The sequence below is a fragment of the Gouania willdenowi genome, chromosome 1 (genome assembly GCF_900634775.1).
Source record: "Gouania willdenowi chromosome 1, fGouWil2.1, whole genome shotgun sequence".
NCBI lineage: Eukaryota > Metazoa > Chordata > Actinopteri > Blenniiformes > Gobiesocidae > Gouania > Gouania willdenowi.
The window spans coordinates 10,589,571-10,661,659 of NC_041044.1; the positions used below are offsets into that span (position 1 = coordinate 10,589,571).

General features: G+C 40.6%; 1 protein-coding gene across 9 annotated transcripts; it reads left to right on the plus strand.

The window, feature by feature from the left end:
* Positions 1-13,143: 13,143 nt before the first annotated feature.
* LOC114462533 (dnaJ homolog subfamily A member 3, mitochondrial-like) lies at positions 13,144-46,218 on the plus strand. Of its 9 annotated transcripts, none has more exons than XM_028445456.1 (12): positions 13,144-13,455; positions 18,587-18,723; positions 18,939-19,022; positions 19,131-19,340; positions 20,603-20,755; positions 20,863-21,010; positions 30,623-30,687; positions 30,782-30,910; positions 31,036-31,151; positions 31,747-31,841; positions 37,091-37,213; positions 37,292-38,815. In XM_028445456.1, the coding sequence occupies exons 1-11, from the start codon at positions 13,236-13,238 to the stop codon at positions 37,198-37,200; spliced, it is 1,467 nt and encodes a 488-aa protein (XP_028301257.1). In that variant the 5' UTR covers positions 13,144-13,235; the 3' UTR covers positions 37,201-37,213; positions 37,292-38,815. The 9 variants fall into 9 exon arrangements, 6 of the variants coding, with proteins under 6 accessions (XP_028301257.1, XP_028301242.1, XP_028301267.1 ...); XR_003673966.1 differs by lacking the exons at positions 37,091-37,213; positions 37,292-38,815 and adding exons at positions 39,634-39,865; positions 45,380-46,218 and having other exon boundaries at positions 13,145-13,455; positions 18,584-18,723; XR_003673967.1 differs by lacking the exons at positions 37,091-37,213; positions 37,292-38,815 and adding exons at positions 39,634-39,865; positions 43,754-43,788 and having other exon boundaries at positions 13,145-13,455; positions 18,584-18,723.
* Positions 46,219-72,089: the final 25,871 nt, after the last annotated feature.

A 72,089-nucleotide genomic window follows, 5' to 3' on the forward strand; every position in this document is an offset into this window, starting at 1 on the left:
TCTGTTTTGGTGTACATGTGTATGTCTTCTGTACTTTGTTGTTTCTATGGACCGCCGCTGTGTCCGAAATAAAGATTTGAATTGAATAGGCTAATAAATACTCACTGAGCTTTCCATGCTCCTGATTTCTACAACCTCATGTTTTTCAGTTCTGCATGCGCACTCCTCTGATCATTACAGCGGTCACATTACAACTAAGGCGATGCACCGAAATGAAAATTTGTGGCTGAAGCCGAAAAAAAACATAAACGCTTGGCCCAACACCGAATACCGAATGTGGTTGTTAAGTTTTTCACTGTTTTTTCAAGAGTGCATTAATAGCCTTGAATACATTTCTAGACATCCTTTTTAAAGAAAATAGGTGTTTATTGAATATTCTGACATTTTTTAAATGTTCCTGTAGCCTTTGCTTTCAAAAAAAGCACAACAAAGTTTTTCATTTATATTAGCCCTTCAAATAAAACAAAACATGCATTCCAAAAAAAAAACTAAAGTGCATTAAAGGGGAGGTATGATGAAAAAAAATCCCTTTATAATGGTTTTGCTACAGTGACACCTTTAGCTTCATTCAGAGGGCGAAAGTTGAAAAAGTTCTGTTTTCTCCCTCCCTTATTATTCCACATTTTGTAAAAAGTCAGCTCCAAAGAGGCGAGTTGGATTTTGCTCACGTTGGCAGGTGACATCACCTAACACGGATTCTAGAATGTGAGCTCCTCCCTCTCCAACTATGTAACAGCTAAAACAAACACTGTGGTTTAATAAAGAACATATATTATACTTTATTGCCATATATGTGAATACAAACTGTACTACTGGACGCCCAAACTGCACTACTTTTTCTGCTGCTGATCGTGTTGGGAGTCACAGCCATTGTTCACACACATCAGCTGTTAGCACTCCGTGCTAATGCTACATGTAACCCAGTTGAGAAAGTGTGCCTTATTTCTCTTTTGAATATACTTATTTTATTTTGAAGATTAATTTATTTTGGTAAGAGGAAGTGTGGGCATTTTGTTATTACCTTGACATCCTGTTAGTTACGTTTTCATAATGACCTCATTGGTCCAGAGGCATTATGTCCCTCCTCCCTGAGAGGTGAACTGAGACTCACGTTAGTTTTTCGGCCTTTTTGCCTTGCACGCTTAGGAACAGAGGACGTATCAATTATAGCTTCCTTTGCTAACACCTGAAAGAAAGACTTGGCTAGTCACCATGTGAACTGAGGAGCTGATAGAGTTCTGAGCTGTGTCTAATGTTGGATATTGTCTTGGTGAGTTAATATGTGCTTACTTGGAAGATGTAGTGATACTAATGCTAACCGCGAGTAACATGTTAATACGTTTGTGAATATATTTGTATGGTCTGTTTGTGATACTATCTGGCAGCTAACTGCACATGCTGATACGGTATATGCAATATAATGCTAAGTCTTAGTGATAAAAGGGGATAACTTAAAATCTATTTTTGTTCCTTCTTGGTAATGCAAAAATAATTATTTAAGCATTATTTCATTATTTATAAGAATATAAAAGGGATTAAAATGAGTATTATGTGGGTAAAAATATAAATATTTGCAAATACATGGTTGAATAAGTTAAAGCTCAAAAAAAGCTATAAATTTAATGAGAGTGCATGGGTTTAAAAAACTATTCATGTACAAAGAATGTTATTTTGAATCTAAAACATACATGCATGTTACTGATATTGTAAGAAAAAAAAAATTTGATTATTTGAGATAAAAACCTGCTATAGCTTTTTCAAGAATTTGAGAGTGGATATGATTTTAATTAGCTGTATTTTTTGTTATACAGGCTAGGTTTTTTGTTTGGATGGATTGTTATTGATGTTGACCGGAATGCGAGAGAAAATACTGATTGGATTAGATCGGGATTCTCTCTTCAATAGAGATGGCGAACCTGTGCCCGAAACCGGTGATGTCCTCTACTGGTTGCATTCAACACAGTGGTAACCACACAAACTGCCATGACAGAATGATTATTATTTTTTTCATTTTTCTACCTGACAAGACTATTGACATTTTGACATTTTTCCAGATTGAACAAACTGAACTTAAAAGATTGGTAGAGGTTTTTGTTTCCTCAAATGGTACACAATTATTCGAAGAGATGCCGGCTGTTAAGTTGTAAACTGTTCTATATAATCTTTTTTGTTATAAAACAAATTGCTCATTTCTGCCTCCAGCCATTTCATTGTTTCAATTCGTTGGATTTCCTTTTGTAACTCTTGAGAACCTACTACCTACAGTCACTGAATCATTTTACAAACATCGTTTTTCAGACCAAGATCTTAACCCACTCTATAACCTTTTAGAGGTAAAGGGCGCTACAGGACAGCCTGTCCCCTATTTAGGTTATATAGAGATGTGTTTTACCTTTCCAAAGGGCTTTTTAGATACAGAGATTGAAATACCAACCTTAGCTCTTGTTGTTCCATACGCTCAGCCATACAGTCTAACACCAGTGTTAATAGGGAAAAACACACTTGACGTTCTTTATGAAAATTATTGGACAGAGAGACACCTGACCACTTACCTGGTCCTTATGAACTCAGAGCGCTTCTAGAGACTCCTAAAATTAGACACTCGAAAAACAAAAATGGGACCGTTGGTTTAGTAATGTTAGCAGGCGAGAGACCAGTTGTTGTTTTAGCAGGCCAAACTGTAGTTTTGGAGGGATCTGTTAATGTTCACAGTAATTCAGTTGACACTTGTGCTATAGTTGAACATCCAACTCATTGCCATTGTCTTCTTTGCCAGGTGGGCTTTGTGTAAAAAGTTGTTTGATAACACTTCCTGCTTGAGCCCCACCTAAAGTCCCTATAGTAATAAAAAATGAAACCCAACAAGATGTCACCATTCCATCCACCTGTGTTATTGCAGAGCTTGAAATTTTTCATGGTACCATGTCACAGCACAATGTCACCAACGCAAGAGAGCCAACCGCCAACAAAGAGACACAACTGTGCTTCAATTTCGGTGACTCTCCAGTACCACAGGAATAAAAAGAGAGGATCACCAAACAACTCTGCGACATGCCAGAGGTGTTCGCGCACCACGACCTTGAGTTTGGGTGCACAAGTAAAGTGAAGCACTCCATTAAACTTCATGAACCAACTCCCTTCAAGCACAGAGCACGCCCTATACACCCACAAGACCTGGAGGCAGTGTGAAAACACCTTCAAGAACTGCTCACTGCAGGTGTTATAAGGGAGTCTCAGTCCCCGTACTCATCCCCAATTGTTGTGGTGAGAAAGCAAAACAATGATGTTCTCTGCACTCGCAGAATCAGACCGAATTTGTAACACCATTTGGTTTTGGGGAATTCAATCGTATGCCCCAGGGCATAACCAACGCCCCAAGTACCTTTCAAAGACTGATGGAGCGTTGTATTGGTGATATGAATCTGAAAGAGGTACTTGTCTTTTTAGATGACCTCATCATCTTTTTGAGTAGCCTTGAGGAACATGAGCAGCGACTCATGCAAGTGCTTCATCGTCTCAAAGAGTACGGACTGAAGTTATCACCAGAAAAATGTGAATTTTCTCAAACTAAAGTCCGGTACCTTGGCCACATAATATCAGAAAAAGGCGTTGAGAGTGATCCGGAAAAGATTCAAGCTTTAAAGATCTGGCCAATACCCACAAATCTAAAGAAACTAAGGTCATTTTTGGGGTTCTTGGGCTACTATAGATGTTTCATCCAAGGTTACTCAACCATACTACATCCACTCAATGACCTGACCCGAGGGTACCAATCGCTTCGCAAGAAGTTGAAGTCAAAGGAAACGGACCAGACTTATCACAATCCCAAACTGCCATTTGAAAGCCGATGGACCCCTGACTGTCAGACCACTATTGACTCCGTCATCAAAAAGCTGACCACAGCCCCGGTTTAAGGTTTTGCAGACGCAAAGCTACCCTACTTACTTCAAACTGACGCTAGTACCATAGGCTTAGGTGCGGTACTCTATCAAGAGCAAGAAGGACATCTTAGGGCCATAGCTTTTGCCAGTCGTGGGTTATCCAGAAGCAAAGCACGTGTTTCTTGTGGTGTAGAAGTGATGACAAAAAGGTGGTGTGGAAAAAGTCTTCGGACGCATGACTTGTAAATAGTATGCGGTTTTTTAATACAATCAAAAGTCAAAACAGGTTACAAAAAATGAAGCCCTGCTGAGAGCTGCTGGCCAATTGATGCAAAAACTCTGAGCTGGTCAGACGCTGTGTTCACATATATGTTTTGAAATAAGTCCTCCCCTCCTTTAACATTAGCTCATCACCCTATAACAAAACAGCCCAGTTCTAGTTTGTGAAAGTACAGAGAAACAGTTTATCATCATGTGGAGACATAAGAAAGGAAATTTGAGCCTGGGGCCTCATCAGCTCAGTATCACAGATTTGGTAAATCATGTCTTACATCTGGAACAGATAATCGGTTCCCAAGTTTCTGATAACGACCAACACCGGTGTCAACGTTCTCATTGGCCCAAAACCTACTACTCCCCTCAATTGTCAAAATAGGTGCCCCTCGATTTATCACTTAGAGGGGCCCTACAGACACGAAGTCTGCAGGCCTGTTTTTAAACTTAGCACCCCCAGATTCCTGTGAAATTACTCATAGAAGTTTAGGGCCTCTGTTTAACCAATAGTTTTACATATGCATCTTTTCTGGAATCAATTCTTTATTGAAAAGGACTATAAACCTTCAATATCACACGTAAATGCTTTAATACACTTCACACGCTATCTAGCTAATAAGTTAGAGTTTTTAGCACTCAAATGGTCAGTCACTGAAAAGTTTCACGACTATTTGTATGGTGGTCACTTTAATGTGACAGACAGTAACCCACTCACATACACATTGACCTCTGCTAAGTTAGATATCACAGGATACAGGTGGCTTGTAGCTCTGTCAAACTACAACTTCAAGCTCCAGTATAGAGCGGGTAAGCAAAACTTAGATGTAGACGCTCTATCGAGACACCCGCATAGTGAACTTGTTAACGATGTACAGTCAAGGAAAGAGAAAGAAAGAGTGAATCGTTTTGTTGAACATCACTTAGCTGATAGTAACACTACTGAGCTTGTAGGTAAAGACGTTGTCCAAGCAATCTGTGAGTCTTCTTGTTAAAATCAGAGATGATAGCAGTGACAGTAGTGTTACACTGGTTGAGTCACTAACCACCTCAGCCCATGTAATACCAGACACCTATGATTCTAAGGAACAACATGGTTTACCAACAGTTCCTACTTTGTCCCACTCTAAACTAAAGGACAAACAATGGGTCGACCCAATAATCAGTCAAGTGATTGCTCAGATTGAACTCCAGATCTCTCTCTTACTCAGGGAACTCAAGAGATTGGAGATGAGGTGTTATACAGGAAAAGACAAGACAGAGACTAAGTGACTTATCAACTCGTTCTTCCTGAGGAGCTCAGAGCATCTGTACTCCACAGTTTGCACAACGATATGGGCCACGTAGGTATTGACGGAACCCTTGATCTTGTCAGAACTCGATTTTATTGGGCTCGTATGGCATCAGACATTGAGCAGAAGATAAAAACATGTGATCGCTGTATCCGAAGAAAAAGTCTTCTTGAGAAAGCAGCAAACCTGGTCAACATAACCACCACAAGACCACTAGAGCTGGTCTGCATGGATTTTCTCAGTTTGGAGCCGGACAGCAGTAACACTAGTAACATCTTAGTACTAACTGATCACTTTACTAACTTTGCTCTTGCAATGTCAACACCTAATCAAAAGTCCAATACAGTCGCTAAGTGCTTATGGGACCAGTTCATTGTCCACTACGGCATACCTGAACGTCTGCATAGTGATCAGGGTCCAGATTTGGAATTAAAACTGATCAAAGACTTGTGTGAGATCTCAGGCATAAAGAAAATACGAACTACTCCCTACCACCCACGGGGCAACCCTGTTGAGAGATTCAACAGAACATTACTCGGCATGTTGGGAACGCTCGAAACCAAGCAAAAGTCCCACTGGAAAAAGTATGTTAAGCAGCTAGTGCATGCATATAATTGCACACGCAGTGACGTAACTGGGTTTAGTTCCTATGAGTTGATGTTTGGAAGAAAACCCAGGTGGCCAGTTGATCTTGCATTCGGACTTCCTTTAAACAGAGATCGGAACGTGTCCCATTCGAAATGTGTCCAAAGTCTCAAAGCTCGTTTGGAGGAAAGCTATGTGTTCAAGGAAATCAAAAAAGTGGCAGACAGAAATAAGGCGAGGTTCGATCGTAAAATCACTGTCTCTGAACTTCAACCTGGAGATAGGGTTTTAGTCAGAAATGTGCGACTGCGTGGTAAAAACAAGCTGGCAGATAAATGGGAGGCAGACATCCATGTTGTAAAATGTGCAGGAGATTTGCCAGTTTACACTGTAAAACCTGAGTCAAAGCAAGATCCTTCACAAACGTTACACAGAGACCTTTTGAACTGAGACTCACGTTAGTTTTCGGCCTTTTTGCCTTGTACGCTTAGGACCAGAGGACGTATCAATGATAGCTTCTTTGCTAACAACTGACAGAAAGACTCGGTTAGTCACCATGTGAACTGATGAGCTGATGAGAGTTCTGAGCTGTGTCTAATTATGGATATTGTCTTGGTGAGTTAATATGTGCTTACTTGGAAGATGTAGTGATGCTAATGCAAAGCTAATGCTAACTGCAAGTGACAAGCTAAAAGGAAGCTAATGCTAATTTCCAAAGCCTTGGTTAAGTTTGTAACATGTTAATATGTTTGTGAATGTGTTTGTATGGTCTGCTTGTGATATTATCTAGCAGCTAACTGCACATGCTGATACGGTTAATGCAATATAATGCTAAGTCTTAGTGATAAAAGGGGATAACTTAAATGTATTTTTTTTTCCTTCTTGGTAATGCAAAAATAATTATTTAAGTATTATTTCATGATTTATAAGAATATAAAAGGGATTAAAATTAATATAAAAATATAAATATTCGCAAATACATGGTTGAATAAGTTAAAGCTAAAAAAAGCTATAAATTTAATGAGTACATGGGTTTAAAAAACTATTCATGTACAAAACTCGATATTTTGAATCTAAAACACACATGCATGTTACTGATATTGTAAGAAAAAAGGTTAAAGTATTTGAGATAAAAACCAGCTATAGCTATTTCAAGAATATGAGAGTGGATATGATTTTAATTAGCTGTATATGTCGCACAATTGTGCGATGGTCAGACCCAGCTTTGGTTTCACTGTTTAAGAATGAAACACAGTCAGTTTGTTTCCTTTTAAATATATTTTAATAGTGTTAGTGTATCAGAAAATGGGTTCCTGCATCATTAAAATCTTAAAACAGTATCCAAAAGTAGCTCCGTTGGTGGTTCTAGCGCTGTCCAAGCATATCCACACTCCACAGCATATGCACAAAAACACACCACGCACAGGCACAAAAAAGTAATTTGTATGGTTTGAACCAATACATTTGACATATAGAACATTTTTTTGTTATACAGGCTAGGTTTAAAATTTCAAGTATGATAAGAATGCAACCAAGCAAAAAACAAAAAAAACAAGGAATTTAAGTGGAAAGTAAGAGTAACCATGTCTCATTGGATTTTCTAACCATTTCTCATTGTCATTTTGTAATTTTCTTTGGTGAATCTCACGAGGTGGGTTTTCTGATCTTTGGGGAAGTCCATGTCTGTTATTTGGAGTGGTTCTTTTCTCACAATTTGATACCGAGCATTGTCATCGATAGCTTTTGGCCACAGCTCAGGATCATCTGATATTATTTGATTTACTATTATTTGAGTACCTTCTGTTCTGGTGATGTGGTGTCATGGGGTTGGTGAGGAGGTGGTGATGGAATGCTGTGCTGCCATGCTGCCATGCTGCTGCTTCATGAAGGTGCCATCATGTCCTACTGTCCTTCAAGACCCCACTCATGATCTGAGGTTGATATTGCTAGAAAGAAAATAGTATAAGAAGCAATTGTTTAAGACAAATATTTGCGTTGTCATATTAAATCAGATAGCTCCCATGATATATTTTAAACTTTAAAATGTATTTAAAAAAGTTAAACTAAATAACTTCCTATTTTCATGTAGAGAGGTCCGCTGTTGCTGCTGCTGTTGGTGGTGTTGTGGTGGTCCAAAAAACTTCAACAAAGCACTTCGAGCAAGAAAAAAGAAAAGAGCACAATGTATATGTTGACTTGCATAAAGTAAAGTAAAGAATTGCTACACAAACACTAAACATTTGAGATATGTATAGAATAATTAATGAACATTAATTTGCAGTAACAACTTTAATGCATCATGTTAACATTTTATTTAATGTAACATTTAGGCTATAGCAGAACATTTATGGATGTATCAGTTTTACCATTTGACAACAAACGCTTTATTCTGGGAGAAAATATCATTGGCAGCAAAGGACTAACTTATTGTGAGGCTATGAATGTACAGTATGTACACAGCCATTGGTAACAAGACTTATGATGTGTAGGCAATGCTGGACTACTTCTTAACATAAAGCTGTTAAAATTGGTGTAAAGTAAGATTAGATATGTGCTCTAAGTTTGTCATACCACAGAAGTTTGTAGTTAACCACAATGTCAAATTTGAATGAATAATATATACATATAAACACACTATATGAATGTGTTTGGAAGTAAATGGCTGAATTCACTTTACACAGACTTAAATGTATAACTTTTCTGGTGCTGGGTGGATGACTGGGAGTTTGGGACAAAGTGCCTGGGACTAACAGAGACAAACTTTTTTTATACTGCAACACATCTTACACATTCTCACTTACCACTATCACTTTTTTTTTCTTTTCATCCTCTTCTTGTGTTATTCTTCTTTTCATGAGCTCTGTGGGATATGTCCGCTTCATTTTTTCGGTGTGTGTTTGATAACATCAGCACGTTGATGCAGGGACCGGTAGTAGTGAGGCTCCATTAGGGAGGTTCCCATCACTGTAATGTGTCCGGGGGGTTTCAAGTTGTGTCACTGATATCTGTCATGGCCCTCTACTAGCAACTAGCCAGTGACTACTCAGAAAGGGGCCCGTGCGGGGGATTTTTGATGCGCTGTCGCTGCAGCGTCTCAAAGCAGTTACATTATTTTGTCATTGACATTGACTGTCAGCCATCCCTCGGGGGCCCCCTTCAGCTCATGGCCCTAGGTAATTGCCGTGTTGCCTACCCTGTTGCAACGCCTCTGGTCACCAGCTTCCATTTCTCCACACCAGACTGGCTTAACTGATTAAACAACACAATATGCACAACTATAACATCACATTTCACTCTCACCTTAAAACACTTGACTCTTCCCCACCCCTTCCATTTTCCTACCCTGACTACCTCTTCCCTATTCCCTTCCCCCTCACCTAGGTGTAACACTGCCCACTTTTTTTATATTTTCCCCTTAATAAAGTGTTTCTCACCCTCCCTTCGGGAGGGCTGGTGATGGTCACAATTATGCAATAAAATAAATTCATTTAATTGCAATAGCAAAACATGCATTGCTGACATAAAAAGATTGCACTTCATATAGTGTTGACCTTCGACAGCATGTGCAGACTAGAGGAAAAAACCAATGTCAGTTGCACCAAGGAGAAGCTAAATCTTCTCCTACTTGAATATTGATGAAAAATAACATAATCCCTTAATAATGAGTGATTCTTCTGTTTATTACAATGTATGTTTTAATGTCAGTGTTCATTGCCTTACGCATTGGATAGTCTGACAGCTATTCCTGAACAATGCCAAAAAGTCTAAATCTAGCTCTAAAATAGTTCTTTACTTTTAAACACCTCCACAAACAAAGTGCTATTAAACAGCTATTAGTAGATGTAGTTAGTGTTGGTACCTCATGTTGAGGTTGATGCTGACCTTGAAAACAAAGCTGTGTGATTTATTGCTGGGTTTGTTTGCAGTGAGGCCAGTGAAAACCTACCAAAGGAGGCTGCTGGGATGATGTGGGAGCTTTTCCTTAAAGAGTTTTTTTTCAGACACACAGTACCATTCTATAGCATACTCAAACAACTATGCTACCCAAATATTAAAAAAAAAATAAACAAAATTTTCCTCTGTAGCACATGATTCATAATGCCTCGATTTCACCTCTCTCTCTCTAAGAAATTCCAAGCTTGTCTGATGTGCCCATGAACACTCCCCCTTCAGTAGTCATACACACACGCATGAGTTTTGTTTACTTCTGTTTATCTGTGCGCTGTATTTGGCTACTTTCTACATTTTTACATCGCTACAATACATTAGAATGATTATCAAAGTGGTGAATGATAACATATGCACACACACGTTCCTAAGAAGACTCAGGCTTATTTACACCTAAAATGGATGCTGTCAGAGTTTTTAAAGATTACTCAAACATAGGGCATATTAGATGGGATAATGATCATAATGGTAGGACATATTATAATATACAGAAGTCAATCAATGAACAGGCAGTGAAGAGGAAAAATAGAAGGGAGGAGGCTGTGCTTACTAGATTGCGGTTTGATCATACAGGATTAATTAAAACACTGGCGTTAGTAGAAAAACGTCAATCAGATATATGTGGGGAATGCAAAGTTACTGAAAATGTAAAACATAATACTACCTTGTAAAAAAGTACAAGATGGAGAGACGAGAACTAATGGAAAAGATCAAAAAGAGAGGGAAGAAAAGGAAAAAGAGGATACACTAGGAACAAAAAGAAAAAAAGAGAGTTGGGTTTCCACTGGATACATCTCAGCTGCACCACGGCACCGATTCGGTATTTCACCGCTGTCCGCCGTCTGGTAATTCACACCGGTTGCGTTTTGAGTGCGCCGCGGTGCACTCCGGTTGAACGACTGACGTCACGAGACAGAGCAGTTCTCACGATATTTATATAATCGCGCGAGAACGCAGTTAAATGTGTGTTATAAATACAACAACAGATAAACAGGTCAGTTTTCCTAACGAAGGAGAACAAGAAGGTTGGACTCATATTTTTTATCACCAGCCAACAGAAAAGAGATAAAACTGCACCAGTAAAACATGAACTAAATCAAAGTTGCTGCAGTTTCACTGCAGTTACAGAGTGAGAGGAATCAATATAGTGGATGTGAATTTGTTTTTACACATTATGACGCTTTAGTGATGTATTTACTTGAAATATAATTTGAAGTGTTTTATTTTGAAAAGTAACCTGATATTTTATTGCGGAGTACATGCTTAAATTCCTGTTTAGCTTCATTTGCTCTGTGCTGATTGATGCATAGTGCTCCGGTATCCGCCAGAAATACCCCCAATTTCCACTGGATGCGGCTCCGCTGCGGAACGTCACCGCCGCATCACCGGAGCTGATAGGTTTCCATTTTAGTCTATGTGTTAATTTCCACCGGGTCCGCTGCGGTGCGTGTCAGCTCCTTCCCAGATGCGGTAGTCCGGTGCCCTCCGCCAGATATACGCAGGGCTTCTATTTCTGGCGGACACCAGAGCACGGCGCATCAATCGGCACAGAGCAAATGAAGCTAAACAGGAAATTAAGCACGTACCCCGCAATAAAATATCGGGTTACTTTTCAAAATAAAACACTTCAGATTATATTTCAAGTAAATACATCACCAAAACGTCATAATGTGTATAAACAAATTCACATCCACTATATTGATTCTTCTCATGCTGTAACTGCACTGTAAACTGCAGCAACTTTGATTAAGTTCATGTTTTACTGGTGCAGTTTTATCTCTTCTCTGTTGGCTGTTGCTGCCAAGCGGTGAAACACCGGATCAGTGCCGTGGCGCAGCGGAGACGTATCCAGTGGAAACCCCGGGACAACAAACGGAGCAGTGATATATATGGAAAAAAATGCAAAACATAAATGTGCTTGTTTATTTTAAACTTTAGTAAACCAACGATGTATTTAACATTATACAGATTACGAAAATAAAGTAAAAAAAAAAAAAAAAAAGAATACAATACTATTGTAAAATGCTGCCTGGTAATAATATTCTCAAACATAAAATACATTAAATATTATAAAAATAAGCTCACAGCTTGTTAACAGCTTTTAACAAACAAAAAGTACAGCACAGTTCCAACATGTAGTCCTTGGTTTAGACCTTCATATTTTTGGCCAGAAAAATTTACGTGTCCACATCTGCTGGCAGTTACAAATGTAAAACATAAATTTGCTTGTTCATTCAAAACTTTAGTAAATCAACAATGTTTAACATTATACAGAATATGAAAATAAAGTTAAAAAAAAAGAATAATACTATACTGTTGTAAAGTGCCTGGTAATAATATTCTCAAACAAAAAAATACATAAAATATTGTAAAAAAAAAAAAAAAAAGCTCCTCACAGCTTGTTAGCAGCTTTTATCCGCTGCTATAAAGACTCCAATGACAGTTGTTATAGCTTTGACCAGATCTGAATTGCTAGGCAGAGGCTGCTTGAATGCCGAATCAGCTGCGTTTGCACTAAGGATGTTTTCTTTCTTGTCGCAGTGATATTCGCACTCGGGTGGTGCCGTTTCAAGTGAGTTAGCATGTTTGTCGGGTTCCCGGAAAATTATCTGACCTCAGCTGAACAATGTCGGCATACTGCCCTCGTTTTATACACTGGTCTTTCTCCGTAGCAGTATTACACCCGGAAGCCGGAGGGTCCTCCAACTCTGGTTTCTCGCTTGGCGTTAGCGTGCTGCACGTGTAGCTGCAGGCGGAAGTAAATACACGCAACTTCCGTTCCGGGAACTCACACATGCAATAAATTAAATATATTTATGTTAAAGTTTGAATATATATATATAAACTTATTTACACTGTTATATACCACCAGCCTCACAATTGATAGTCAGTCACCAGATTATTTGGATACTATTTGGATCGTAACACCGCGAAACAAAACATAAACGTAAACAGCAGGGACGAAACGAGGTGCACTTCTCTTGAAAGTCCCCTAGCAGCCTCTGTCTACAACTTCCGGCCAAAAAACGCAGTGTCTGCCTGCCCTTACCTCTTCTGTCTCGAACGATATAAATGACTACAAAGTCGGTGTCATATATATATATATATATATATATATATATATATATATATATATATATATGCTCCTGTCCCTCAGGAGCTTCCGCTCCCGGGCTGCAGCTGGATGCTCCTAGAAGGGTCTGTACAGAGCCGTGGGAGAACACTATCGCATGCGCAGATTCCAAAAGTACTTTAAAAAATGGCGTCGCCTGCAGCTTGCCTGACTGCTCGCCGCTTCTTAATAACAGTCTCTAGTGAACGCCATAGAGGGTGTTTACTCTCAGCTCTGTCCTTGCATCGATGGTGTTGTTCGGCAAGTGTGTGGACGGCAAGTGTGTGGACGGCGCTGCAGACGAGGTCAACGGTCAGCCTGGGCTCCTCGAATTGGAAACATGCAGTGTTGTTGCGTGAACGAGCCGGTGAGAGAAGTTAGAATGATCATTCCAGAATTAGAGGACATTTGGGCTTCGAAACTTTTGGAAAACAAACCTCGTTTTCTGTTATGTATTCATCATTAATAGGTGACTATGAAAAGCTTGATTGGCTCAGCTCAGGCATCAAAGGCATACTTTTTATAAAGTACGTAACCATTGTCCCCTTTACTATAGATACATTTCCGGAGCTTTTCTACCTATGCCTGTGTCACTACCGTGCCGGGATAGTCGAGTGGTCTAAAGGTTGTTTTATGCTTGACGCATCAACGTGCTGGGCGGAAATGAGACGCACGGAATACGCATGAAACAACGCATGTTGCATTTATACTTCGTGCGGTTTCCGCTACCAAACTGCAGGGGGAAGTGTATTACAAACACAACTCAACCACGGCACAAAAGTACAGTAGAAGAAGTAGCCGTTGTTTACAACATGGCGGCGACGGAAAGACTGTGCGTCTACTTCTCCTATTTCGCCTCGAGGAAGAGGAAATGTGTTGTCGTGTGTTACTACTGAAGGCTGTTTTATGCTTGACGCATCCGCGAGGTAATTTTTGCAGCCACGCCCCCCCGCGTGGGCACTTTATGCAGAAACATTTCCGCGTGGAGCGCCTCCACATTTCTTCTAGCTACGCGGAGAAGCCGCACTGAAAAATTAAATACAATGGTAATCGGAGCATAGGCACAGAGGAGATCCGCGCCAAGCTCAGCCATGGCTGCATTCGGCTTCCTCAGATGTGTCCTCAATCTCCTCATTTGTAGAACCACAGTCTCCTACTTTTAGTGGTGGTAAGTGTTTTTATTTTCCCCCCCAATTAACTTGAGTGATGTTTATGTTGGTTATTACTTTAATCATAGCGGGGCCACAACAATTCGTTTGATCGGTCACATGATCAACATTAATCTCAGCATTTAGAATAATGAGTGATCTGAGAATTAATACAGGAAAAAAACAGAGTTTTATAGCAATTTTGTGTGTCTCTCTCTTTCTGTGTATGCTTGTTGTCTTGCTGTTGTGAGGCATTTTGTACATTTCTGTTTTTTTTGTAAAATATATGTTTTGTGGAGTCATTGTGTATTTGTGCTGTCATTATGTGTTTTTGGAGTAATTATTTTTGTGTATTTCTGTCTTGCTTTTTTGTTAGTGCTGTGGGATTGATGAGGTTTTTTTCTTCTTGTATTTTGGTGTAATTTTTGTGATTTTCTGTAATTTTTTATATTTTTCTGAATAATTTTGTGTATTACTGTTGTTTTTTTGTTCATTTTTGTAGTAGTTTTGTGTTTTTGGAGTATTTTTCTATGTTTATCTGGTCTCCTACTGCATTTTCCTACAATGTTGTATATCTATTTTTTTTAAAAATTTATTCTTGCTCATGTTTTGTGTATTTTTGTCATTTACTTTGGGGGCCACTTAAAATTAGACCGAGGACCGGAAGTGGCCCCTGGGCTGCCAGTTACCTGACTTATATACTTGTATCACAACCCCCTTATTTTCTGCATGTGTGTATATTATTTGGATAACATTATTATATTATATTGTGTGTATATTTATTATTAGTGTTGTTTCATTATTATTATTATTATTGTCTTTTTGTGCCACTCAATGCCTTCCTAATTACCCCTCTGGGATGAATAAAGTTTTTTTTCTGATTCTGATCACTTCTGCCATACTGCTCAGGTAAAAGGAGTGCCTCAAGGAGTGTGTCGCCAGGACCAGAGTTGAAGAAGAGGGATGCTGACCTGCTTGAAAATAAATTAGTACATATTGAGAAAGTCAGAGCCACCTTTATAGCCACCGTTAAGGACACAGCACAAAGTTGAGGCTGTCAAACATACAATCTACCAAGTGCTGTATGAGAATATAGAATAGAGGTCACAAAGAAGTGCAATTCTTTTTTAGCAAATTTTAATTCTTTTGTTACAGTGTATTGCAATAAAAAACAGTTTTGTATTTCAAATTCACTGCAGTCCTGTATTTTCTTTGTTCCTGTTCAGCATACCTTTTCTGATTACATTCTCCTGCCAGGGAACAAGTCCCTGTGATGTCAGGAACAATGACTTGAGATCATTTGGAGCTGAGAGTGTAGCCCACCTAGCTTGTGCTTTGCTGAGACAGCCAATGTCCAACAAGTTGTTGTGGCCTGCTACCACTGCCCTCCACTCACAGGATCACCCGTGTGTGTAGAGGAGTCTGTGAACCTGGGAGGGATGGAACTGGTTGCCGGCGAGTTTGCAGCATCTGTGCTGCTTAAATAATTGTGCAGGGCAACACGGGCCTTCACAACTTTCACAGTTTTCTGTGGGTGAAATTCCATCGGTCGTCCCAGGTTTTTGCCATTGTGCTGCCACCGTCCTGGCACGTGAGTGATGGTAGTTGTAGATTTGCTGGGCATCGCTGCGGTTTTTTCCTCTAAGTACATTGAGGTGAGGATGAGATGACATGTCCTTTGTTTATCCCACAAGGGGGAATTTTCAGAGTTTCAGCAGCAGAAAAACAGGAATATATATATATATATATATATATATATATACAGGTAAAAGCCAGTGAATTAGAATATTTAGAAAAACTTGATTTATTTCAGTAATTGCATTCAAAAGGTGTAACTTGTACATTATATTTATTCATTGCACACAGACTGATGCATTCAAATGTTTATTTCATTTAATTTTGATGATTTGAAGTGGCAACAAATGAAAATCCAAAATTCCGTGTGTCACAAAATTAGAATATTACTTAAGGCTGATACAAAAAAGGGATTTTTAGAAATGTTGGCCAACTGAAAAGTATGAAAATGAAAAATATGAGCATGTACAATACTCAGCTGTCCAAAAGGCGACCATCGACACATTGCACAAGGAGGGAAAGACACAAAAGGTTATTGCTGAAGAGGCTGGCTGTTCTCAGAGCTCTGTGTCCAAACACATTAATGGAGAGGCAAAGAGAAGGAACAACTGTGGTCAGAAAAAGTGTACAAGCAATAGGGATCACCGCGCCCTGGTCAGGATTGTGAAAAAAAACCCATTCAAGAATGTGGGGGAGATTCACAAGGAGTGGACAGCTGCTGGAGTCAGTGCTTCAAGATCCACCACCAAGAGACGCTTGAAAGACATGGGTTTCAACTGCCGCATACCTCGTGTCAAGCCACTGTTGACCAAGAAACAGCGCGAAAAGCGTCTCACCTGGGCTAAGGAAAAAAAGAGCTGGACTGCTGCTGAGTGGTCCAAAGTCATGTTTTCTGACGAAAGCAAATTTTGCATTTCCTTTGGAAATCGAGGTCCCAGAGTCTGGAGGAGGACAGGAGAGGCACAGGATCCACGTTGCCTGAAGTCTAGTGTAAAGTTTCCACCATCAGTGATGGTTTGGGGTGCCATGTCATCTGCTGGTGTCGGTCCACTCTGTTTCCTGAGATCCAGGGTCAACGCAGCCGTATACCAGCAAGTTTTAGAGCACTTCATGCTTCCTGCTGCTGACCTGCTCTATGGAGATGGAGATTTCAAGTTCCAACAGGACTTGGCGCCTGCACACAGCGCAAAATCTACCCGTGCCTGGTTTACGGACCATGGTATTTCTGTTCTAAATTGGCCAGCCAACTCCCCTGACCTTAGCCCCATAGAAAATCTGTGGGGTATTGTGAAAAGGAAGATGCAGAATGCCAGACCCAAAAACGCAGAAGATTTGAAGGCCAGTATCAGGGCAACCTGGGCTCTCATAACACCCGAGCAGTGCCAGAAACTCATGGACTCCATGCCACGCCGCATTAACGCAGTAATTGAGGCAAAAGGAGCTCCAACCAAGTATTGAGTATTGTACATGCTCATATTTTTCATTTTCATACTTTTCAGTTGGCCAACATTTCTAAAAATCCCTTTTTTGTATCAGCCTTAAGTAATATTCTAATTTTGTGACACACGGAATTTTGGATTTTCATTTGTTGCCACTTCAAATCATCAAAATTAAATGAAATAAACATTTGAATGCATCAGTCTGTGTGCAATGAATAAATATAATGTACAAGTTACACCTTTTGAATGCAATTACTGAAATAAATCAAGTTTTTCTAAATATTCTAATTCACTGGCTTTTACCTGTATATACTGTACATATGTAGATACGTGGGCCTGTACACAGTACAGATAGAAAAAGGGAAAAACATTGCAAGAAAGGAAATTGCACTCGTATACGAATACTATAAAATAATGTTTAGCCAATGTTCAGGTTATACACAGTACAGATAGAAAAAGGGAAAACCATGTTGGGGGGAAAAAATGAATTATGTTGTGTTAACAGTTGACATACAAAAACGTTTTTAACATGATCAATAGATATATAGTATATACCTTGAAATTGCAGCATCAGGTTTTGTTAAAAAGGAATTGCAGCATCAGCCAGGAACAAGTAGTACAGGGACTGTAGTTCTTGGAAGGTTGGCTTCTACGATTTAAAGGACAAGTCGACCACCTTTACTTTCTTTTCCGTCTTGGTGCCGCACTCACCGCTAACGTGGTTTTGAATCCCATATTTGACAAACTTTTTTTTTTTCATTGTAACATATATATTTAACACGGCAAATTCCACCTATAAAAATATGTTTCACCGAAGAGGTGAGCTTTCTGTGTGAGTGTCTGCTCAAGTCCTAGTCCTCTCACTCAAATATTTTTGTGTGTATCAACTTTACCTCAAAAAACAATTGTTTTAATTTGCTCTGCCTAGTGTAGAATTTTTGGCACTTAATTTAAGAAATGATCTATACTTAATGTTTGATATAAATGATGGTCATGATCATGATGATAAAGTATGTTATAGTCGCCTAAAAAAATATTATTTTCAGTGTAAGGTTTTAACAAAATGATTGAAAGAAAAGTTCACAAATAAACTTAAAGTTAGAGCATTGGATTTTGAACAATAAATCCTGCTTCCATTTAAAATTGCAAAGAATTTTCATATGTTCTATAGTGCTGCACTATCCAGCCCAGATCAATGGTACCCAATACATTTTCATTAATGATGTGGTGACTATGATTTGTTTAGTGGCTAGCATTCATTCAAACTCCCTTATATATACAGTATATTACTTTTAGCAGTGTTTCTGTTTTGTGTTTTCATTTCATCTTGCAGCAGAATGGAGATGTCCTCATGTCACTACAAGCCAGTGTTTCTACACCAGCAGCATTCTCCAAAACGAGCAGGACTTCTACAATGTCTTGGGCGTCTCCCGCTCAGCCTCTCAAAAAGACATCAAGAAGGCATACTATCAGGTGCTTGTCACACCATAACCACTGATTTGAGCAAGTAAATTATAACCCTTATATTGACTTAACAGTTACAGATGGTTCTGTCAGAAACTCATCACTAAAGCATTTGGTTTTTGTAGGGAAAATGGTGAAGAGTTGGGATGGTTCATTACAAAGGGCTTTTCACTATGTACACTTCATATTTCAAGGACAAAATTATTGCATGTCTAATTCTTCAGTTGGCAAAGAAATATCACCCAGACACCAACCCAGATGACCCGGAGGCCAAAGAAAAGTTTGCAAAGCTGGCTGAAGTCTACGAGGTACACAAAGAAAAAAAAAACGTTTTCATTATCATCATTTCGCCATGGAAACACAAGCTCATATGCGAGTCTCTTAACAGTTGTGCGCAATACTTCTTTTCTGTGCAGGTACTGAGTGACGAAGTTAAGAGGAAAGTGTATGACACCTATGGTCCAGTGGGATTTGATCCTACCAGGGCGAATCCTGGCAGGCAGCAGTACTACAGGGCCGGCCAGACCAATTTAAACCCTGAGGAACTGTTCCGGAAGATTTTTGGAGAATTTACAGGAGGAATGAACTTTGGAGATATCAGTCGTATGTTTGAACAAAAACCTGAGGTTAGATTAAATCGAACAATTGAGATTGTGTGGCTTTTATCTGTCTTGATTCACCTTTCTGGTTGCTGCTATTCGTGAAATGGGGTTTGGGACTCTTTAAAGGTCAATCTTACCCCAAGATCCAGGTCAAAAAGCTTCAATCCTCTCAGTTAGTGGCGACACTCAGTACAATTTGATTTCATCTGGGCTGGAGCAGAATAATCCTAGATTTTTTGCTATTGAAATATATGCCATTTGAATATTCGTCATTTATTATTAAATGGACTAAATGGACTTGATTTTATATAGAGCTTTATCACCACACTGAAGCAGTCTCAAAGCGCTTTACATATCAGCTCATTCACCCATTCACTCTCACATTCACACACCAGTGGGACAGGACTGCCGTGCAAGGCGCTAGTCAACCACTGGGATTAATTTAGGGTTCAGTGTCTTGCCCAAGGACACTTCGACACTTGTTTTTTTTTCCTAAATTATGTTTCCCTGCCCTTTTTTATTCTGTGAAAAAAGAAACTGGATTGGGTAATTTGACTGGTCAAACTTAGGTTTGCACAGAACCTTTTCTCATGGAATCTAAAGCAAGTACAATTTCAGTAATATTTTTACAACCCTTTTAAAAGGTGATCAAATTTCATTGAAATTGTTTGTCAATCAGAGCATTGAAGTTATTAACTTATATTGCATTTCAATTTATGTGATAATCCTCAAAATGTTTTAAGGACACTTGATTTGGTTTGTGCTGTCCAGATAAAGACATTTTAATGAACTGGCACAAAACCAGCATGCTTGGTTTATTACCTACGCCAAGGAGGTAATGTTTTTACCAGTGTTTTTCTGTCTGTCCGTCCGTCATTAAATTTATTAAATGAAATTTAGTGAGGAGATTTGGAGAGGATCCAGAAGGTATTGTGGATACAGTATTCAGAACAAGTTTTGGGTGCATAATGTGGACGTTTGGCTGCTTCTACGGCACCTTCTTCTGGTGACTTTGCGTCTCTAAACTTGGCAGATGTTTGCGTCCTCTGCTTTTGTTTGCAATGGGGCAGTTGTTTTTTATGTTTGTTAACCACAATTCAGTGCAGGGTTATCATACCACTAGTTTTGCGAGGATGGGATATCTGGCTCGGAAGCTGACAATGAATCATTGATTACTAATCTATACATATTTTATATCTTACAGTCATTGGACTTGGTACAGCTATACGCTATAGGTCAGTTGAGAGATGTGAAAATACATATCATTTTTTTTTGTCTCCTTGCAGTTTGTTGTAGAGTTAACTTTCTCTGAAGCAGCTAAAGGAGCAAATAAAGAGCTGAGTGTAAACCTTGATGACACATGTGCAAGGTGTCACGGTCAAGGCAGTGAGCCGGGCACCAAGTTAACTCGATGTGGTTACTGCAATGGTACTGGTGTGGTGAGTTTAACACTGAGTCTGTGTGGCCAGTTCACATGTTTGAACCTTTCTCGTTCATTTTATCTCTTCCACACACACTTTCTAAGACTGTGTGTTACTTCTTCCAGGATTCGATCGGCACACGTCCATTCATAATGCAGGGTGCATGCCAACGCTGTGGTGGAAGAGGATTCATCATAAACGCACCGTGCGCTCTGTGCAGAGGTTCAGGCCAGACCAAGAAGAGGCAGACGGTGACTGTGTCTATCCCTGCTGGTGAGTGTTCTCACACAGGCTACTTTTTTTAATTGACCCTCTGTGGACACACACATGCATATTTAAAGAAAATTGTATAGCTTTTATTTATGCAGATAGTGTCATTAAGAGACCTGTTTTTGACAAAAAAAATAATAATTTAAAAACATTTAAACGTAATAGGTGTGGTCCCTAAGGAATCTGCGATTATGCTTACATTGATTATCCTTTAATATTCCATACAATATTGAAGGTGCTGTGAGGTGTTACTCAAAAGAGAAGTCAAATATTTCAGCATCTTATTTTGTTGCGATGTGGAGCCCTGAAAAATGTCTATTCTTTAAAGGGGGGCTCAACAGAAAAGATTTGGACACCACTACTGTAAACAACCATGCTCACAACTAATACTTATACAAGTGCAAAGAAAACATGGTATTGAGTGATTTAATGAGCCATTCACAGTTTTATTTTACCGGTCGTGTACAATTATTGCACTTGTAATTATGTTTTGGTGAATGATTGCAGTCTGTTGAATTAAAGTGAGGAGTTAAATTTAGAGCTGCAACTAATGATTATATTTGTAGTGGACTAATCTATCGATTATTTTTTCGATTAGTTGAATAGTCACGATTATTTTTCTTTTTTAAAGCTCATTTTATTGGACTGCTTTTTAGCGCACCTGCTTAAATCCTTCCACGTGTGAAAGTGTCCCTGTTGTACTGTGGCAGCATGTTTTACAGAGAGGAATCAAAACAATCACATAAAACCATAGACTGTAAAAAGAATGAATGGGACAATATCCCCTGTGGAGTGAAGATTTAAATTTTAGAGCTCCCCCTGCCGACTGGCTGCAGTATAGACCATAAACCCCGCCTCCTCAGTGATAACAGACCTAATTTCTGTTGTGATCATATGTTATCACCCTATATTGTGTTCAAGTGCTCATTTTTCTGTGAAGTTTGTTGCAATTAAGTTATTTGCGGTTGAAAAACTGGATTTTACGTCATATATGACGATGATTGACAGCCGTGGATGTTGGGTAGCTCTCTTTGTGAATAGCAGTTATGTCGTGAAGGAAAGCCAAGACACCATTTAACTTTTTCGTTCAGTGTTTTCTTCTTTTTTGAGCTGTCAAAATTAGTTGTTCTGCAGTAAACTGTTCTAAGGCGTTGGTAGAATTTCCAGCAGGAAAGATACTTATGTTCTTGGCGTAGCTGGGCTGCGTAAGTCATCAGGGCAGTATGCTAAATCCTAAGACATAGTAATGTGTTTATACAAGAAAGGGTTAAATCTAACATTGGAAAACGCAGCACTGTAAATAGAGATATTAACAGCTGGAATAACCTTGATGCAGAGACAAAACAAGCTGCAAACTTGACTAGATATAAAGAAAAAACTCGGAACACATTCTTACGCGAATACGAGATCAACACATCAATTAAGAACTTTGAAAGAAGATGAACTCTTATTTTGAACTGGAGGAACGCAAACAACGTCGGGGAATGAAATCTGCAGGGAACAAGGACGGCACGAACAACGATGGAGAGGAGGAATGAAAAAAGACAACACTGACTACAGATGAGAATAAATCCTACATAAAAAAGGACAAAAAAAAAAAAAAAAAAATGAAATTGTGTTCAGAACAACTGTTTGACCAGAGAGACAAGCTTTGATGTAAATTTTCTGTGTTCAAAACAGGGGACGGGACTTAGATAAGCAAACTGCTTCTCTCGTCTCCTTTTTAGGCATGTACAAAAAAAAAAGAATAACAAAACTTCTGTGAATGCAACCATGTCGGAAATAAACTGAATAAGTAAAAAAAAAAAAAAAAATGGGCGGGGTGTGATACCAGGGCTTTTTCCACCACACCCTACTGCGCAGACTCCAAGATGGAAGCTCCACTAAGCGCCGTATTTTGGCTTCAAGAACGTTGAGTGGGAACAGCTACACTGTCCACTGGATAAAACATGCATTTGTAGTGTAGTTGTTATAATTAACACTTGAAATATAATTGAAATAACAATAAAATCATGAAGTAGTAGGAGTGAATAAAGAATGTAAATAAGTAACTTTAAAAAGCAGGTCTGTCTGCAGGTTGTGGATGTAATGAGGTTTAAACCACTCACAGAGTTCCTTTTACTTAAGGGGGGCCCATGTTAAGCTAAATTCACTTTTCTGTGCTTTAAACATTATAAAAGTACTATTTGGGCTTCATACACATGCCCACAGTGTTTTTTTTTCATTGATTCCCTCGATCGTTAGTTATAAGGTGATTTGCTCCTTCCTTACTGCAGGGCGAGCCCAAACACCTTGCTCCAATTTGATGACAAATTTGACGCGGCCCTGAGCTGGGGAAGCCGCGCCACCAGAAAGCTCTCTGCCATGATTCACATGTAAAAAGACACGCCCATGAAGGTGAGCATTTCAGTGTTTTTCGCGCAGTGCTATAGTGCTATAAATAGTCCATTTAAGACGATAGTCCTTTGTTTTGTCTGACCGCTGAGTCACATTGGGTCACAAACATGTCAGATCATCCCATAAAAGCCATACGGGGTGGTATAAAGGCTGATAAAAATGGAACTGATTGTAACCGCTCGCTTTGCACCTCAGGGAAGTAAACTCAACTATCAGCTGAGTCAACTGTTTCAAAAACTCAAATGGACTGTTATGCCGCTTTCTTGTCTTCCTTTGTTTAACCTCAAAGGTAGTTTGAGAGGGACGGCCTCTCATTCTTATAGGGTAGGAGGAGCCAGGATTGTCAGGAGGAGGAGTTTCCCTCTTATGACTTAATATTGGGGCAAAAATCCAACTCGCCCGTTTGGAACTGACTTTTCACGAAATGTGGAATAGCAAAGAAGGGAGGAAACAGAACTTTCTTCCCTTCCTTACATAGACTATAGAAAATACATACATAGGTGTACTCATACTGCCAGCTTGGGTCGTTCCAAGCTCACAGCAGGAATCCCCCTCCCTGTCTTTTTTCTGGCACGGTAGAACGGACGTGATCCCCAGCTCAACTCGGTTCCCACAGACAAACACGTCATCACATGCTCATATTTGCTCTATCGGAGAAATAACATCATTTTATGAAAGATAAGAAGTTGCTCTTTACAGCCAGTGTTGGTAAATTTAGTTTTACTCACACGTGTTTCAACCATTAAAGATGCCGCTTTGTTTTGTCAAAATCGACATGAGGAAAAGAGAGCGATCCGAGTGAGAAAGAAAGATAAATTAAAAGAGACCAAATAACGGTGGATTTAATTGAAAATGAAGACTCTTGGATGATAAAAACCACCATGGATGGAGGTTCAAAGGGGTTTGAAAACAAAGAAGGAAACTGAGCCTATACGTTAAGGTAAGATCAGTCCAATTTCTGGATCAATACATTTTTTTGTGGAGCTAGTCTTTGTTTACATTAATATAAGCTTAAATGGGTGCTTTTAATGTGTGAGATAGTTTAGGACAGATTATTTGTGTTTGTTTAAACTTCGTGTGTGTGAGAGAGAGGGTCCATCTGAGTATATTTATCTCCATCACTTTCAGTTTTTCTTTTGATGAACATCCAATGTAATGACAATATCTAACTCTTCTTTCATTTCTTCTTCTTTAAGTCCATGCATAGTGGACATGGCCCTCCCTGGACATTAAAACCATGAGCTGATCCTCCAGTTTCCATCATCTGGTCTAGACCCCATCACTTCCACAGACAACAGACAGAATAAAGTTCAGAGTCAACATGGGATCATGGGATTTACTTATTTATTGAAATGTATATTAAATGATTATTTAATGGTCTGTAATTTTATTTTCTCTGAGATGTTTTTCATTGTTTCACTTATTTAGAGACTTAAGAAAGAATTATTTGATGTTTCAAGGACAGATTGTAGTAATGCATATTAAAGGTGATTGACTTGAGTCACCACTAAGTTGTTGAAAAGTGCTGAGGTGCAGCGGAGGGTCTCCTTCTGCAGAGACGTGATGATGAGGGGTTCGAGTAAAACCCAGAATTCTGAGGTATTTCCGAGGGTACAAATATGCATATGAACACATATTATACTGGTATGTTAACCCATATGAACCAAAAAATATGGAAATGGGACATTTTACTGCTGCAAATGTATAACATATTACTGGTATTTTGAGAACAGGACACATTTTTTGGTTTATATGGGTTAATATACCAGTAATATGTATTTATATCCCGGAAATACCCGGACCCAATGATGATCTGCTGCACTCCGTTACTGTCCCACTGTCGGCTGAGTAAAAGAGAAATCCTAACGGTCATGTTGTCCTCTGCCTCCATGAGTTCTCTGAGATGCCGTTCATATATCCTCAGGTAACGCCAACTCTGACCTTTTCATCGGCTAACGAGCACTTCTGACACCGCTATCATTACAGAATGTGGATGTTTATGTACCGTAAAGCGTCGTGCGGTACCCACGTCATCACGTTTTGCGTGCAGTTTACAGTTCAGAATAAACACTGGTAGCAGAAGGCAGATTTTTTTTTTTTTTAAAGCGGGTACATCGCTAACTTTTTTAGTGCAGTGCTTAACATGCTTTCAGATGTACACATTAGCGTTGTGGTGGTCAAGACCAAGTTTTAAAGGTCTTGGATTCTGAAGCATTTTGACTCGGTCTTGTCTCGAACTCGAGCTGCCCGGACTCGGGATTTTCCGTCAAGACCGTTCGAGACCAGCTCTAATTCTTGCTATTTTAAAACTTTTTTATAATGTGATAACAATAATCCTTTATTCATTATTTAATCCACCCTGTATAATGACCGCAACCTTCCTTAATGTGATTGAGTGATGTGTGTGACACACTCATACCTGTGTGGCTACGGTGTCAGTTTGGATGGCGGAGCGCCAAGGAGATATGAACTAATCCCAGTAAAATTCCAGAAAACAATCACCATGAATAAATATTATCTCCCTGGTAAAAATAGTAGCTCTAACAACAGGTAAAATGATAAACTGGTGATATTACAGCCTGTGAATGCTGGATAGGGGACGCACTTACTCTGCTTCTGGGTCCTAGAGCCAGCCGACCGGTGAAGCCTGTTCCGTTTACCATGTGTACTGAGGTCCGTGTGTGTCCGTGTGAAAGTCCGCATGTTTATGCCTCTGTCCATCTACTCTTTTCATTATAGCCATGTCTTTTAAGGCTTTATTACATAATGCCGACTGTAGTCCGGGCTGCCGCCATCTTGGTTTATGTCGTCACCAGCGCGTCATCGCCGCAGAGTTGCACTAGCACAGAATGAGTCAAATAACTGTAAAGAGGTGTTTATTAGTGTGTATTAGTCTATTTTCTTTTTAAAGTGGTGTTTTTTTGTGGCTTTAGACTCCAATTACATTTATGTATATAATAGGTTCCCCACAATATAAACAGGTTCACAATATAATTATTTTTTATAGTTTCTGTTTCCACCGTATCCAGAATAATAATAATTCTCAACAAGAACTATTGATTGATTTGTCACATGACTGTTCCAGGGTTTGAGTTTGTTTTATTTAGTTTCACATCTACCTGTAGCTCTTTGTTTTTTAGACTGCTGACAACTTGTTTGTAGTTTTATTTCAGAAAGTTTCACTTTTACAGTTACAGCTGGAAACCTTTGTTAATTGAATATCCTAGTTACATTACAGCAACCAAATTAAACTATATCAACTAAGTGAATTCATAAAAATGGCCTGTTAAAGGTTTTTTCAAACTAAAATTTTTTCTTGTGAAATCTGTGACCTGTTGACCTGCACAACTCAAAGAATCAGAATCGAGAATCATTATTTCTTGGCAGAAATGCTTTTAAACACTTGCTGTACATTCAGTTGACATAAAAAATCTTGTTTTCAAATATGTAGAATAATTGTGAATTTATCAGTAGTAGTAGTTTTAATATTTTAGTTAATTTTTTGCAGGCACCTTTTTTGTCTGTCAAATGTATTTAAAATAAACTAAAATTAAAGAGAGAATGTTATTTAACTGTTGAACCTTGCCATAATTGTATTTCTATATACATTTTTTTAAATTGAAAAAAAAATGTTTATGATCTTGGTCTCGGTCTCGGCTTGTCTCGGTCTTGGTCTTGACTCAGTCTCGGCTCCTGAAAGTCTTGGTCTCGTCTTGGTCTCGGATAGTGTGGTCTTGAACACAACACTAGTACACACAGACGTAATACCTATTTGAATCACAGACTGTCAGCTAACAAACACATTTGCATGTGATAAGAAATGAAAGATTGGGGAAATATCAGCCGTACAGCGATGTCACTCCTCTTTCTGTCCATGTACAAACCAATGGCGCCTCTGTTTTGGGTGTCATGCTATTTTTCACACATTTCCATTTGTTCTAAGAACCCCAAAAACTTGGTATTTGAGGTTTATTTCCCCAAACTCTCGTGTTTTCCAGCGTTTTAGCCCTCTGAAAAGTCACTTTCTGAGCAACTCTACACAAACAGGCTGATTTGCGGCCTACTTATGCATATTCATGAGTGGGCGTGTCTATAAACAGGACACTGACTTCCTCCTCCCTGCACGGTGACATAGGGCCAGAGGACGGCCCGACCTTCCTCCCAACCACTCCGTAGCTGAGCTCATGCTGCTTTATAAACATGAGACAGACAGCGTTCGCCGATATATACATAGACTGTAGAAAATACATACATACATAGAACTGCGCGAAGGATGCTGAAATGCTCACCTTCGTGGGCATGTCTATTTACATGTCAATCATGGCAGAGAGCTTTCTGGAAACACGCAGCTTCTCCAGTTCAGTCCGCGTCAAATTCGTCATCAAAGTGGGAACGCGTCATCAAATTGGAGCGAGGTGTTTGGGCTCGCCCTGCAGTAAGCATACATGCAAATCAGTCGCTTTTCGGTGAAATTCGCTTCGCCGTTTTGAACTCAAAATAGGTAATTTCCGCTCCTTGCATGCTGTAGGTTTAATCCGTTCCTCACATACAGTATCTGGCATACACAAACGGATGTAATTTCTACATATTAATCCGCGGCCGACTAATATGTGTGCGCATAGCCCTCAGTGCTCGCGCTCTGTACGGACCTGCTTGGAACAGGTCACAGGAGTGGATTAGACCGGTTTCACTTGAACGGGAAAACACAATTATCAGGTATGTAAGGCCCTATGTCTTCCATGTTAAGGAATCATTTAATCAGCCATTAAAAATGTAATCTACTGAAAGTGACATAATGTGAATGAAACGCTGTCATCATGAAGGGGCCGTTCCTTAATTCCCCTGCCCCGCACCCCTCCTGCTCCAGAGCTAAACATGTTGAATCGGCCACCCGCAACACTGACTAAACTGCCAAAGCAACTCATCAGGCACTCCTAAATACAGAGCTGAACAGTAACTTAATTTTTGTATCTGTTAAGCTACACCTGCTTCTGGTGAAGTTACAAACAGGGAGGTAGGGGCTGAGTAGCCTCCGCCAGATTCAACTGCTCAGTGTTTAATATGAACATCTCATCAGTGCTACAGAAGATCTTTGGGAAAAAAAGTTGTGTTGTTGTAGACGGGACTGATTCCAGAGATTGTAGAGTCTAAAACATCATACGTTCATGATAACTTAATAGCTTTAAATATTCTGGCCCCTAGTGGTGAAATAACTGATGCATCTTGTGTTTATTTATTTTTGTCTGATCATCTTGAATAATATTATCAGGATAATTTAAATTAGGTTGTTTTAAATTAAGTTGATCAAAACTTAGTAAACCTGCTCAGATTCAGTAAACTATTGATCCCTGAGGGGGACATTGGGTGATATTAATGCTGCTCTCATTCATACATCTGTACATGACACATGATTATAAATAATTAAAAAGGATAATCCATGTCAGTACAATCTATAGCTACCTTTCAATTGGAGCTTGCACATGGTTTTAAATTACACTTTTATTTTGGCATACATTTCTGTTTAATTGTTGTTTGATAAAAATTCTTAAAAAAAAAAAAAAAAAATGTGGAAAACACAGAATTAGAAAAAAAATTGAATTTTGAAAAAAATAAAATGCATTTTATAGTGCCCTATGTAAGTAAGTTCTGTTAATGTTTGCCAGTTATTTCAATTCAACTTTATTTATATAGCGCAGAATACAACAAAGTCATCTCAAAGCGCTTAGCAATATAAAATTCATAGTAAGAAAGAAAGAACCCTATGATGAAAGTGCAGTGCAGCTGAGAACATAGCAAAAGCAGTAAAGAAAGACAGAGGGGCTGGTAAACGGCTCATGGATCAACAAAGAAAGCTTGAGAGTTTTGTCTAGACCAAAAGAGGAAAGAAACAAGGCACATGATGGAAACAGTTAAAAGGACTCTCCAGTAGTTCAGCAGCAGTGGTGTTAAGTAACAACGCAAATAACTCTACAAATGTTAGCTACTTTTACTTTAACATCACAATTCTTATATATATTTTAATTGTTTTTTTGCTTGAAGAAAATAGTTTATTTTGCCTTAGTGTACTCTTCAGAGTGTTCAAGATTGCTTAATTAATGTGTTAAAATTAAAAAAATTCTCTGGAAGAGGATCCCTTACGATGGATTTTTTTTTTGTCACTTTTTTCACGCCTTTGGTGTTTGCGTGTCTGAGTAAGAAAGGAACAAATCACCCTCTAACGATTGAGGGAATCAATGAAAAAAAACACTTTCGGCATGTGTGTGAAGCCCAAATAGCACTTTTATGATGTTTAAAGCACAGAATAGTCAATTTAGCTTAACATGGGCCCTTTAATGATTGAGAGCGAAACATTTTTAGTTTACACTTAAAGCAGGGATGCTGGACTCCAGTCCTCGAGGGCCGGATTCCTGAGACTTTTAGATGTCTTCCTCCTCCAACACACCTCATTGAAGCCAATGTGTTGTCATCAAGCTCTGCAGAAGCTTGATAACGAGCCATTCAGTTGATTCAGGGACACATCTAAAAGTCTCAGGAATCCAGCCCTCAAGGACTTGAGTCCGGCACCCCTGACTTAAAGTGTTTCACTTGTTTGTTTTCAGTGAAAAGTTCTGATGCTTTAGAAAATTTAGGTAGCGTTAGGCTTCTTCAGTATTTTCCTCTGTCCGCCATTCTTCTTCGCTGTTTACTTGCACAAAACTGGTGGCACAATACTGTCACCAGCAGTCAATGTAAGGTACTGCAGCAGAAAGAAAGCACAGGCTGGATTTTATCATTAATTTACAAGATTAAATGACACATTGATGATACAAAATCCGCGTCGACTAATTTTTCTAGTCAATATTATCGATTATGTTGACTAATCATTGCAGCCTTAGTTAAATTAAAGTGAGATCATGCTGTTAAAACGGCAAAGAGAGCTTAAAGTCTCTACACCAGTAAAGGGGCAACAGAGTCCCGCACACACTGTCAACAAAGTGGTGGAAATGCTGCTTGGCCAAAGCAGTATCCACTTATTGACATCACGAGCAAGACGGCCATTAAAATAGTATAAATCACAAAGGGAGGCATATTCACTCAAGTGCTTCTGAGTCTGACTTTGTTTTTTGTCTTGGCATAGGACATTATAATGTCCCTTAATCCCAACCACACAGTGATCACTGTGATCAAGACTTAGTTCCTGTTTTTATCTTGCATATGTTTGATATTGATTTTCCACAGGAGTGACACATGGTCAGACTATCTCCACAACTGTAGGATCAAAAGAAGTCATCATCACTATTCGGGTGAGATTGGTTTCTGATACATGGGTAAAACTCCTGCACACTGTCAGTTAGTGTAAAAAGTTGATGGTCAATGTGGTGTATTTGACCTGCACAGGTGCAAGACAGCCCTCTGTTTAAACGTATTGGAATAGACATTCACTCCGATGTTGGCATTTCAATCGCCCAGGCCATTCTGGGAGGCACTGTCAGAGCTCCAGGTCTTTATGAAACCATCAGTTTTGTGGTAAGTGGTTAAAGATTTTCAAATACTGTATGTTCCAGCTGAATAAAGATAATCTCCAATCATCATGCAGTGTATTTTTAGACAGGCAAAACCCAGACCCAGCCTATTTTAATTTGTGCTTTCAGGTCCCGCCCAGTTGCCAGGCTGAACAGGTGATCCGTCTGCACAGAAAAGGCATTCGAATGTTGAACAGATTCACTTACGGAGATCATTATGTCCATATCAAGATCAAAGTCCCAAAGTAAGACACACATCTATACATCTTTTCCTTTTACATAAAGTATAGATACAGTTAATTTTCATACAAGAAATTATATAATGGATGGTTGACCAGAGCTTACTGTAACATTTAGACAAGCTTTTTACTGATGACTATTTACACTAAAATATTTATTCCATGGTACATTATGCCTAAAACAGTTTACTGCTCTGGGTGTTGATTTGCTTATTCAAAAGTTCATGAGATTTTATCCAAGCAATACTAGGGTAATGTACTAATAATAAAGTAATAGTAAACCCTAGCTAGCAAATAGAATGAAAATGTTTGAATTAACCCATTTACACAGACCGAGCTCGGACACGAAGCATTGGAATTCAATGTAATCCATATCCATCACTTTGAGCAAGTTTACCAATAAAAACTAGTTTTTAGACAAAAGGGAAAGATTCAGGTTTGTCACTATTTTTTTTATTTTTTATTGTTTAATCATAAAAAAAATGCAATACAATTTTTTTTTTTTAAACTGAAACATTTCATGTATTTTTTTTTACCACAAAATCCCCTTTCCACAGGGTTTCCACAGGGTTCCCTGCTTATTTCTTCGTTCTTTTTTCAGGAAGCTCACAAGAAGACAGCACTCTCTGCTGATTAGCTATGCAGAGGACGAAAGTCATGTTTATGGGACTGTCAATGGAGTGGATCCGTCAGCAGGTCAGAGCCACAGATCAGCCCTCACAGCCAATTCAGATTAATCACAGCTCTATATCAGTGATTCCAAGGCATGAGTTACATTCAGAAATAAGTGCTGCGTTTAGACTTTGTTTGGGCTGTTTTTACAGTAGCTTCGGCGTCCTTCACCAAAGCCGGTGTTGTGCCAAAGTCTGTGACCGCTACGGCTTCTCGGTGGTAGAGAAGAAGATAGCTATTAAGAAGCTATTTACTCCCCCTTAAACAATGACGCTCCGGTGGGTGAAGTAAATTTCCAGATTTGCTTAATACAGAACCACACTTTGCTCCTCAGACTTTTCTTCAGAAGTCCGCTTTACCAAAAGAGAGAGACCACCGATCTGTCAGAACCGAGGTAATCTGGATCTCAAATTCTAATCGGGCTTAAAGTAATCACAGCCACATGGTTCCACACTGATCTTATCACAGCTCTCTCTCTCACACACACACACACACACACACACACACACACACACACACACACACACACACACACACACACACACACTGAAATCATGCTACTTTTCTTGCTTTCTGTCTTTCTCTACTAAGCTTTCACCTTTAAAATGTATATACATTTATCCTTAGTTTAGTGCTCTTTTAGCTTTATTGTGTTAGTAGGTTTTAACTTGTTTGATTAATAAATGTTTATGTGGTTTATGAAAATATTACCATCATAAAGTTTGTCATATGGAGAGTAGACAGTCTTGACAAGAGTTCTCAACCCTGGATGACAAGGTATTAATAACTAAGTGATCTGAAACAGTTTAACTCAATTTCAGATGGCACCTCCTAAGGCAAATTACTGGAATATTCATAATAATTAATATTATATTTCTTATCACTCCTTGTCCAAGTTTTCCCCCTTACACGTTCATTCATTCATTCATTCATTCTTATGCTATAGTGAGGCTGACGGCATCAGCAGGAACATATTACAGTGAAACAATGTGCTCTCATCCCAGTGTGTGTGATAAATGGAGGTCTACCTGAACAGAAACACGTTAATATCATAAATAATCTCATGATTTTACACATTAACGGTGCCAGCAGCTTCCTGCCTGTGTTCTTTCTTTCCTGCCATTTCTGTAACAACAATGTTGTTTTTGGTCTGAATTATAGATTTTGATTATTCATAATTTTAAACTTAAGCTTGTAGTGGATCAGATCTGAGCGAGTATAAAAGCACTGCCTCCTAACCAATCCTTCCTGGTGTGCTCTGCACTAACACTGTTGCTCTTTGTTGTCATCATGGTTTTGAATTCATCATATTTGTTTTTATCGACCTTCGTAGGACAGGGAATGTTTGGTTAGGTGAAGCCCGCTAATGGAGATAAATCCAGGATATAATTTTCTAGCTTTGTAGCATATCCCCTAAATTATAAGGATATTTTATGCACACTACCAAAATAATACAATACATTCACACATAAACCTCTGAGCTGCTGTTGACCTGTATCATTTACACATTTTTTGAGTTGGTTTTTAATTTTTAATTTATCTGTCTAATCCGAGTCAGCCACATGTTGTGCACTACCTGTCAAAGCTCTATGTGCTGGTGTCTCCATGCAGGTGGTCAGTTGTCCTCTGAGTAATAGACACGTATATGTCGGAACACTTCATTAACGCTATCAGTCCAGCCATCATTAGCAGCCTCAGCCACACGCACACACACTCACTCCAACAGAATGTTCATCGTGACCAACCAGTGCGTGACGTGTGTGTGACATATTGGTAAAAGGACTTCACTTATTCACTTATAGAGCGCTTTAGTACCAAAGTGTTTTACACTGAGTCACATTTACCTGTTACACATTCACAGCCTATTTGATGCTCAGATGAAGGACAGCAAGACAAACATTAAGCCTGATGTGCGTGATCAGAACGTCATATAAAGAACTACTTACTTACTTACTTTTGTGATTATCATTATTATTATTAGTAGTAGTATAGCATTTTCTGTCTCTTATTAATCTGATTCCCACTTCTTTACACACTCAGTCAAGCATTCAGTGAACTGTGTGTTTATATTAATTCAATTATCTTCACTGTTGAATCATCTTCGTCATACATGTTGCTGTCGGTCTAAAGGTGCTTTCACACCAAACACGACTGAAGTGACTGAAGCAACTCAATTACATTAAAGTCATTGTAAATGATGCGACCTCAAGTTATCTCCCCTAAAGCGACGTAATGTGTAATTTGAGCAACGAGGTCGCGCTCGACTTTGTCGTTCCAAGTCAAAAAATCTGAGCTTTTTTGGCGACTTCAAGCAACAAATCCCTCGTCCTTCACTGTGTGTAGAGCGGAGGCTGCAGCCCTTCCCTGTTCCCTCTCGCTTCAGTGCAGACGGCCGCAGCGGAGGGCTGTACAACTTCGTTAATTTAATTTATCGGGGCAAATTTAAAGCGGTTAACTTGTTGAAAACCACAGTAAATACTGATCATAACACATTCTGAGTGAACTCATCCTTTAATATCTCCATAAGTTGATCATTTAAACTGTTAAAGCGGAGCTTGTGATCGCGTCACTGGAGCAATGAAGTGATGGAGTGACCATAAAGCACCACTTTGTGAAAAAAACGACACGCTGCGGTCGTGTTCGGTGTGAACGCACCTTATTACCTTTAAAGATCTTTTTTTTTCCTGTGTTGCTGTTGGTAAGATTCGCAGCTTTTTCTGATCACGCTGATGGGAATCCCGGTGCCGAGTTCATTTCATTATGATTTACATATGTAAATGGTGGCGTAGACAGGGAGGGGGCATATGTGCAGTCACATCAATGCTGATTCAGATGTTCAAAGTTTAGTTGCATGGATCCAGTCCTGCGAACAAGTTCAAACATCTGAATTTTTACGAGCGTACGCCTGTCTCAGGAATGAGACGTACACTTAATTTTGTGCCATTTTTCACTCAAGTCTTTGTACATGAGGCCCCTGGTGGAGGTGAACTCTTAAGGCTCAAACAAATTTGGGAGAATATCCCCGGAGCGCACTCCGTGGGTACCAGGCCAGTGAAGTGAAAAGCTCAGATTTTACGACCGTGCGGACTTGTCCACTCCGTGGATGTCAACCGGAGTATGTTTGAGGGAGCCTTTGGCTACTGTTACTGAGCGTGAGATTCACTCATCCAGATTAAAAGCTAGCGTTTGAAAGAATTAAGTGCTGTATCCTATGATTTAAAAATTTGCCAAGAGGCATCTGTGGATTTCTGGCACCAGTGTCTCTGCAAAGAGTGTTATCTACTGCAGGAGATGGTAACTGCACAGCGGTGCATGTTGACCAGCTCCCTTTTTTTTGACACAAAAACTTGAAAGTTTAAAATCCTGAGACTGAAGACGGCAATGATGATGAGTAGCTCCACAATTCCCACTGCACTTGCATGCCGTGGCATGATTTAATTATTCGTCCACCTTTTATTCAAAATGTTAAATTCCATGAGTGTTGTGAGAGCTGATGTTGTAGTTTTTATATTTTTAAAGCTGCTTTGATTGTGCATGTTTAGTTTTCAAGATTCCTGCAGCTAATTAAGGACATCTTGTTTAAAAGTATGCAGTAGCCACACAAAAAAAAATGCATCAATAATCGTTAATATCATGATAATCATTGAATAATTAAGTTGTAGCACCCGGAATCATATTCAAATCGTGAGGTTCCTTAGATGCCATACCCCTACATGAAACCTGAAAGTCCTTTGAACGCCTCATGCTCTCCCACATCAAGGACATCACCGACCCCCACCTGGACCCCCTGCAGTTTGCCTATAGATCCAACAGGTCTGTAGACGATGCTGTAAACCTGGCTCTCCACGTCATCCTCCAGCACCTGGACTCCCCAGGCTCCTACGCCAGGATCCTGTTTGTGGACTTCAGCTCTGCTTTCAACACTATAATCCCAGCTCTCCTTCAGGACAAGCTTTCCCAGCTGAACGTGCCAGACTCCACCTGCAAGTGGATCACAGACTTCCTGTCTGACAGGAAGCAGCACGTGAAGCTGGGAAAAACCATCTCTGCTCCCCGGACCATCAGCACTGGATCTCCTCAGGGCTGTGTTCTTTCTCCTCTGCTCTTCTCCCTGTACACCAACAGCTGCACCTCCTCTCACCAGTCGGTCAAACTCCTGAAGTTTGCAGACGACACGACCATCATCGGTCTCATCTCTGATGGAGACGAGTCTGACTACAGGTGGGAGACAGACCGGCTGGTGTCCTGGTGCAGCCAGAACAACCTGGAGCTCAACGCTTTAAAGACAGTGGAGATGATAGCAGACTTCAGGAAGAACCCAGCCCCCCTCACCCCCCTCACCCTGGGAGACTCTACAGTGAGCTCTGTGGAGTACTTCTGCTTCCTGGGGACCATCATCACTCAGGACCTCAAGTGGGAGCTGAACATCAGCTCTCTTATCAAAAAAGCTCAGCAGAGGATGTACTTCCTGCGGCAGCTGAAGAAGTTCAGTCTGCCAACAAAGATGATGGTGAACTTCTACAGCTCCATCATCCAGTCCATCCTCTGCTCCTCCATCACCATCTGGTACGCTGCAGCTACGGCCAAGGACAAGGCCAGACTGCAGCGCATCATCCACTCTGCAGAGAAGGTCATCGGCTGCAATCTGCGCTCCCTCCACGACCTGTACGCCTCCAGGATTTTGAGGCATGCAGGAAAGATTGTGGCCGACCCCTCCCACCCCGGTCATAAACTGTTTCAATCTCTCCCTTCTGGAAGGAGGTTTCGGTCCATCAGGACCAGAACCTCCAGACACAAAAACAGCTTCTTTCCCTCTGCCACCATCCACATGAACACACCTGAAGTCACCCACTGAACCCCCCCCCCCCCCCCCCCCTCCACCCGATCACCACCTCCATGATGACATTATCTGCTGCACTGTATTTATATATATATATATATATATATATATATACCTGTATATATATATATATATATCCTTTATTCTCTATCTATCCTTTATGTATCCCTCATCCTTTATATTTATCATTATTATTATTATTGTTGCTGGGTTGTTTGTTTTTTTATTTTTGTTGTTTGTTTTGTGCACCAACTACCAAGACAAATTCCTTGTACTGTCCTTAAAACTGTACATGGCCATTAAAAACATTTCTGATTTCTGAAACAGAGGTTAAAATCATGTGGAGGAAGATAGCCTTTGAGACCTTTGCCTCTTTTGAGCCTTTTGGTCAGCATCTTTATTTTCACTTGATAAAATACTTGTATTCATCCAGCAGGAAGCAGCAGAACCTCAGGATTTGACACCAAGTCCAGCAGTGCAAAGACAGCAGAGGATAAACAAGAGGAGAGTTTCTTTACAAAACTAAAGAAAATATTTACCTGAAACTCTAATGCAGGTGAATGCTCTGAATGGATTAATTTATTAGTACAATTGCAGACTGAACATTGTTTAAATATCTGTCCTCCTATTTCAGGTACACAACTGGAAATAAAAAATTATCTTCCTGACTGAGCTTAGTAGATTGAGCAAGAGGTCAACACAGTGGCACTCTACAGAAAGGAGATGACAGTTGCACTTGTAGTGCGGCCATACCTCTGTGCTTATTCTATTCACGCATGGCACGTCACACACACACCTACGCACATCTACCTACCTACCTATCTAAACATCTTAATGACCACAAAGGAAACTTGGTTGGAATGATTCTTGAGAGGAAAATTATGTAACAGTGTAACAAATGATTCGTCTTTTGTCAGATCCCCTTAGTTTGATAAAAAAAATATTCCTATCAATGAAAATGTTTTAATTTTTAATTTAAATTAATTTTTATGTCTAGACAATCAAAGTGTGCTAAACTGCCAATTTTCTCACCTCCCTCTCACTTAACTATTGCTTATCAAACCAAAATATTTCAGTTGTATTATGACTCTTTAAAAGAATCATGTTGATTCAACCCATTTTTGAACCAACGTAATAAATTATTCCGTAAGGTTAAACTGATTCATTGAGTCACTTTCAGGGTAGCTGATTTTCAACTGCAACTCTAAATTGATTTCTTAATGGTGACATTACTCAATGGAATTATGTTTATTTAACACAATTTAATAATGAACTTGGTACTCATATTTGGCATGTAAATCTAACTTGATTTAACTATCATAAATATATTGCAGATTGTAGGTTCAGTGTTTAAATGGGAGCAAATACAAAATGTTAAAACATGATGTGCAATAACAAAAAGGGCAAAGAGTCAGAGTTCAATAGCAATATGGTTTTATTGAAGTTTGCAGAATATGCAACAAGGTATTTGTTACCTGAAGACTCAAAACAGCAGCACAAAAATAAAACACAAACCCCATTAGTTGGGTGATAAAGAAGATTGACTAAAGATGGACTTCCCATCCATGGCCTGAGAGAGTAGACTTTTTATTTGTGTGTGTGTGATTATCAAAGCCACTTGTTGTGGTTAATTATCTGCTATATTGGTTGATGTGTTTACAATAAAAAGAAAAGAAAAATTGTGTATGTGGTATTTTTTCTTTTCTACATGGCAGTGTGAAATAAAGCAGAGAGCAGCTTGCATAGATAATATTTGGACATAACACATATTTGGCATAGTTTTAGAGGTATGTGTAAGGGTAATAACTGAATGTTGATTGCATGATCATATCTGCTAATTTACTCAATCTGTTTTCAAGAATGATTAAAAATATATTATTAAATATATAATTTTTGAGTGGTGATGGTGAAATTAATCAAAAAAAAAATTTAGGCCATTTAAACACTGTAATTAAAAGACCTCTCGATGATGCATCATGGTCCTTAACCAATGGGTCCCAGACCTCAAGCCTCCGGCTCTGCAGACATCCGGGCTCTAGTACATACCTGTCAAGTATCCTGTTTTAGCTGAGAAACTCCCGTATTTTGCCCCTCTTTCCCGCCATCTTCCCATATTAGTATTTTCCCGTAAATATCCCATATTTTAATGTAATAGTTGAAAGATGCCTTACTGAACTGAACGCTGTCATGAGCCTCGCGAGAACTACCACCTGAAATGGTCTGAGTGGCAGTTCTCGCGTGATTATTGCCGACAGCGGCAACAAACCTGGAAACAACTCAGAAAAGAGATTAATGAATGAAAACGTTTTGGTGAAAAAAACAAAAAACTAGTGTAAATACATTGTGAAATGGGACAGAGAGTTTACCTTCTGAAAGAGCAGCGGGATGGGACACAGTTACATGTTGTTATGGCAAAATTATTAGTTATGCTTAATAATATATTTACTCATATATTTTAATCCTTAAACCTTGGGTTGTAACTTTCCATTGTGTTATTTTTCATGTCTTCAACTTTGCTTTTCACTCTGGGTCAGGCCGCCTCTTCAAAAGCACATGATATCTTCTCATAATACTGAAATCTCACAAGGTCGAGACGCACAGGCACCCTCTGTGTACGCACTCACATGCTTACACACACTCACATAGTCACACATACACACCCCATACACATCCATTCACACACAGAAACACATAAACGCACACACCTCCACTCCCATGACAACCAGCAGATACCAGAACTGGTTGTTTGGACCCAAAGAAGAAACTGTCTCTTCCCACTCTCTCCTATCACCTCCACCCTGTCCTCTTTATCTCCTGGGGGGAGGAGGGAGGGGGACTGAGGGGAAATATACGTGTTGAGTTAGAACTGTGTGACACTTGATCATCGGACGTCCGCCCGGGCGGTCACTAATTTTGTCCATCTTTGTACTCTTTTTACTTAGTTTTATAATAAACCTTTTTTTATAAAATCATCAGTGCCTCGCCTGGACTCCATCACTCAACCAGAGACTCAATCATGTCTCCAAATGAGGTCAACTGCAAATTTGCCGTGACAAATTGGCGTCAACGAACAGGATCCATCCGACTAGCACTGGAGAGTGGACACACTTAAAACCCCAAGGCTGCCCCACGGTGGTCTGCCCCTCGGACAGAGACTGGATCACGAACCATCGGTTGATATCATCAAACACCAATTCGGACTATCAAGGTAAAGCTGCCTTTATATATATATATATATATATATATATATATATATACATTTTAATTTACATATGTATATTCGCTCTGTGTTGATAGAAAGGCAACCAGTCGAGCACTGTATTGGTTTTCATCATTCTGGAGGTTCTCTTCTCCTTCAGCTGTTCTGTGTTTTGACGCAGTGAAAGAAACTGCCATGAGAAAGGGCTCAAATGGTTGAAGTTCTTTGCTTTTTAATACTATAAGTTCCCTATATTTTTCTTCGGGCTCGGATATTTTTGTTCAGGCACCTCCACGGACAGCCTGTGAGGTCCTGACCATAGGATAGACAGGCAACCAAAGTTTCCAAAACGCCCCGGTGCCATGTACTGAGTTCACCTCTGTACCGATATCAAAAAAGATTAAAACCCCAACCCTAACCTAAACTGTAGTGAAGACTACAGGGAGTAAAACACTAATAATGGGATGAACAATCCAATAAACAAATAATATATGCATCCGCATATACAATCTTGGTATGATGTGAACTCAGATCATGCTTTCGGTGAGTTTAACTTCTTTTTTATCTTTGTTTTTATTTTTTTTTGTTTAAACGTGAATGGAATCAGATTTCTCCCTTTGGTTGTTTGGCTTTAATGCTTTCATTTTGGACGAGAGTCGGCTGCTGTGTTTCTGTGCGCTTTGGGTTTTTTTTTTTGGTTTTCTTTCTCTCAGCTGAACGGACGTGTGGCACGGGGCACACACACACACACACACAGAGAGAGAGAGAGAGCCACACCCACACACACAGAGAGGGAGACACACACAGAGAGAGAGAGAGGTAGCGCCCCCATTGGCCTACAGAATAGTGCTAAGCCATTACAACAGACACTATTTTTATTTTGAATTTTATTTGATTTCATGTTTGATATATCTGGGGTTCACTCTAAAATGACTATGAGCAACAAACACAAACACACACACAGATTAATACAGTATTTCATTTCATTTTATTTTAATATTACTGTTATCATTATCATTTTTTATTATTTTATTGTTAGTTTCTGTTGGCTTTGCGGTTGTCCCTGAAGAAACAACATCTTCAATGAAAGCTCTTAATGAATGAAATCACCTCCAACCCTTATGCTAATGAAATGTCAACATCATACAAAGGACCAAGCTTCAGAAGGAAATCGACTATCAAAGGACTCAACTCTCCCATTCAGCAAAGCAATGCTGCAACGAAATAACTCGCTCAGTCCCAAGTCAACTCTTCATCGTCTATGGAATGGGCCGCATGCCAATGTTGGGATTAACACATCCTGCCCCATCATCAAAGACTGAGAACCTGTGGGCATCGGAGTTGGTTGGACACTCCCCCACCAATGAGTTGCGGGTTAAACGCCACGATTACTGCCTGAATGATGGGCAGCAACTGCAGACTGATCACACGTCTGCTGGAACATCGTCACCAAAAAAGACACTGTTCCAAAAGCCACGAGGATGCCAAGCCATAAGAAGTCCACCACAGCCTTTGGTGGTAGTGCTATATCACTTTAGCCTTGAACTTTGGCATGGGGGGGACAACTAGCAAATAGCCAACAAGCTTCTCCTTCGATAGGACAATACTAACCCCTCTATTTTCTGACTGTGCACTAGATTATTTTGTTTTCATTTATTCTCTCATGACAGACCAGACATACAGTCACACACTCACGTTCATAACTATGAGCTGAAACACAGGACCACCATAACTTCACACAGAACCCTTCTGTTTGCCACATGAGACCATGTGTGCCCATCATTTACCTTTGCTTTTATTCATTATGTTGCTCATTTATTTACACTGCTTTTGCCTTTATGAGGAAAAAACAAACAAAAAGGAAGAAAATAGTGTTACTGATAGGTTTGTTTTTGTTTGCTTTTCTTTCCTTTTATTTTCTTGTTGAGGGGAGGCCCCCCCCCCACAATGCAAGATATGGTTACATTCGTTGAAGAAAGAGCCCTCTGTTGCCTCAGCTTTTGGAACTGAAGTTTTAATTTTTTATTCTTTTATTGGCCATGATTTTTTTGAGCTCACATGTTTTTTCTCCTTTGTTATTTCTGAACGATTATTCTTTTACTCTTTTGTTTTTACTCAATTTCAGGAAAATTGAGACAGAGATTGAGGACTGCAGCCTCAACCAAGTTTACATTTTGACATTTTTGACCGATACCCTCGTAAACAATCTGTACCTTACCCTTTTGAAGCTGCTTGCGACAGACAGTGTAGTTCAACATTCATCGTTTTCATTTTGCGTGCCTCCTCCTTACCGCGTCGGACTGTCTTACCGGCCCGAAGCCACTGGACAGCAGGGGGGGTACCAAATTTTTCCTGAGAAAACTGTCCCATTAGTTGCTATGAGTACATAGGCAATTACTTTTCAAACAAGAAGTCCTGGTTTAATGTGCAGCTTGGTAACCGAATACCGTTCTGAACAAATTTCTACGTTCCCTTAGAGTGAGGGTTATTAGAGGTTGCGTGCTCCGTTCAATGTTGAATAATCTTAGAGGTGCCCAATAAAGTCCTGACAGTCTGCGTTGGTGGTGTTTATAATTCTCCCCAGCTTTATATTTACAAAGCCGGAGGTTGAGAGTTGAGTTCCCCCCCCCATAATTCTCCCCAGCTTTATATTTACAAAGTCGGAGGTTGAGAGTTCCCCCCCCCATAATTCTCCCCAGCTTTATATTTACAAAGTCGGAGGTTGAGAGTTGAGGGAGAGAGTTGAGTTTTGTTATTAAGTGCACGGCCGTGCCATTTCTGCCTGATCAGCAGATAAGCAGACTGTCAGTACTACCATGGGCAATAATCTAAGTGTAGACTCCGCCAAGGCGGAAGTAAAAAGGAGCGTACCTCTTATTAATCAGATGATACCAGTGAAAAACAATTAATTAACGGTAAAAGGTTGCCAAGCAAGGGGGACAATAAGAGCTCATTGACCCCGAGAGAGGAGGTGGGCTGGCTATCGCCGCTGGTGGGTTAGATGAGGCCTATATTCTACTTAGACACTATGCAGCAAAACCTTGTGAATGCATGGACGGGAAAATTGAGGCATGAACGTGTGCGGTGCATGAATGACTGAATGATGACACGTTACGTATCCCTGAGAGAACCGCGTTGTGAGTGCGAATGTGCCGTGGACGTGTCATTGAGTGACTGACCGATGAATGGCTGTTTGAATACACATGTTCCTCTGTTTCACCTTCCTTTCCTCCTGGGTTTTGATGCACTAGATCTTCTCCCTGTTTTTGCCAATTATGTAGTGGGGTGTTCAGAAAACACTGCTGCTTGTTAAAATAATTATGGTTTTAGGCCTTGGGCCTTCTAAAAAGTTTACCAGGTTTTAAAGGTTATTTTTCTGGGTGTTTAAAAAAACACCAAACGACATTTTTAATATATAATACCACTTTCAGTGGAATGACTGGCTTTGACCTTGACTGACCTTACTGTTCATGTTCAGTGTCCATGTTTTTGTTGTTTTATGTGTATACTCGTTGTTGTGTGCACTTGTCTATGTCTTCGTCTTAGTTGTTGTTATTGTGTTGTTTTTTCCAATATACAGGTCGCTGGCTGTATACTCGAAGGAGACAAATCAAATCCAACTAAAGAAAAGGGATATTTTAAATTATTCATTTAGGTCTTAATGTTTTCCTCTCTTTCTGTTTCTGAGTGTTTCCTAACAGAAAATGCCACCGCCTTTTCGACTCCGATCCTACCTCCTTCAGCCGTCATGCCTGGTCACTGCTCTTATGATGAAGGATGAGAATTAAAGGGAAGTATTGTCCATAACTATGACTGGGAAGCAAAGGGGAAATAGATTGAAATAGACACGTGACAGTATGACATATTGTGAATGTTCTAACATAATATCTATTCCAGAGACTACAGAGACTTCCAATCCAACTGCGAAAGTGGGGACAGATCTTCAAATTTCCAAAGGGAGCGTACAGTTGACCCTGGCTTTGACCTTTATGGCTGAGGAGGAGGAGGTCGAGGAGGCTGGAGGGCACAAAGGCAGGCGGACACAAGAGAGAGGAAAACGGAGACACATCCAAAATGATCAGATAAGTGATTTTTCAATGATATTTATCATTTGGTTTTAAGAATCCAAATGTATTCTTATGTAAAAAAAAAAAAAAAAAAAAAGGGAAGGGAGAGGGCCAACGTCCCTCTGATTTTTGATTTATATTTTATCATTGGAAAATATAACCTCAAAACCCTCCAACCATTTTCTTCTTGTTCCACCAGCACTTAGCGTGCAAGACCATAAAACACCTTCACTGGGTTTAGACACTTTTAAGAGTAAAATTAAGGGTTCTCAACATTGGGTTGGTGGCCCAATCTGGGTCGCCTGAGATTTAAAAAGGGTCCTCCTGAAATTCTTGATAATTGATTGATATAAGAGATAGTTTAATGTTAAGTAACTTCCAAGCATTTAAGGAAGCTCTCCAAACCGTGCTATGGCTTGTCACTCCTACGAATGGGATAAATACACGGCAAAAGACAATATGATTGTTTGACTCAACTTAACTTTAATCCTGTCTAACCTTAAAGGGCCAATAATCTTGCTTAACTCTGGTTCAGACACAGAATGAGAGACACTTTTGCCACCAATTTACCTTCAAAATTAAGTAAATTACATCTCAAATAATAATTATGAGGGAAAATAATGAAATAAATGAACTGACAAATTCAGCTCTATAAAAGAATTGGGCTATGTAATTAGGTGTAGAGTGTTAACATTATTCAGAATAAATAAAGGATAGAATAAGATTTCTCCTTCACAAATAAGAGATAGCAAAGAAAAATGAAACAAACAATTTAAATAAATAAATAACATTATTTATTTATTTGGTTAAACTTATTTAGCTTTCTCACATCTCCATGTCTCCCAATTGTATGTATTCATCTTGAGAAGACATGTAGTCACACTTCTCCGTCCGACTTGCTATGCTTCTCCTTGCTCCAGGAAAGGAGAATCGAATTAATACTTCCTGCTTTTCTTTCAGCCTCATATTTTCCCGCTCACGTGTGAATGGGCTACAGATAACATTGAGCTAGGCATGGCTAAAAGCTCACTAACCCACACCTAACCATTGTGTGATTGTGCAGCAGCACCTTTTAGGATCTGAAAAGCTCTCAGATCCTGACCTCTGACCTGTCTCTGCCTTCCTGGAAGCTATAACTGAGCACCAGAGCCACACTAACTATTGATTTAGTTAGTTAACTAACCCTAACACCCCTACTCTTTAAACTTTTTATTTTATTTTATTTTATTTTATTTTATTTTATTTTATTTTATTTTATTTTATTTTATTTTGTTTTGTTTTGTTTTGTTCCCCCCCCCCCCCCCTCTTTTCTTCTGTGCAGGTACCAACCGATCCCAAGAGAGGTTGCCAGACAACAACTGATCATCTACACGATATTCGGCCTAATGACTTCGTGATCATCTACAACCCGGGACGAAAAGGGTGGACTGACCTAAGGTGAATCGGCCCTTTTCAGGTTCAACTGACGACACACACGGCTGTGAAGGTCGCAGAGCGAGCCACGTGGGCGACTGGTCCAACGGAGGAAGTACAACATCACCACTGATCAAGGAACCGCAGTAAGGAGCGTTTCCTCTCTTCTGGATCGGGAGCAGTGCTTTGATGAGCTTTCGTTTGCTTTGAAAGTTGCAAACGAAAGGGCAAAGGAAAAGACCTCGGGGGGTCACAAGCTGACCTTTCTAACGGGGCATATGGTCTGTTGAAGCTTTTGAAATCCAACCTTGAGGACATCGTGGGAGTAAAGAGGTCACAAGCCTTTCTCGCTGTGATTGAAGAGGTCACGAGCCCCTCTGTTTATGCCCCAGGAGCAGGCTGAAATCATGCCACCATTCTGTCTTTTCATGTCACTCGTGTTCTGGCCATCGATTGGCGCGATGGTCCTGTCCGCAATTCCAGTACTCCTCTGGCTCCTGGCCTCCAAGGGGGCAATCGAGGACACTGGACTTGAACCAATGAATGCAAGTGTTGTTCCTAATGTGAATGTTTCCTTTTACAGGGTTACTAATGCTAGCAGAAATAAACGTTGGATAAACGACATCGTCCTGCACGACACTTTAGCTGCGACCAATGTTACTCATCCGTTTTTCACGAACACCTGGTACCGATACGCACACTATCAAGCTAAAAGTAGGGGCCTATCCAACTGTTATGTTTGTTCTTACATGCCTGCGTCATCAACACCCCCCCGCTTAACCGCGATACCAATGGATGCTTCCGACTCCTTTTGTTATTTGTCTTACTCTAACTTCGGCATGGGGGACCCCAACCGTTGTTCTAAACAGCCAGTAAAAAAAACTGACTATATTACGCGATGACATCTTCCGCTATGTATGTAGATTACACGCGATCCACACTTTTTCCCTTCTGTTTCGCCAGAAACGGAACTCGCAAACTAGGCCAGATTCCCGGTCACAATTGCAATTATACCATGGTCCTGAATGCGACACCGCACATAATTCGCACACGTGCCCACGTTCATACACCCGGGACTAATGGCACGTTCAATTTAGCAAATGGGTTTTGGCTATGCGGTTACAGACTGTATACACACCTTTCCCCCAACTGGGATGGTGTGTGTGCACCCGTGCATGTGACTGATCACACATACGTAGTCTCAACTATTCCCCTTTCGTCACGACGTAAACGCGAGTCACACACTCCTTTGGGTTTTGATCCACACGACGCAATCTGGGGCACGGACGTTCCCCCCGAACATAAACTGTGGACGACAAGCCAGAAAGTTACTTATTCGCTGTTTCCCTGGGCGGGTGTGGGCAAAACACTGCTGCGCGTCGAAACCTTAGACTACAGGTTTAAGTCCTTCGTTAACGCGTCATTTTTGGCCCTTACTGGCCTCTCGGGGGAGATCACGAATATACGTTTAATGGTCCTGCAAAATAGAATGGTTCTAGACCTACAGACCGCGGCCAAAGGAGGCGTTTGCGCAATGGTAGGTGCATCTTGTTGCAGCTTCATCCCGGACAACACCGCAGACAGTCAGATCATAGCAGAGGCAGTCAAAAACATTTCCAGGCTACGCGATGCCATGAATAAAGATAGCTTGGGTGGGCCGGATTGGTTTTCCACTCTGCTTGCGGGCTGGCTTTCCCAAGCCGACACGTCCGCATAACCGTTCCAGAGATGGAGATCCAGCCTGAGGTGTTTATGATGCATGTTTTTGCTGATTCTGATGATGACTCTGCTCAGTGATGCCACCTACACATGTTGTTTTATTTGTAAGTAAGTAAGTAAGTAAGTAAGTATTTATTTATAAAGCGCTTTTCGCAGATAAAATCACAAAGTGCTGTACACAGAAACAATAAACATACATTTACATCACATGTGTAGCATCATAAAAGGGCAGTAAAAATTAAAAATAAAATCTTGTTAACTAAAAGCTTTTTTGAAAAGCGAAGTCTTCAAATGTTTTTTAAAAGTGTCCACGCAGTTCATCTCCCGGAGAGACTGGGGCAGACCATTCCAGAGTCTGGGGGCTGCAGCCTGGAATGCCAGGTCTCCTCTGGTTTTAAATTTAGTTTTTGGGAACCTTAGTAGACCCTGACCTGAGGATCGAAGGCTGCGTCCTGAAGTGTAGGGACACAACATGTCTGAAATGTATAGAGGAGCCTGGCCATGCAAAGCCCGGTATGTTAGAACCAGTATTTTATATTCAATCCGGAAATTGACAGGGAGCCAGTGCAGGGAGGAAAGTATCGGGGTAATGTGTGATGTTCTGGACGTACCGGTCAAAAGTCTGGCAGCAGCATTTTGAACCATTTGGAGTTTACACAGGGTCGACTTATTAAAACAGGTAAAAACTGAGTTACAGTAGTCAATGCGGGACGAAATAAAAGCATGGATGACCAGTTCCAGATCAGGTTTGGACAGTAGATGCCTCACTTTTGAGATATTTCTCAGATGGTAAAAACAGTTTTTAGTCAGTTGACGACAGTGGCCCTCCAGAGACATCGATTGGTTAAACACAACCCCAAGATTTCTGATGCTGGATTTCACTGATGAACCCAAATCACCGAGAGAGTTCTTAATAAGTGGGATCTTTTTATCAGGGGCGATGATCAGAGTTTCAGTTTTGTTGGGGTTTATCTGGAGGTAGTTTGATGAAAACCAGTTTTTGATGCATGAGATACAGTCCAAGAACTCAGGTAAAAAGTGAAACTCTGAGTCATTAAAAGAGCAGTATAACTGGATATCATCAGCATAAAAATGATAAGAAACATTTTTAAAACCACGGATCAACCGACCAAGAGGCATCAGGTACAATAAAAACAAAACAGGCCCCAGAACAGAGCCCTGGGGTACTCCACATGACAGGGTGGACACATTGGACATTACATCATTAAAAGCCACATTAAAAGTTCTACCATTTATATACGAGGCAAACCACTGTAGTACAGCACCGGAAAACCCCATTTCTGATTTGAGACGATGGATCAGTGTGTTGTGATCTACGGTGTCGAAAGCAGATGTTAAATCCAATAAAGTTAAAACTGTGTAGCGACCAGAATCAGCAGCCATCATCACGTCACTGGAAACCTTCACAAGGGCAGTTTCAGTGGAGTGGATCGACCTAAAACCAGATTGATATTTATCATAAAGATCATTATCTTCCATGATTGATGTTAGCTGCTTGGCTACCACTTTTTCCATCATTTTTGACATGAAGGGAAGCTTAGATATGGGCCGGTAGTTTATAGGCTGACCTGGATCAAGATTAGGCTTTTTGAGAATGGGATTTACTAGGGCGTGTTTAAAGTAGCTGGGGACTGTGCCGGATTTAAGTGAAAGGTTGATCAGTTTCACCAACCATGGACCGACTTCATCAAAAACATTTAAAAGCAGTGAGGTTGGAATAATATCCACAGGGCTCGATGTGGGTTTCATTTTTCTCACTAGATCCTGAATATCCTGTAGGCTGACAGGAGAGAAGGAGGACCATGTGCTGACGGGAGCTACAGAAGTGCACAAGCTGACCAAAGGAGTCGTGAGGAGTTGTTGTGCTATGCTATGCTGACTGTGCAGATGGCCTTGTCTCACGTAATATTCATTATGTGCTTATGAGGTTCTTTGCCTTTTCCTCCTTTTTCTTGCTCCAACTTTGGGGATGCCTGTGTCCCCTGGAAAAAAATAATGCTTATATCCATAGTGTTATGACGGTGTCAATATCATTTGTCCTACGGACCATGAGGTTGCGCTACAATTACACTAATTTTTATTAATGTTTTATGTGTTTTGGGCTGTGCTTTGCTAAAGTTAAACAACTTACTAACTAATTTTGCTTTTTTTGTGTTGAACTTTGTCCAAAAAGAGTGGATTGTTATGGCAAAATTATTAGTTATGCTTAATAATATATTTACTCATATATTTTAATCTTTAAACCTTGGGTTGTAACTTTCCATTGTGTTATTTTTCATGTCTTCAACTTTGCTTTTCACTCTGGGTCAGGCCGCCTCTTCAAAAGCACATGATGTCTTCCCATAACAATACTGAAATCTCACAAGGTCGAGACGCACAGGCACCCTGTGTACGCACTCACATGCTTACACACACTCACATAGTCACACATACACACCCCATACACATCCATTCACACACACAAACACAAACGCACACACCTCCACTCCCATGACAACCAGCAGATACCAGAACTGGTTGTTTGGACCCAAAGAAGAAACTGTCCCTTCCCACTCTCTCCTATCACCTCCACCCTGTCCTCTTTATCTCCTGGGGGGAGGGGGACTGAGGGGAAATATACGTGTTGAGTTAGAACTGTGTGACACTTGATCATCGGACGTCCGCCCAGGCGGTCACTAATTTTGTCCATCTTTGTACTCTTTTTACTTATTTTTGTAATAAACCTTTTTTTTATAAAATCATCAGTGCCTCACCTGGACTCCATCACTCAACCAGAGCAATAAATCATGTCTCCAAATGAGGTCAACCGCAAATTTGCCGTGACAATGTTCTATAAGATGAGTAACTAAGATTTTTACGTCAACCACAGCGGAAGGAACGACGTCACCATGAAAAATCAGCCAATCACAAATATACACTGCTTTTCAAAAAGTGTTTATAAAGTCTGTAATACATCTGTATAATAAGTCATTAGTGATTAGTGAATACCAGAGAACCACATGAGTGAGCATAAAAAATTATCAGAAAATATGTAATGAAAATAAAATGTTAATGTCTAACGTAAAGAGAAGCAACGTAAAATTAACAGTAAATATGCAATGTGTTGACTGGTATATAAACTGTAAGTATATTAAATAAACACGTGCTTCATATAGCCATTTATGTTTTAATTTAGGCTGTATTATAATTTAGGAATTAGAGCTGGGCGATATATCGCGATTCAAGATGTATCGAGTTTTCTATTTTGGCGATATAGAAAACTATATTTCATATATCATATGAAACAAAATACTAGTTTTAGGAGTCGCTGCTTTTACTTCTCAGAATAGCATGTAAAGCTCAGTTAGATGAATTTCTGAGTGCACATATTGTGCAGCTATTTGTTAATAAATGTCCCTGTGTGGCATTTTGCGTCAGCAAATTTAACCCAGAATTGTATTTCTGGTCAGACTTTATTTGATAAAATTATCAAGATTTATTTTGTATATCACCATTTTGAGAAAAAATGAGATATGAGTTTTGGTTCATACCGCCCAGCTCTAGTAGGAATATTCAGTGTTAATAAAGGTTGGCCTACCAGATCGTACCAGATTTTAATCACATAATTGTATTTAGTAAGTGTTTGACAAGTTGGTCTTTTAGATTTTTTGTACACCTATCTTAAAATATAAGGGATACTGGAGCTTGGTTGGCGGGTGGGACGGCTCGTAGTGGGCGCCAGAAAATTTCACTTATTTTCAAATCCAAAACTTGACAGGTATGCTCTAGTACAGTAATTCTCAACTGGTGGGTTGGGACCCAAAAGTGGGTCGCGGACCTGTACTGGGTGGGTCGCAGACAGCTGGTCAAAAATAAATACTTAATGTTGCATGTTGGACTTATCTTTTATTTTGAAAGAAACTTTTCTTTTGACAGGCATGCTGTAAAATGCATGTTGCACAGGAAAATTAATAGATTTGTCTTAAAAAAAAAGATTCTATATGTGTGTTTTCAACAGCTTTTTTTAAAAAACTAAATTTGGTTGTTTGAATTCTAAAAAAAAAAGTGGGTCGCGATTTAATGATCACGGCAAAATGTGGGTCCCAGGGTGAGACCAGTTGAGAACCCCTGCTCTCGTAGGTGCTGTGGCGAAAACAGTGGGGTCCTAAATCAATAGGTCCTAGAATTTGGGCCTCAGTTTCTGCAAACATATACAGTATTATTTGAAAAATAGCTTAATACTGGACCTTTAAAGGAGCATAGGGCAGGATTTGTGAAAAAAAAAAACATTAATTGTATGTCTTTTAATGCTGAGTGATGAAACGCTCAAAATCAAAGAGAATGAGCGCACACATTTCTCCCTATTGTCTTGAAGAGATTGTGTGATACATTTTGTACTGCTGTTCCGGGCACAAATTTCTCACGCAGTTCTGTAGCCTTTCTCAACGACTGGAGAGGCGGCCCACTTCCGGAAATAAAAAAGAATGAGAAGAAGACTGCTTGGATACTAAAAGAAGATGAGCACAGTGGACTAAACAACTGTTTGGTTCCACAGACGCATGTGCACATGAACGGCGAGTAAATAAATAACCGTGTAACAGTTGGAGTGCACATCGGGCCCCATTTTCACGTCTGACTCCGACCGGACAGTGAAAACCTAATTTTTTTGTTAAATAAATGACATATTTAAGTTTGTTTTAGTAGGAAGCACTGCTTTTATTAACAAACAACTGTTAATGTTAATATCAGATCAGTGCACGGGTAACAAGCGAAAGTGAAATTCAAACAGGGGCGCAGTGCACGCAAGAGACCCATCGGATCTATATACATCCATGTAACAAATATAAAGATAATTCATGTTATTGGGCAGAAAAAGGATTGTTTAAATGTTGTGTTCCTTTAAAATTGTCCTCCTTTGCTCCATCCTCCCCCACACTGGGATCCTGCTCTCACTGTTATTGACTTTAATGGAATCGTATCTGCTCTGTTGCTGTTATGCAGCAGATATGAACCAGGTACCCATCCAGTGGAAATTGGATAGCAAGGAGGAAATAATGGCAAATCCAATTACTGTACCTTACAGAGGGTGTATTATGGGAAAGGCAACATCAATTGGCAATAACAAATATGGTTCATTCGGAAATATGTATGTTAAACTTTACCCATACGTTCACATATCAAAGTAGCAAAATATGAATCAGCATCCATAGAAAAGTTCAACCTTACAAGTTACAGACATAACCACAAAAAAAATCAATAAAAAAATTCTATAAAACAAGTCAATTTTTACAGAAATCAAAAATGCTTCTGGGAACATTACAAACTTTCTTTTTCTCTCCTAATTTAATAAACAACACAATCACCAAATCCATTTTGAGGAGAACAACTGTGTGGTCTCTCAGCTGAATTTTGAGTGACATCCTCATCCAGTTGATGCTGAGCAAAGCAGGACACCACAGGTGAGCTCTGGTGGGCTCTGCCACTGATTCTTCTTTCTCTGCAGGTGTATCCCAGAGGCTTAGGTATTCAATGTCCTCAGCATCTTCATCTGTTGATTGAGTCGGCATCTCCACTTGTGTTGGGTTGTCCAGCAGCGTTCTCGAGTGAAAAGGCTTTAATTTGTCATGTTGAACAACTTTGGTCTTGGACCTTTGGATGCAGTAGACCAAGTCATCTAATACACCCACAATGAGTTGGGGGCCTTCGTAGGTTGGCAGGAACTTCTGCACATTATTCTTTATTCTCTTGGTGCCTTTAAGTGCCACACTGCAGCGCCTACTTGATACTGGATTTGACGGATGTTTTTGTCATACTGTCTTTTTGCATGCTCTGCAGATTTTCCCAGAGAGGCCAGTGGCAGCTGATAGGCAAGCTCCAGGCACTGTCTGCGCTGCATGACATATTTGGGCATGGTCTTAGTGTCATCTTCATCAAGAGGGAGACCCACAATCAGTTAGGCTCTGTGATTTCCCGCCCAAAGAGCATCATATTTGTTGTCAGGCCAGTAGAGCTGTCTTTGGTTGCACAACATGCCATGAGTGAATAGGGGATCATCAAATTGCAGTCCCAGTTGCACCACTCGAACATGATGGCCAGTGCTTTCTGTATAGTGGCATTAAAGCGCTCAACTTTTCCAGCTGAATGTGGATGAAAGGCTGTGGTACATGTATTTTCAATCCACAGGAGTTCACACATCTTTCTGAAGATAGCTGACTCAAAGTTGGAACACTGGTCGCTGTGCAAAGCCTGTGGTGCACCGTACTTCACACCAACTCAGAAACAATCTTTTCTGCCACTGTGGTTGCTTGCTCATTGGGGAGTGGGTAAGCCTTTAACTTCTTAGTGAAGTAGTCTTGTACCACCAGTATGAACAGATTGTGCCTTTCAGTCTCACTTAAAGGTCCCATCAGATTAACTGCAATTTGTTCCATATCCTCATGGATATGTGGCAGGGTAATCATACTCTGCAAGCTTCTCAAGCCAGCTAGCCCTCAGACTCCCTTAGTCCGGTCAACTAACGAAAGCTGCTGTGATTGGTACGGGTGGTGAAGGGCCTTCCAAGTAGATATTGTCTGAAGTGGGTTGTGAACTCAACCACTGCAAAGAACTCTAGTATGGTTTTTCTTGGTAGCCAACAACCTCCGGTTCCCATAGGCTAGAACGCTCTCTTCTCTTCCTTGCACCTGGGAGAGGACTGCTTCTATCCCCCAAGAAATAACCCACAGTTGTTGAGGGGATAGCCTGGAGCCAAAGTCTGCATTGTTTTTAGTTTTTCCAAATGCCTCCTGGCACTGGGGTGTCCAGTTGAACTTTTCATACTTTTGGGTCAGTTCATTGAGGGTTCGGGCTATGGTGGAAAAGTTCTCGACAAAGCTGCTATAATATGAAGCCAGGCTAATGCACCTGTGAGACATGTTGGGGTGCAGGCCACTCCTTCACTTGTTGAATCTTTTGGGCATCAGTAGCAAAACCCTCAGCAGACACAATGGGCCCCATGTAGGCCACTTGCTCCTGAAATAAACAGCACTTGGATGGTTTCAGTTTGAGGTGTGCTTCATGCAGTGTAAATAACACCTGTTTCAGCCATTCTATCATTTGTGCACTGTCCCCCACCAGACATGTCTCCCACTACAGCCCCACCAGAACATGATCCATTAGCCTTTGGAACAAGGCTGGTGCATTGCACAGTCCAAAGGGCATGGCGTTGCACATGAATAATCCTTTATGTGTGCAAAATGCTGCAGCTTTGCAGGCTCTGGGGGTAATTTTTACTGGCAAATAGCCAGATGTTAAGTCTAGGGTGCTGAACTATTTGGCATTGGAGAGTGTTTCAAGGGTGTCCTGAATGCAGGTTTATAATCAACACAATATTGGGCTTTTTTTTATCTTACCATAATGATCAGTGCAGCTCAGCCACTGTTGCTTGGTTGAGCCACACCAGTTTTCAGGTTTTGTTGCACCTGCTGTGCACAGCTGGTGTCTTTAATGACTGTGGCTCTGCCTCTGCCAGCACCTGTGCTGGCTGAATAACCCCAGCCACAGCTCCTCTCTTTAAGGTGACGGGCGTGGAACCAGGGTTAAACACACTGATGGGGATGCTGGCAGCCTGATGTGGTTCTACTACAGCTCGAGCCACTAGAACCTGGTGCTTTTCAATGAAACCTTTTACAGGGCTCAGCATCAAAGCTCCACCCACAGCGCTGCAGATACGGGAGGTGCCAGGCACAACACACTCACAACCTGTCTCCAACACTGTGGTGCCTGCTACTCGAACAAGGTGTGTCCCAGGAGGTTGGCTAGAATTGAAGTGCGGCACCTTTTCACTAGAAAGAGATATTTCTTTACACGCATAGTACAAACAGACCTGCACCTGCAGCAGCAGATGTGCCAAGATAACTATAGGTTACTTTCGTAACCCCGGTTCTATGAGTAATATGAGTGAGATATCTCACTATTTGATGTCGCCTCTGCTACATTTCTCAGAATACCTATTTCACTTTGCCAACCCTGATTGGCTGGTGAAGCGCATCAGTTCAATGGGAGAACCTCCGACCTCCTATAAAAGTAGTTTTGGGTGTATGTAGTGTGTATGCAGACCCTGACACGGTTAAGCCAAAGCAATAACCTCCACCATCCAGTGTGACAGACGTTGCTTAGAGACAGGCTTCCCCACACAGGGGTTGGCCCAGTAGACGAGCAGCTGATCGCTCCTCCTGAGGCCCCTTGTCCTGTCCATGTAAGTGCAGATCACACGAGCAGGACACAACAAATAAGGCCACTGCTCACTCTGTTAGGCAGAAAAGGCCGACAGGTCAATGGGAGACGATAAACCCACAACCTTTGGCACAAAGGCCAGGTTGGGTCTCAGAATGATTCTCGCATCACCTGGGGAAAGCTGAGCGCACGACGGGTGAACTGCGAGCGCATGAATGTCACTGACTGTCTTGGCCAAAGCCAGAGCCAGCAACAAGACAGCTTTAAGGGAAGCAAACTTCAGGTCCGTCCCAAACGGGGGGGGGGGGGGTCGAACGGGGGTCCCTTAAGACCCTCCAGAACCACCGGCAGATCCCATGGTGAAACCACCAATCTGGACACGAGAAGGAGCCTGCGCGCACCCTTCATAAACCTGCATATCTGCGGATGCTGAATCCCTGGTTTGTCCGCAAAGCCCAAGTGACAGCCGGCAATCACCACCAAATACACTTTCACAGTGGAAAAGGCCTTACACTTGTCAATGAGGCCTTGCAGGAATGACAGAATCACACCCAACGGGCACTGAAAAGGAATGTAGTCTCCCTGAAGACACCGGTCCTCAAACACCTTCCACTTAGAATCATAAATTTTATTCACGTTACTGCACAAAAATTGTGTCAAAGTAAAGTTAAACTGGCATAACCGGACAAGTGAACACTGGCACGACTTGCTGCCGCTACACACCAGTAAAGTTTTTGCCATCATGAGGATCGGCAGACTGGCTGGGTGGCTTGTCCTTGCTTTGATCGCCCTGTCCAATACTGTGTCTATCGGCAGCCCTGCTCCAGTACACGGCTTCCGAACTCCTCCAGCTGCGGTTTCGTTTATCTGCTCCACCCCCGGTGCTGTGCCTCTTCCCAGGCATCGTTCGTCCACCTCCTCGCAAATACATTCACCGTGGGTCTCGCTGGAGCTTCCACATCAATGACTCCTCGGCCATCAACTCCTTCTGGTCCACATCTCGCCGTCGTCGGAGAAGCTACGGCAGGAAAGCGAACTATGGTGTGTTAGCCAACCAAGCTAGGTCGGCTAACGTTAGCACCACCCCCGACCACAGCAGCGTCCACTTTGGATTATTTAACATCCGCTCGCTCACGAGCAAAGGACTTCTCCTCCGTGACCTCCTCGTCGACCATAAACAGGATTTTCTATGTCTGACAGAAGTCTGGCAGCAGCAGAATGACTTTTCTCAGATTAATGAAGCTACACCACCTGGGTTTGTTTACCTCTGTCAGCCCCGCCTCTCCGGTCGGGGGGGAGGTCTTGCGATAATCTACAGGGAGAAGTGGAAGGTCTCACCTCTCTCCATCCCATCTTTCACATCATTTGAATCAGTGTCTTTGCAAATAACCGGACCCACACCAACCATACTAGCCACTGTTTATCGTCCACCCAAAAACAATGATTTCATCAATGAATTCTCCTCACTTCTCACCCACCTCTGCACCCTCTCTTCCAATGTCATTGTACTTGGTGATTTTAATATCCATATGGACAATCTGAAGCACTTACTCACTACTGACTTCACATCATGCCTGGACAGTTTTGGTTTTCAGCAGTTGATAAATTTCCACATCCCACTCAAAGGGTCATATCCTTGACCTGGTCTGCTGCTCCGGTGTCTCCCCTTTTAACTGCTCCTCAAATGAACTCCCCATTTCTGACCATATGTTTGTATCTTTGAATTTAAATCTGTCCATCTCCAAAATTAAAACATCACGCACCATTTCATTCCGTAACATCAAGAACATTAATATGACAACTCTCACCATGAGCATCGAAGCGCTCCTCAGCGTCAGCATCCCCTCTACCACAGATGAACTGGTCTCCCTCTACAACAACAGTTTCCATACTCTGCTGAACTCACTGCCCCCCCTTAAAATCCAGACTGTATCATTCACCCACTCTGCTCCCTAGTTCACTCCCCAGCTCTGCCTTCTCAAAGCTAAAGGACGACAACTAGAACGTCTCTACAATAAAACCGGCCTCACTGTTCACAAGAAAAAGTACCACCACCACACTCTTCTATATAGGTACTCAATCAACACTGTTAAGGACCAGTACTATGCTACTCTCATCAGTGCTGGTGATGGGAACACCCGGACTCTGTTTTCTTTAATTAACAACTCCCTCCGTCCACCAGACTCTCTCCCCTCACATTTCTCCTCCATTGACCACTGTAATTCACTCATGAACTTTTTCAATCAAAAATGTATCATATTCATCAGAAACTGACCAGTCACACCTCCTGCAGTCCACTCCCTCCTGTTCCCTCAGCTCCCTCATGTCAGCTACTCTAGTGTTTTCACCTTCCCTCCTCTGCTGACATATCTGTACTCATTAGAAATTCCAAACTATCCACCTGTCAACTTGACCCCCTCCCGACACCCCTGATCAAAGCCTGTCTCCCCTCCCTGTCACCTTTGGTGACATCTATCATCCACTCCTCCCTTAAATCTGGTTCTGTCCCCTCAGCTCTCAAATCTGCTGCAATAACTCCCATTCTCAAAAAAACCTGGTTCAGACCCTAGCAACTTCAATAACCTTCGTCCCATTTCCAATCTACCATTCATTTCAAAAGTCCTGGAAAAAACAGTTGCATCACAAGTCCACTCCCACCTCTCCAATAACAGCCTGTATGAGCAGTTCCAGTCCTGTTTCCACCCCCATCACAGCACCTCATCCTCCTCGACCTGAGTGCAGCTTTTGACACCATCTCCCATTCCATCCTCCTCCATAGATTGGCATCCATTGGTTTATCAGCCACACCCCTGGACTGGTTTTCCTCATATTTCTCCGGGCGCACCCAATTCATTCAGTTAAAAACATTCACATCCCAGCCTTCTCCACTCTCCTCCGACTTTCCCCAAGGCTCTGCCCTTGGTCCAATCCTCTTCATCTATTTTCTTCCCCTCAGCCATATATTGCAGAAACACAACATTCATTTTCATTGTTATGGGGATGACACCCAGCTCTACCTCTCCACTAAACCCACCTCCACCCTTCCTCCAACCTCCTTCTGTGATTGTCTACAGGAAATCAAATCCTGGTTCTCTTCCAACTTTCTCAAACTCAACAGTGACAAAACTGAGGTTCTCCTCATTGGTTTCAAATCCACTCTCACAAAATCAAAAAGCTTCACCATCACCATCAACAACTCTTCCGTTTCCCCCTCCCATCAGGTTAAGAGTCTGGGCGTCGTCCTTGATGGCACTTTGTCATTCCAAACCCACATCAATAACATCACTCGGTCTGTATACTTTCATATCCAAAACATCAACCGCCTCGTCCCTCCCTCACCCCATCCAGCACTACCATTCTGGTCCACTCTCTGGTTACCTCCCATCTGGATTACTGTAACTCCCTTCTGTCAAGTCTCCCCCAAAAGTCCTTACATAAACTACAACTGGTTCAGAATGCTGCAGCCCGGATCATCACCAGAACACCTTTCATCCACCACATCACTCCTGTTCTCCAACAACTCCACTGGCTCCTCCTAACCTTAAGGCCCTCCATATTCTTGCCCCTCCGTATCTCACTGAACTCCTCCACATAAACACACCCAATCGGACCCTCAGATCATCTTCCTCTCTCAGCCTTCTCATCCCTCCTGTCCGCATGATCACCATGGGGTCCAGAGCCTTCAGCCGCTCTGCCCCCCACCTCTGGAACTCTGTCCCAACTGACATCCGAAACATTCACACTCTGACCATCTTCAAATCACGTCTCAAAACCCACATGTTCAGACAAGCCTACTCACTTTGATTTCCATCCACCACACTGCAAAACTCCTTTTTTTAAATTAGTTTTTACTAAAAATGTTACCTACCTCCTTTTTAAATCTCTAATTTTTATGTTTTATATTTACTGCTTTGTAATTCTATGTTTTTATTGTTGCTATTTTTAACTCTGCTTGTAAGGTGGCCTTGGATTTTTTGAAAGGTGCCGACAAATAAAATGTATTATTATTATTATTATTATTATTATTATTATTATTATTATTATTATTATTATTATTATTATAAAGGGGCCTTTTCCACCGGGCAGGAGCTGGAGCTAACTTGGAGCTAGAGCATGTTTTGGCTCCGATTCATTTTATTTCCACCAACAGAGGTCCAGCTCTCGTAGCCAAAAATTAGAGCTACGCTGGCTGCAAATAGCTGCTGGGCTACAGCCAGCTCTAAAGTGGACGGGTGCGGGTCCTCCAAAAAAAAAAAGCAGCCATTTCTTAAAGCTTGCCATCGGCTGTTAGCCCACGTCAAACAAAAACATTTAAAAGGGAGTCCAAGAAGACACAGCAGTGGTCAGAGGAGGGGAACATTGTTTCCTGGTATCTGGTGTCTGAAGAGATATTGGGGAAGTGGACGGAACCCCGTGGACCGAACAAAACTACAGCCACAACGGAGCTCGTCTTGTTGAACTGTTACTGGTAAGTTGTACTGTATTTCACTCTGTACTACCAATACGCTTACTACAATATTTCCTCATCAATAATTCAAATGTTACATCTTCCACGGTGTAGGCTAGCCAGTTAGCCACTGGTGTTATGGCAATTATTATATTAATCATCATATCATCAAATGTGTGTTCATGTGTACAATATGTCATGTGTTTATACATGATGACTGCATTATATCGTTGCACTTTTGAACTGAGATGTTGCTCCTCTGCCGAGTCATGTTAGATTAGATTACCCGCAGTACAGACAGATTGTGCTGTTTTCACAGTGCCAGCGTCAAATAGTCTCTGCTGAAGATCTCACACCAAAGCTCTGATAAACACAGCTCTGTAACAGTGCCTACGTATAATAAGATGTGATTCTTGTTTTAGGCCTTTCACTTCTTCCTTCGGAGAGGGTTTAGATGGTCACCTACGCACACAGAGCGCTGTATCTGACCATCAAGGCCAAACACAGACTGACATGCACATACACACACACATTCACATTCACATCACACACACATACACACACACACCAACTGATGCACACACTATATCAAGACAGATATCATTGCTCCAACGTGTCCACTGTTGGGACATCTGACTCCCTCCTTTTCTCTCATCAGGGTGGGACTTTTCTCTATCTGTATAAAGCTTAAACTGTGGAACTTTCCAGGAGTTGCTGGCCGCCTTTCCTTCCAGCAGGATGGAACACCCTATTTTGTATTCTTTTCCATTTAGTTTATAATAAATCTTTTTTTATATGAAATCATCATGCTTTGACTGGACTTCATCATTCAACCAGGGCATAAATCATGTCTCCAAATCAATCAATCAATCAATCAATCTTTTATTTGTATAGCGCCAAATCATAACCAATGGTATCTCAAGACACTTTACAGTAGAGCAGTCTTAAGGACGGACTCTTCATTTTATGGATACACACATATGCATATATACATATATACACATACATATGTATCCCACACCCAACATGAATTCATCATGGCGGCAAGGAAAACCTTCTGTTAAGCAGCAGGAACCTTGTGTGGATCCCATTCCTATGATGAACAGCCATCCACACAGAGAGAGAGAGCGACACAGAGAGATGATTTACACATACACACACACACACACACACACACACTGTTGGACTCTATCCAGGTGTAACACCCCTCATTGGCCAGTTTAGTGAAAGGTCACGTGATTAACGTTATGCTGTGTTGGGTGTGTGCAGAGGAAAGGGTGGAGATAGAGTTGTTGAGACTCTGTAACTCCACACTGAGGATCCCACGGACCTGCAAGACAAAAGCCAGAAGGAGTACAGGAGCAAACACACAAGAGAAGAAGCAGACATAGAGGCAGTGTTCGAGAGAGGAATGGGACCCTCTCCGGTCCCTCTCTAACCTAAATGACCTCTCTCTTGACGCCCTCTCCAACCTCTCTCCAACCGAGCATGCCAGACCCCCCCCGGCAGTCTATGCCTATTGCATCTTAACTATGAGCTGTGAGCTGGTTCCTAACTAAAAGCTTTACCAAAGAGGAATGTTTTGAGCCTAACCTTAAAGGTAGAGAGGGTGTCTGCCCCCCGAACCGTGGTTGGTAGATGGTTCCAGAGAAGTGGGGCCTGATAACTGAAAGCTCTTCCTCCTATACTACTTCTAGAGACAAATGGAACAACGAGTAGGCCAGCATTTTGAGAGTGTAGTGTTCTGGGGGGATTGTATGGCACTACAAGCTCCTTGAGATAGACTGGTGCCTGTCACGGTTAGTTGTGGGTATGGACCCAAATGCAGGGAAAGATGGAGGCAGGATGCAGGAATAGCGTTCTTGGAACAAGTCCATGTTTATTTTCCAAACAAAAGTAACTTAAATCCAACGAGGCAGGAGGTACAGGGAACAAAACGCAGCAGGACACGAGGAGGAGAGACAACATACAAACACACAATGATCCCGCACCCGACTGACTGAACTGAGGGAGTATATATACCCTCCTCTGACTTGACGAGGGAATGAGGAGCAGCTGTGGAGAGTAAAAAAAACTGGGCAGGCAGAAAAACATGAACAGGAACAGGCAAAATCAAGGAACAGGGAGCGAATAAGGAGGTAAACAATGACTAACTAAGCAGACTCATGACAGACTTAAAATAAACAAAGACACAGAATAACTAAACTCCCAACAGAACATAACAGGTGCCTGTCCATTTAGGGCTTTATAAGTGAGAAGAAGAATCTTGAATTCTATTCTATATTTTATGGGAAGCCAATGCAGAGAGGCTAATATAGGAGTAATGTCATCTCTTCTCCTAGTTTTAGTTAGTACACGTGCTGCAGCATTTTGAACCAGCTGAAGTGTCTTAAGCGACTTGCTCGGGCAGCCTGCTAAAAGAGAATTACAGTAATCCAGTCTAGAGGTAACAAAAGCATGGACTAGCTTTTCGGCGTCGCTTTGAGACAGGATAGGTCTGATTTTAGCAATGTTACGGAGATGAAAGAAGGCAGATCTTGAAGTTTGTTTTATGTGAGAGTTGAAGGATAAATCCTGATCAAATAGAACCCCAAGGTTTCTAACAGTTGTGCTTTGTGCCAGAGTAATGCCATCTAGGGCAGTTAGGCTAGCATAGGTTTCTCTAAGGTGTCGTGGGCCCAGTACAATGACCTCAGTCTTGTCTGAGTTAAGAAGAAGAAAATTTTGGTCCATCCAGGCCCTATTGTCCTTTAGACAGGCCTCAAGTTTAGATAGCTGATTTGTCTCACCTGGCTTCATTGATACATACAGTTGGGTATCATCAGCATAGCAGTGAAAGTTAACAGAGTATTTTCTCACAACATTACCAGGATCTTGGCTCGGTCATTCTCTACCACCTTTGGAGGTGTTTCCCACTTTGACCTTGGGGTTTCCAGCCCATACTCTGCACAGATGTTCCTGTACACTATACCAGTCACTTGGTTATGGCGCTCCATGTAAGCTTTCCCTGCCAGCATCTTACATCCTGCAGTTATGTGCTGGATTGTCTCATTGGCCTCTTTGCACAGTCTACACCTGGGGTCTTGTCTGGTGTGATAGATCTGGGCCTCTATTGCTCTGGTGCTCAAGGCCTGCTCCTGTGCAGCCATGATGAGTGCCTCTGTGCTGTCTTTTAGTCCGGCTCTGTCTAGCCATTGGTAGGATTTCTTGATATCCGCCACTTCAGTTATGTTTCGGTGGTACATCCCGTGTAGGGGCTTGTCCTCCCATACACGGAACCTCCAGCACCTCATATTCTGTTCCCCATTGTCTGAGACATTCACTGAGCACGTCATCTGTTGGACCCTTGTCCTTGATGTACCTATGGATCTTGGATGTTTCATCCTGGATGGTGGCTCTCACACTCACTAGTCCTCGGCCTCCTTCCTTCCGGCTAGCGTACAGTCTCAGAGTGCTGGATTTGGGGTGGAACCCTCCATACATGGTTAGGAGCTTTCGCGTCTTAACATCTGTCATCTGTATCTCATCCTTTGGCCAGCTTATTATTCCTGCAGGGTATCTGATTACTGGCAGGGCGTAGCTGTTTATTGCCCGGGACTTGCCATTGAGCTGGCTTCTTAGGACCTGCCGTACTCGTTGGAGGTATTTGGCAGTAGCCGCTTTCCTTGTCAACTCTTCGAGGTTGCCATTTGCTTGTGGGATTCCGAGGTACTTGTAACTGTCCTCAATGTCTGCTATTGTTCCTTCTGGGAGTGAGACCCTTTCTGTGTGGACTACCTTCCCTCTCTTAGTCACTATCCGACCACACTTCTCTAGTCCGAATGACATCCCAATGTCTGCACTGTATATCCGGGTGGTATGGATCAGTGAGTCGATGCCTCGCTCATTCTTACCTCTGGTATCTTTACCGATTCCCTTCTGAGCTGTGCTCATGTATTGATCCATGTGCCCGCTTATCTTAGCCGCTATGGTGCCAGACATGAGCTTCCACGTTGTGGAGAGGCAGGTTATTGGGCGATAGTTGGATGGGACTGTACCCTTTGAGGGATCCTTCAGGATCAGGATTGTGCGCCCTTCGGTTAACCATTGAGGGTGGTTCCCATCTCTCAGCAGCTGGTTCATTTGTGCTGCCAAGCGCTCATGGAGTGCCGTGAGTTTCTTAAGCCAGTAGGCGTGTATCATGTCAGGGCCTGGTGCTGTCCAGTTTTTCATACCTGAGGCTCTTTCTTGGACGTCTGCCACTGTGATGGTAACTGGATTCTGTTCAGGGAGGTTGCTGTGGTCCTCTCTCAGAGCCACCAGCCACTGTGCATCACTGTTGTGTGCTGCCTCCTTCTCCCATATGCCTTTCCAGTACTGTTCGGTTTCCAGCCTTGGTGGGTCTGCTCTGTTATTGTTACCCTGCCACTGAGCGTACACTTTCGCTGGTTGAGTTGTGAACAGACGATTTACTTGTCTGGCTTCGTTGTCTCTCGTGTATCTCTTTAGGCGGCTGGCCAAGGCTTGGAGCCTTTGTTTGGCAGTTTCCAATGCTTCAGGTATGGGCATTTGGCTGTACCTTTTGGGTACTTGCTTTTTTATTGCACCTTTCAAGGCCTCTGTCAATTGACTCACTTCTCTCCGTGCTGCCTTGATGTTAGCCTCCAGCCTTCTTTTACATGGTGGGTATTTCATCTCATGGTTGCTCCTACGATAGCCAAGCGTCTCTAAGATCCTGCTGCTGTGGAGTATATCAGCTCATTGGTTTCAGTGATGGTTGATGTAGGAATTGCTCTCAGAGCTGCATTCACATCTTCTAGGAGACTTTCTGATGGTACTTCTCTTAGCCTCTGTAATTGGCTTCGGGGTTGCCTGCTGAACATATATATATATATATATATATATATATATATATATATATATATATATATTCGCTCTGTGTTGATAGACAACCAGAAGTACTGTATTGATTTTCATCTGGAGGTTCTTTCCTCCTTCAGCTGTTCTGTGTTTTGACGCAGTGAAAAGACTGCCATGGTAAAGGCTCAAATGGTTGAAGTTCTTTGCTTTTAATATTATAAGTTCCCTATATTTTTCTTCGGGCTCCGGATATTTTTGTTCAGGCATCTAGGACGGCTGGTCATTATTTACTTTGATTTTGTTCAGGCACCTCCACGGACAGCCTGTGAGGTCCTGACCATAGGATAGACAGGCAACCAAAGTTTCCTAAACACCCCGGTGCCATGTACCGAGATCACCTCTGTACTGATATCAAAATAGATTAAAACCCCAACCCTAATCTAATCCAATAAACTGTAGTGAAGACTACAGGGAGTAAAACACTAATAATGGGGATCAAACAGACAGATGAAGATATCAGTGGGATATTTTTGGATAAGTTTGTACTATTTATAGAAAATGAGAAGAATCCAATAAACAAATGTTTGTATGCGCATACACAATCTCGGTATGATGTGAACTCGGATCATAAAACCGGCAAGCTTTCGGTGAGTTTTACTTTTTTTTAATCTTTGTTTTTATTTTGTTGAAACGTGTGTTTGGATGTGTGTCAGCTGCTCTGTTTTCATCTCGGTCATGACGTGTGCTAAACCCTGTGCGCGCGTGCCACACACACACACACACACACACACACACACACACACACACACACACACACACACACACACACACACAGACAGAGAGATAGACACACACACACACACACACAGAGAGAGAGAGCGACACAGAGAGATGATTTACACATACACACACACACACACACACTGTTGGACTCTATCCAGGTGTAACACCCCTCATTGGCCAGTTTAGTGAAAGGTCACGTGATTAAGACACTACATACTTGTAATTTGGTCTCCTATTAATACATAGATTCCCAAAACTAACACCGTAGTGCCACAACGTTGTGGTTTCTCACCTTGCCCTCTGCCTACAGAATAGTGCAAAGCCATTGCAACACACACACACACACACACAAAGGAGACCAATCAAATCCAACAAAAGAAAAGGGATATCTTAAATGATTCATTTAAGTCTTAATGTTTCCTCTCTTTCTGTTTCTGAGTGTTTCCGAACAGAAAATGCCACCGCCTTTTTGACTCCGATCCTGCCTCCTACAGCCGTCATGCCTTGTCACTGCTTCTATTGATGAAGGATGAGAATTAAAGGGAAGTATTGTCCTTAAACTATAACGAAGAAGCAAAGGGGAAATAGATTGAAATAGACACGTGACAATATGACATATTGTGGATGTTGTAACATAATATCTATTCCAGAGACTACAGAGACTTCAAATCCAACTGCGAAAGTGGGGGCAAATCTTCAAATTTACAAAAGGAGCGCACAGTTGACCCTAGCTTTGACGTTTATGACTGAGGAGGAGGAGGTCGGGGAGGCTGGAGGGCACAAAAGCAGGCAGGCACAAGAGAGAGGAAAACGGAAACACATCCAAAAATGATCAGATAATAAGAATCCAAATGTATTCTTATGTTAAAAAAAAAAAAGGGGGAAGGGCTAATGACCCTCTGATGTTTGATTTGTATTTTATCATTGGAAAATTGTTACGCTCAGCCTCGGAGCCACTGAACGGCACATGAACACGTCATCCTTTACCAGCCTCAAGCATCACACTAGACACATCTTTTCCAAAAGCTGGGCTATTTATTTGAGCCACATACGAAAAATAATAGGTACCAAACTGAGTTACGCAAAACCCAAAAATAAAAGAACATAACATAAGCACAAGAGAGAGGAAAACGGAGACACATCCAAAATGATCAGATAAGTGATTTTCCAATGATACTTATCATATAGTTTTAGGAATCCAAATGTATTCTTATGTAAAAAAGGGGAAGGGAGAGGGCCAACGACCCTCTGATTTTTGATTTGTATTTTATCATAGGAAAATGATTTACCTCAAAACCCTCCAACGCTTTTCTTCCCCCACCAGCACTTAGCGCGCAAGGCCACAAAACACATACACTGGGTTTAGACATTTTTAAGAATAAAATTAAGAGTTCTCAACAATGGGTTGGCGGCCCAATCTGGGTCACCTGAGATTAAAGAGGGTCCTCCTGAAATTTTTAATAATTGATAGATATAAATGAGATAGTTTAAAGTTAAGTAACTTCCGAGCATTTGGGGAAGCTCTCAAAACCGTGCTATGGCTTGTCATTCCGACAAATGGGATAAATGCAGAGAGCAAAAGACAATATGATTGTTCGACTCAACTTAACTTTAATTCTGTCTAACCTTAAAAGGGCCAATAATCCTCTGGTTTAGACACAGAATAGGAGACACTTTTGCCACCAATTTAGCTTAAAAATTAAGTAAATTACATCTCAAATATCAATTATGGGGGAAAATAATGAAATAAATGAACTGACAAATTCAGCTCTATAAAAATAATTAGGTTATGTCATTAGGTGTGGACTGTTAACATTATTCAGAATAAATAAAGGATAGAATAAGATTTGTCCTTCAGAAATAAGAGATAGCAAAGAGAAAAACAAAACAAACAATTTAAATAAATAAATAACATTATTTATTTATTTGGTTAAACTTATTTGGCTTTTCACATCTCCATGTCTCCCAATTGTATGCATTCATCTTGAGAAGACATGTAGTCACGCTCCACACCTTTCTGTCCGACTTGCATGTCCTTCTCCTTCTGACTTGCATGCCCTTGTAAAAGTGGTTCTCAAATTGTTGCTTATCACCAAATATCAGCATACCACTAGTAGTAGATGTACCACAGTTTGAGAATCACTGCAACTCCAGCTACGCTTCTCCTTGCTCCAGGAAAGGAGAATTGAATTAATACTTCCTGCTTTTCTTTCAGCCTCATATTTTCCCACTCACGTGTGAATGGGCTTCGGATAACTTTGAGCTTGGCACGGCTAAAGGCTCACTAACCCACTCCTAACCATTGTGTGATTGTGCTTTTGAACAGCTGAGTCATGTTAGATTAACAATACAAATCGTATTGTATCCACAGTGCAACACACAGTCTCTACTGAAGGCCAAACTCAACATGCAGATATACACGCACACACACTATCAAGGACAGATACCAGTGGCGCAGGCCTTCCTCATTATATACACGTCTTCATCATCCTCCAACGTTTCCACTGTTGGGAGCATCTGATTCCCTCCTTTTCATTCATTCAGGGTTAGGACTTTTTCTCATATCTGTATAAAGCTTAAGCTGTGAAACTGTTGGTCAGTCCTGCATAAACGGAGCCAGGGAAGAACCTTTCTGGACCATCCTGAACTCTTTTTTTGTGCTTCTTTTCATTTAGTTTTCTAATAAATCCTTTTTTTTTAATAAAATCATCAAGCTCTAAATGGACTCCATCATTCAACCAGGGCAAAAATAATGTCTCCAAAAGGGTCAACTGCAAAATTGCTGTGACAGTTTCAAGCTGCAATGCTAAAAATCAATTCAGAGGGCCCAAACTGATGTTTTCTCAGCCTGTAAAAGCTGTTTCAGGCCATAGTAAAAAAAATAGGTTGTTTTCTTAATGTTTCCAGCTGCAATGTTAAAAATGACTTCCGGGGGCCCAAACTGATGTTTTCTCAATGTGTTGAAGCTGTTTTAGGCCATTTAAAAAAAAAGTTGTCTTCTTAAAGTTTGAAGTTGCAATGTCAAAAATCACTTCAGAGGGCCCAAACTGACGTTTTCTCAGCGTGTTGAAGCTGTTTTAGGCCATACTAAAAAATTAAGTTGTTCTCTTAAAGTTTCAAGTTGCAATGGTAAAAATCACTTCAGAAGGCCCAAACTGATGTTTTCTCAACGTGTTGAAGCTGTTTTAGGCCATTTAAAAAAAAAAAGTTGTTCTCTTAAAGTTTGAAGTTGCAATGTTAAAAATCACTTCAGAGGGCCAAAACTCATGTTTTCTCAGTGTATTGAAGCTGTTTTAAAACATACTAAAAAAATAAGTTGTTCTCTTAAAGTTTCAAGTTGCAATGTTGAAAATCACTTCAAAGGGCCCAAACTAATGTTTTCTCAGTGTGTTGAAGATGTTTTAAGCCATGCTAAAAAAATAAGTTGTTTTCTTAAAGTTTTAAGTTGCAATGGTAAAAATCACTTCAGAGGGCCCAAACTCATTTTTTCTCATTGTGTTGAAGATGTTTTAAGCCTTACTAAAAAATTAGGTTGTTCTCATAAAGTTTGAAGTTGCAATGTTAAAAATCACTTCAGGGGGCACAAACTGATGTTTTCTCAGTGTGTTGAAGATGTTTTAAGCCATACTAAAAAAATAAGTTGTTCTCTTAAAGTTTTAAGTTGCAATGTTAAAAATCACTTCAGAGGGCCCAAACTGATGTTTTCTCAGTGTGTTGAAGCTGTTTTAAGCCATACTAAAAAATTAAGTTGTTCTGTTAAAGTTTGAAGTTGCAATGTTAAAAATCACTTCAGAGGACCCAAACTGATGTTTTCTCAGTGTGTTGCAGCTGTTTGAAGCCATACTAAGAAAATAAGTTGTTCTCTTAAAGTTTCAAGTTGCAATGTTAAAAATCACTTCAGAGGGCCCAAACTAATGTTTTCTCAGCGAATTGAAGCTGTTTTAGGCCATACTAAAAAAAATTAAGTTGTTCTTTTATAGTTTCCAGCTGCAATGTTAAAAATCACTTCAGGGGGCACGAACTGATGTTTTCTCAGTGTGTTGAAGATGTTTTAAGCCATACTAAAAAAATAAGTTGTTCTCGTAAAGTTTCAAGTTGCAATGTTAAAATTCACTTCAGAGGGCCCAAACTGATGTTTTGTCAGTGTGTTGCAGCTGTTTGAAGCCATACAAAAAAATTAGGTTGTTCTAATAAAGTTTCAAATTGCAATGTTAAAAATCACTTCAGAGGGCCCAAACTCATGTTTTCTCATTGTGTTGAAGATGTTTAAAGCCATACTAAAAAATTAAGTTGTTCTCTTAAAGTTTCAAGTTGCAATGTTAAAAATCACTTCAAAAGGCCCAAACTAATGTTCTCTCAGTGTGTTGAAATTGTTTTAAGCCATACTAAGAAAATAAGTTGTTCTCTTAAAGTTTTAAGTTGCAATGTTAAAAATTACTTCAGAGGGCCCTAACTGACGTTTTCTCATTGTCTTGAAGCAGTTTTAGGCCATACTATAAAATGTAGTTGTTCTCTTAGAGTTTCAAGTTGCAATGTTAAAAATTACTTCAGAGGGCCCAAACTAATGTTTTCTCAGTGTATTTAAATTGTTTTAAGCCATACTAAGAAAATAAGTTGTTCTCCTAAAGTTTTAAGTTGCAATGTTAAAAATTACTTCAGAGGGCCAAAACTGACGTTTTCTCAGCGTGTTGAAGCTGTTTTAGGCCATACTATAAAATTTAGTTGTTCTCTTAAAGTTTCAAGTTGCAATGTTTAAAAATCACTTCAGAAGGCCCAAACTCATGTTTTCTCATTGTGTTGAAGCTGTTTTAGTCCACACTAAAAAATTCAGTTGTTCTCTTAAAGTTTGAAGTTGCAATGTTAAAAATCACTTCAGAGGGCCCAAACTGGCATTTTCTCAGCGTGTAGAAGCTGTTTTAGGCCAAACTAAAAAAAATTGTTGTTCTTTTATAGTTTCCAGCTGCAATGTTAACAATCACTTCAGGGGGCACAAACTGATGTTTTCTCAGTGTGTTGAAGATGTTTTAAGCCTTACTAAAAAATTAGGTTGTTCTCATAAAGTTTGAAGTTGCAATGTTAAAAATCAATTCAGAGGGCCCAATTTGATGTTTTCTCACTGTGTTGCAGCTGTTTTAAGCCATGCTAAAAAATTAAGTTTTTCTCCTAAAGTTTCAAGTTGCAATGTTAAAAATCACTTCAGAGGGCCCAAACTGACGTTTTCTCAGTGTGTTGAAATTGTTTTAGGCCATAGTTAAAAATTTAGAGTTTCTCATAAAGTTTCAAGTTGCAATGTTAAAAATCACTTCAGAGGGCCCAAACTGACCTTTTCTCAGCGTGTTGAAGCTGTTTTAGGCCATACTTAAAAATTTAGAGTTTCTCTTAAAGTTTCAAGTTGCAATGTCAAAAATCACTTCAGAGGGCCCAAACTGACGTTTTCTCAGCGTGTTGAAGCTGTTTTAGGACATACTTAAAAATGTAGTTGTTCTCTTAAAGTTTCAAGTTGCAATGTTAAAAATCACTTCAGAGGGCCCAAACTGACGTTTTCTCAGCGTGTTGAAGCTGTTTTAGGCCATACTTAAAAATTTAGAGTTTCTCTTAAAGTTTCAAGTTGCAATGTTAAAAATCACTTCAGAGGGCCCAAACTGACGTTTTCTCAGCGTGTTGAAGCTGTTTTAGGCCATACTTAAAAATTTAGAGTTTCTCTTAAAGTTTCAAGTTGCAATGTTAAAAATCACTTCAGAGGGCCCAAACTGACGTTTTCTCAGCGTGTTGAAGCTGTTTTAGGCCATACTTAAAAATTTAGTTGTTCTCTTAAAGTTTCAAGTTGCAATGTTAAAAATCACTTCAGAGGGCCCAAACTGACGTTTTCTCAGCGTGTTGAAGCTGTTTTAGGACATACTTAAAAATGTAGTTGTTCTCTTAAAGTTTCAAGTTGCAATGTTAAAAATCACTTCAGAGGGCCCAAACTGACGTTTTCTCAGCGTGTTGAAGCTGTTTTAGGCCATACTTAAAAATTTAGAGTTTCTCTTAAAGTTTCAAGTTGCAATGTTAAAAATCACTTCAGAGGGCCCAAACTGACGTTTTCTCAGCGTGTTGAAGCTGTTTTAGGCCATACTTAAAAATTTAGAGTTTCTCTTAAAGTTTCAAGTTGCAATGTTAAAAATCACTTCAGAGGGCCCAAACTGACGTTTTCTCAGCGTGTTGAAGCTGTTTTAGGCCATACTTAAAAATTTAGTTGTTCTCTTAAAGTTTCAAGTTGCAATGTTAAAAATCACTTCAGAGGGCCCAAACTGACGTTTTCTCAGCGTGTTGAAGCTGTTTTAGGCCATAGTTAAAAATTTAGAGTTTCTCTTAAAGTTTCAAGTTGCAATGTTAAAAATCACTTCAGAGGGCCCAAACTGACGTTTTCTCAGCGTGTTGAAGCTGTTTTAGGCCATACTTAAAAATTTAGTTGTTCTCTTAAAGTTTCAAGTTGCAATGTTAAAAATCACTTCAGAGGGCCCAAACTGACGTTTTCTCAGTGTGTTGAAGCTGTTTTAGGCCATAGTTAAAAATTTAGAGTTTCTCTTAAAGTTTCAAGTTGCAATGTTAAAAATCACTTCAGAGGGCCCAAACTGACGTTTTCTCAGCGTGTTGAAGCTGTTTTAGGCCATACTTAAAAATTTAGTTGTTCTCTTAAAGTTTCAAGTTGCAATGTTAAAAATCACTTCAGAGGGCCCAAACTGACGTTTTCTCAGCGTGTTGAAGCTGT

Excerpts from the sequence above, each read along its gene's own strand:
- LOC114462533 (XM_028445441.1), top strand. The coding sequence starts at position 13,236 with ATGGCGTCGCCTGCAGCTTGCCTGACTGCTCGCCGCTTCTTAATAACA. Across the intron at positions 19,023-19,130 it reads AGCTGGCTGAAGTCTACGAG|GTACTGAGTGACGAAGTTAA; the intron begins GTACACAAAGAA and ends TTTTCTGTGCAG. Across the intron at positions 30,911-31,035 it reads ATGAAACCATCAGTTTTGTG|GTCCCGCCCAGTTGCCAGGC; the intron begins GTAAGTGGTTAA and ends TTGTGCTTTCAG.